At 34.7% G+C, this 65,627-nt stretch overlaps 3 protein-coding genes, 1 long non-coding RNA gene and 1 pseudogene across 6 annotated transcripts; 2 read left to right on the top strand and 3 right to left on the bottom strand.

Moving 5' to 3' along the window:
- Positions 1-18,446: 18,446 nt before the first annotated feature.
- Positions 18,447-21,940, bottom strand: LOC121258878 (homeobox-leucine zipper protein HOX3-like). 2 transcript variants are annotated; one of them, XM_041160410.1, is made up of 4 exons: positions 21,442-21,940; positions 20,765-20,958; positions 20,455-20,534; positions 18,447-18,988 (listed from the first exon to the last, which is right to left on the bottom strand). In XM_041160410.1, the coding sequence occupies exons 1-4, from the start codon at positions 21,527-21,529 to the stop codon at positions 18,664-18,666; spliced, it is 687 nt and encodes a 228-aa protein (XP_041016344.1). In that variant the 5' UTR covers positions 21,530-21,940; the 3' UTR covers positions 18,447-18,663. The 2 variants fall into 2 exon arrangements, with proteins under 2 accessions (XP_041016344.1, XP_041016343.1); XM_041160409.1 differs by having other exon boundaries at positions 20,765-20,970; positions 21,442-21,939.
- An 11,953-nt stretch (positions 21,941-33,893) lies between these two features.
- On the top strand, positions 33,894-49,621 carry LOC121257792. Its single transcript, XR_005939283.1, has 3 exons — positions 33,894-33,904; positions 42,250-42,257; positions 49,490-49,621. It is a non-coding gene; the product is annotated as an uncharacterized LOC121257792 (long non-coding RNA).
- LOC121257791 lies at positions 38,544-40,629 on the top strand. 2 transcript variants are annotated; one of them, XM_041159024.1, is made up of 5 exons: positions 38,544-38,734; positions 38,819-38,960; positions 39,077-39,158; positions 39,296-39,412; positions 40,347-40,629. In XM_041159024.1, exons 2-5 carry the CDS (start codon positions 38,842-38,844, stop codon positions 40,395-40,397), a joined length of 369 nt encoding a protein of 122 aa, XP_041014958.1. In that variant the 5' UTR covers positions 38,544-38,734; positions 38,819-38,841; the 3' UTR covers positions 40,398-40,629. The 2 variants fall into 2 exon arrangements, with proteins under 2 accessions (XP_041014958.1, XP_041014959.1); XM_041159025.1 differs by having other exon boundaries at positions 38,803-38,960.
- Positions 42,008-45,651, bottom strand: LOC121257790 (annotated as a pseudogene).
- Positions 48,308-60,522, bottom strand: LOC121257788 (SEC12-like protein 2). Its single transcript, XM_041159023.1, has 10 exons — positions 60,056-60,522; positions 59,522-59,616; positions 51,387-51,537; positions 50,514-50,605; positions 50,331-50,430; positions 49,803-49,878; positions 49,578-49,698; positions 49,054-49,170; positions 48,883-48,950; positions 48,308-48,511 (listed from the first exon to the last, which is right to left on the bottom strand). Exons 1-10 carry the CDS (start codon positions 60,359-60,361, stop codon positions 48,426-48,428), a joined length of 1,212 nt encoding a protein of 403 aa, XP_041014957.1. The 5' UTR covers positions 60,362-60,522; the 3' UTR covers positions 48,308-48,425.
- Between the last annotated feature and the right edge of the window lie 5,105 nt (positions 60,523-65,627).

Genomic DNA, 65,627 nt, shown 5'->3' with positions numbered 1-65,627 from the left:
AGTGTCAACAGCTTTTAGCAACAACATAGAAGAAAATTGTACGTAGTTTGACCCACGGGTGCTACTCCCTCATGATCTTCAAGATTGCATGAACATTGGAATTACAGGGAAGATTCTTGGGACACATGGAAGCTTCCAAAGTCAGTAGACAAAGGAGAGAGAATAATCAAAGATGGCAGCGTCAGTCATTTCATCTCATCAGTCTGGATAAAATCATCTCAGCCTCAATTTTTACAATCCGGTCTCCCCATCACTTCGGCCAAGAACATCCAATTCCTCCAAGAAACTTTTGTCGATCCAACGGTGGGTATTACGCCCCTCATTTAAATCCACGGTGCAAGAAAGTAACATCAGTCTCACTTAATGCCCATCCATTCGTCACCTACCCTTGCCGAAAACAGGCCTTTTATTAACAGAACAACACATCTGAGATTAACTTGTACAAGCTAATCATAGTCCAATTCAATCACATTCCAAGTCCAACAAAAAATGTACAAAAAAATAACTCCATCTCGCTCTTAGTCGACCCATTAGGAAATACATGCCTTGCAATAAGGCCCAACCCAAAAGAAAACACCATTTCAGCAAATAATAGCCTAGCCTTCGAAAACACAATTGAAATCAAATCACAAAAAATTTCCCCAACCCCCATACTTGGAAACACAATCTAAGTCTGAGAAAGAAAAGAGATTTCCTCAAGGGGGCAATGTAACGACCCGGTCTATTCTAAGATCGAGATATTAATAATTTTTATTGGGCCTAAATTATATTTAATGGGCCATATTAGATAATCACACGAGCGATAAATTATTGAGGTTCATTTAGAGTTTTAATTAGACTCAATAACTAGGTTAAATCTCATTTATTATTAATTGAATGAGTTAAACTCCTTTTAGAATTTAAAGATCGGCCATTAGAATTTATTTCAATTTAAAATTATCACTGATTAAAATCCCCTACGCAGTCTCAGTCACTGTCAATGTTACATTGAATGACCTACTAGATAATGTTTTTAAATTCAAACTCACTTCTTGAATGATCACGACTGAGTCCAACTCAGACTCGAACTCATCAGCACCCTCTCTCAAATCTCTTTATAAATATCTTCCTTTCATGTGTTATTTGAAAAAAAATCATAAACCTCTATAAGTGTAGCAGTCAAACCAAAGATACCTAGTCCAGCACCGTGATCGATTTTGTGTCAAAAATTTTAAGAAGCAACACTACAAGATAAGTAGTTTGATCATAAATTAAGATTAACATATATTAGCTAGTTAAATATATATATTATTAAAGCCAGTTCTTTGAAAACTAGTTTTATGTACTACGCATGTCATGATATTTACAAGCATATCATTCCTCATGTTTCATTCTACATATTATAGTTATGTATTTATTATGCATTTCTTGCATCTGACGTTACATAAGACACGTAAACTTTAATAAGATCAAGTGTAAGATAAATCAGATGACTATTCAGATGCATGGTACCAATTTGGATTTATGGGTGGGTGTGCAAGCTATGTAGCTAAGCGTGGTCCGCCATAATGTACTAGAATACTATTGGAGGCTCGCTTGCGGCCGCGGGATGAGGAGCCGGTGCATGACCTTGCACAGAGAGTTAAGTGTATGAGCCAACAAGATAAGTATGATAAGTCAGATAAGTAAGATAATTCAAGTTATGCATGTCATAGCATATGTACGAACAATCATGATGTTAAGTTCTTGGCATAAAATATTTTATGAAAAACCTTATGTTAAGTATGTTTACGTTATGATGAGTTTTTTACTGAGTCATCGACTCATTTTAGTTTATTTTTATGTTTTTAAACCACCCAAAGTCAGAATATTTATGAAAGTAGATCTGCAGGACAAGATTAGTCCAGAGAGATGTGACAGTGGCCTAGATCATGTATAGAGATTTTACGTTATGATTTTTATGGCACGAACTTTGAAAAATTTTCATAAATTCTTCCACACACTCTCTTAATTATGATTTCAATCTTTTAATACAAAACAACTTTATTTATTATAAAGAATATTTGTACTTGGTGCTTCGGGAAGAAAATTAAATATTTTTTAAGTCAGGCTTAATAGTAACACTCCGGCTTCTCCGAGAATGTCTAAAAGTGACTTTATTTCTAACCATGGGAAGAGGGGTGTTACAAGCAAGGAGAATGAAACTGCCACCAAATTAAGAATGAAACTTCTCTCATGGAATTGCAGGGGCCTTACCCGTCCCCATGCAATCAGAATTTTGAAGGCCAAAATCAGGACTCACAAGCCTGATGTATTCTTTCTTCCGAAGACACTTTTGTTGTACGTAAATACTTTTGGTGTTGTCAATAGATTAGGTTTTTCACTGTTTGTAAATATCCCTCTAGCTAGTAAATGGGGAGGTCTTTTGTTTATGTGGAGATAGGGACTGGATGTTGAACTTATGTATATGGATGGTAATGTAATGGCTCTTTTAGTGTACTCGAACCCCCTCATAACCCTTGGTTACTCAATCTTGTTTATTGCCATGCTCATTATAGTAAAAAATAGAAATTCTAGAATCATCTGAACAATATTGTAAACAATTACAATGTTCCCGTGCTGAGTATTGGTGATTTTAATTTTAAGATAGGCAGAAAAAATTGGAGGGAAGCCTTTTGGTTGTTCCTCACATTACAGTGGTCTTAGATCTTTCATGGATGAGAATGTTCTGGTTGATGCAGGTTTCCATGGTCCAAAATTTACTTGATCTAATAATAGACAGGGATTAGGGATCATTAGAGAAAAATCACATAGAGGAGTAGCTAATCATTTATGGAAAATTCTATTCTCTAGTGCTACTCTTCAACACCTCCTCATAAGCTCCTCTTATCATTCTCCTATTTTCTTGATACTATGGGGAGGAAAAATTATTCAAACTCCTTCAAATTTGAAGACTTTTGGATCAAAGATCCAACTAGTCAGATTATCATTCAAAAAGCTTGGAATACCTCCTTTTTAGGAATGCCTCCTTTTTAGGAACTCCTGGTTTCATTTTTACAAAAAAGTTAAAAAGAGGTTTAAAAACTTTAAAGTCTTGGAACAAGAATTGCTTTGGTCATATCCAATCCTCTATAAAGAATCTAACCCAAGCCCTATCTCAAATTCAATCCAAGGAACCACCACTCAATCCATGACCATGGAAGCATGCTTAAAAGAAAACCTCAATGAGCAAATCATGAGAAGACCTAAAAATTCTGTAGAGAGTTTGAAAACCAATCCCAATCGCTGGACAACTGATCAAGCTATCATTCAAAATAATTTTCTAAATCATTTCAAAGGGATTTTATCAATCTTCAAATCCCATGCTATCCTCTGATTTGTGAGATTTGTTTCCTATCAAAATATCATACTTGGATAACAATCTTCTTTATGAGATTCCTACTGAGGACTAAATATTGTCCACTCTAAAGCAAACTCCTTCCACAAAAGCTCCAAGTCCAAATGCGTTCACGTGTTTGCTTTATAAGCATTATTGGGACATTGATAAGAATGACTTCAATGTATCAATCAAAACTTTTTTATTCATAAAACTCCTAAAGGAATTTAATCATACTCACATTTTTTTAATTCTCCAGACTAAAGATCTCAATATTGTTCATCAATTCCAGTCATAAGTCTCTCAAATGTTTACTATAAAATAATTGCAAAGATTAAAGCAAATAGGCTTAAATCCATTCTTCCAAACATAATCTCTCCCCATCAAACAACTTTTATCCCTAGCAAATTAACTCACGAAAACACTATCCTTGCTCAAAAAGTCTTCTATCATCTCAAGACGTAAATTGGATCTAATGGCTATCAAAATCGATATGGAAAAAGCTTTTAACTTCATGGAATGAAGCTTTATCATTAAAATTTTGGAAAGTCTCGATTTTCACAGTACTTAGATCAAGTGGATTAAAGAATGCATTTCTAAAGTTTCCTATTAAGTGGGTATCAATGGGAACCCCCATGGTTTTTCTCATCCCTCTAGAGGTCTTAGGTAAGGGGATCTATTATCTCCCTTCCTTTTCATCATTGGCACAAAAGTTTTATCTAGACTAATAGTAAGAGAGGAAAATTTAGGCCTTTTAAGGGGTATTAACATTAGTTGGACTGGTCTCACCCTTACTCATCTTCTATTTGCAGATGATCTCATTCTTTTTTACAAAGGTTCGAATCAAAATGCCCAAAAGTTTCTTAACTATTTAGAAAAATACTCTTCTTGGTATGGTAAAAAAACTCATATTGGTAAATCCATCCAATTCAGTGGTAATACCCTGTCCCAAATAAGAAGAGATGTGAGAGTAATTTTTATTTTAAAATTGCTAACTCAAAAATCAAATATCTAGGACTTCGTCTTTCTTTCAAAGCTTCTAAAAATGTTCATTTTGAAGAAGTCTAGGAAAAAATCTTTCAGAAGCTAGCAGGGTGGAAGGCTAAGTTTCTATCTCAGCCAGGTTGAACCACTCTAATAAGATCAGTAGCCTGTTCCATACCTTCCTACTTAATGTCCACTGTCTAAATTGCAAAATTAGTATGCAGAAGCATTGATAATGCTTTCATGGAATTTTGGTGGAGTTTTCCCACAAGAAAATCCGACAACTTCACTCCCAAATCATGAAAATCTATCTGTCAACCTTCCACAAGTGGGCTTGGCCTTAGATTAACCTCTCATTTTAATAAAACTCTTCTATGCAAGATAGGTTGGCAAATGATAAATAGAAGTCATGCTAATTAGAAACAAGTACTTGTGGATAAATACTTGACAAACTCTTATTTCTTTGCAACATCTCCATAGTCTTCTAATTCTTGGCTTTGGAAAGGGATACTAAGACAAAGAGAGTTTATCAAGAATAGTGTATGTTTCTAGATTAACAATGGTACAAATACTAGAGTATAGATTAACAATGGATCCTACTCAGTTTTCATTCCAACCCATACCCAAGTTTGCCTCTACTAAAAAGGATCTGTCCTTAACTGTCTCTGAGCTAACCATGGAAGAACCTAGAAGATGGAATACCCTCCTTTTAGATGCTCTCTTTCATCAAGATTCTGTGAAAGAGACTAAAAAAAATTAAAAAAAAATCCCTCTAGCCCAAAGAAATTTTTATACCATAGAAGACAAACTTATCTAGGTTCATCATTTATCAGGAAAATTCTCAGTAAAGTCTGCCTATGCAGCAATTACTATGAGTTATAATCAATCATCAACTGTTCAATCTGATCTTGGAAAAAACTTTGAAAATTGAAGATTCAGGATAGATTAAAGCTTTTTTGTTGGGGAAATCTCAATAATATCATTCCATCTAAATCAACGTTGAAGAATTTTTTTCCTCTAAATGATGATCAATCTTGCTGTCCTATCTATGACATTGAGGAAGAACCTCAAAATCATTTATTTCTGAAATGCTCTTTCATGAGAGTTCTATATATGAAGGTATTCCCCTTGGCCTTTAAATATCTCTTGTTTTGCTAAATCTGACATTAGCAACTGGTTGGAATGCATTTTATCTCCTTAAAAATGTCTCAACATTCCAAATAGTGAAGAACATCATTTCCATCTGTTTGACATCCTTGCTATTGATAACATATGGTTTCTAAGAAATAAAATTGTCCATGAGTCTTTCAATCCTAACATAGAAAACTTTATGTCTAGGACTTCAAAGATCTATAGAAAATATTGCGCAATGGGTAGCCTCCAATATTTCTATGGAAGCATTCCCCTCATTTTATTCTTCCCTGCGTATTAGACTTACATAGTGGTAAAGATCACCCATTAATTTTAATATATTGTAGATACTCTAAGAACTCTGTAGTTTATTCTTCTCTAATTTAATGAATGCTGCTTGTCTGAGGAAAAAAAAAAAAAAGTAGTTGCAATTGTAACATTGAGTACTAGTACCTTTGAAATATAAATGCAGTTGTTACTACCACTTCTTCTAAAAGTAATATCATTACAAAAATTATACAATTAATGAAAATGTTATGATCTTTTTAAAAGTCAGCGGAGGCATTCATTAGAATTTTTCTATTGGTTATCACAAGGCGAATTTTAGGCTAATCATCTAGGTGTATCTATATATAATATCAATGCATGCGTGGTGTTAGAATTTATAAATTAATATTATTTTTAGGTATTTCAAACAATTATATAATATAGTTAGGTTTTTTTTTATGTTAGTCAACTCATTGAGATGAATGCAGAAAATGTTAGTCCCACGTTGATCAAATAAAATGCAGACAAGAATAGCGGGCGAGCAAGCCAAACACTTGAGTCCCAAGGAAATGTTAGGGAGACCGTTTTGGGCTTCCATTTATTTTTCCCAATTGCTTTATTTATTTATTTTTCAGTTTTTTTTTACTTAGTGATTAAGAAAATATTGTTTAATAATATTATAAATTGTTTTCTTTTTTTAAAAATATTTGAAAGTGTTAAAAAATACTGTGAAAAAAACAAAAAATCTTTAAATTTTTTTTCACATAATTTTTTAACACTTTTAAATATTTAAAAAAAAAGAAAAAAGTTCACAATATTATTAAACAATATTTTCTTAATCACCAAGTAAAAAGAAAATTAAAAAAAAATAAAAAAGAAATCAGACAAAATAAACGGGAGCCTAAAACGGGCTCCCTATCATTTTTCTAAGTCTCAAGGAACAAGCAAGCCAACCAATAATTAAGCCTGCAAGAACTGAAGGTCACACCAAGAAAAAAGAGTTGTCTCAAGAGACCATAATTGCTTGCCCCCGAGCAACGTGCATGTCGGGAAACCAATCTGGCGGAATCACAGGCGAGGACTTATGCTCACCCCAAGCAATGTGCACAACTGGCAAATCAACCCATCCAAACCATGAGGAAGATCAAACGATGCTCGCCTCGAGCAACATGCGTGGGGGGCTATAAATTTGTGTTGAACACTAGCTGCTAACTACATCTTTTATATAACAGAAAATTAGTCATTTCTAACTGTAGGACTTATCATAATTAATAAACGTCTTGAAATTCGAAATTTAAGACCAGATATATATTATGATGCAAGTCTTGATCAGTAATAATTGGATTTTGTAATGACCATTATGAAGAATTTTCAAATCATTACATTATAATTTATGGTCACAATTTTATTGGAATGACCAATAAAAAGAAGTGATCATCTAATGCAAGTACTAGACTTGAGCATGCATGCATGTCCTACATAAATTAAAATCAGAAATTTAGGTTTGGTGGGTACATTGTCTGAGATAGGATCAGTCATCAAATAGTTTTGGAGTGCCTTCTGAAATATGTCCAAATATGTTACTGTATGGATCAGTGACTGAAGCTTCAGATGATGCTTCAGACTCATTATCAGATTTAATAGATTTATCAAATATGTTGATTATTGCAAGAAATTCCTCAATATTTTTAAGATCTGGAAAAGTATGGGGAAAGTCTCTGGTAACATTACCAATGACATTTTGTGTGTGTGGATATCTATCTTACCACTTGAGAAACAAATAACGGACCAATATGTCACCATTTTGATCATAATTCAATTTCAAAATCCAATGAACCTAGTATCTTTCGTAGAAATGGAGGGAGTAGGGGAATTTTGAATTATGATGATCTAGTTTGGGGGTAATGACATTAACGAAACATTTAATAACTTTCGGAACTTTTTCAAGGAAAACTTCAAGAATAGGACTAAACTGGTCCCACTATCTCAGAAACCAAAGGGGGAAACTAGTCTTGAATTTTTTATTTTTTTTTTATTTTATCAAAATTCAAAAACCAAGAATGTGTCATTTCTGTGGTTTGGAATAGCATGAATTTGAACCAGACATCAATATAATCAAAGTAACAATAGACAATATCAGAATGGGGAATATAAGCACTATAATAGATCAATTTGGTTTTATCGGTCTTATCATAGATAGGTTTAATAATGAGGGATTCTGTTTGGAGCAGAACACTGTAGTAATATGGAAGGTTTTTTCTCAGGATTCTCAGGGATCCAGTGAAAACCAAGGGGAAAATATCCAGAAGCAATTCATGTTTAACAAGTTTGGTGTCAGAAATTGGGAGAGAAGTTGATATCTTCTTCCCTTTGTCTTTTTTGCTCATGTTTTCTGTAGAAATTCACAAATAAGAAAATCAGAAATTGAATTATCGGATCCCCAGATATACTTAATATCAAAATCAAATACACTTAAAATGGTTTGTCATCTAGCAAAAATATATTTTGATGCAATGTTTTCAACATCTTTTTATATTTAGCATTTTTACAATCAATATGTAATAAAAAATTTTATTTAGTAAATCACTTTGAAATTTAAAAATACATAATACTATAGATAGTATTTCCTTTTTAATAGTGCTATAATTAATCTGTGTAGTATCCCAGACTCTAGAATGGAAGCCAACAATTTGTTCAAATAAGCTCGGTGAAACAATTATTTTAGAATGCCACCATAACCAATGTCAGAGGCATCAATTTTAAAGAAACTAGAAGTAGGAATACCAAGACATGGAAGAGTTTTAACATATGTCTTGATTAATTTAATAAGATTCGTATGAATTTTTTACCAAGGATGAAGGTAGGAATGTAGTCACTCAAAGAGTGGGCAACATTGTTTTCTCATATCCTTGTAGAATTCTGCTACATAATTGAGAGAACTAAGAAATCTCTACAATTGGGTTTTATCAAGAATAACATCAAGAAATTTATCAGCAAATTCAATGGCCCGGTTAATAGGCCGAATCTTGCTTTCAGAAATATCATAACCAACGAATCTAATCTTGGTTTGAAATAATTTAATCTTTTTAGTAGAAACAATAAGACCATTTTGTCTAAGGATATCTAAAAATAAATGCAAATATTTCCAGTGTTCATCAATAGACTTAGAAAATATAATAACATCATCTAAGTAAACAATTGTGACATGGGTGAATGAATTGAAAATATCATTCATAATATTTTAGAATTCACTAGGAATATTTTTTAGGCCAAAGGGTATCACATTTCACTCATAGTGTCCAAATAGGGTGGTAAAGGTAGTCTTATACCTATCTGACTCACTAATCTGGATTTTTCAAAATCCTGATTCTAAGTCAAACTTGGAGAAGAGAATTGCATTACATAACCTATGAATTAAGTCATTTTTAATGGGAATAGGATATCTAATTCCCTCTAAGACCCTTATTCAAAGGTTTCTAATCAATCACTAGGCGGAATGTCCCTCTCTCAATCTCTGCATTTTTCTGGACATAAAAAGCAGCAAAAGATCAGAAAGACTTACTATGCCTAATAATTTTCTTAGCGAGCAAATCATGAATTTAATTTTTTCAAAATTCTAAAGTCTTACTATTCATTTGAATATATCAAGTTTTAGTTGGAATGTTCTTTTCAGAAAAATCTTTAATATAGGCAAAAGAAACAACATGTTTCTTCCTATGCTAAAAGGCATTTGGAAGATCAGAACAAACAATATAAACCATATTTTTTTTGTTAAAATCACTAATTTTTTTATTAAAGTGGTTTATTAGACAATTGTTCGGAAATCTTTTTGAATTTGATTTCCTATTGTAGGAAATTCAAATGTTTTGTTTTTGTTGAAAGTAAAGATTTCAAACTTTTTTCAGTATCAATTTCAAATTTCGAAGCAAATTTAAGTCTTCTTTTATTGGTTCTATATGCCAAACCAAAAGAAATACACAAACAAAATACACTTGATTACCTTCAAACTCTTCTACGTCGGAGCATCTACGCTCAATGTATAACTCAACACTTCAATCTTTTCAATAAATTGTGAGTTTGTTATAAATGAGCTAGATTTATTCAATCCACAAGGCAGGAATTAAAGTTTCTTTACTTTTTCAAGAGGTCCTAACTTTCACATCATTTCCAAGAAATTGAAACCACAAATACAAGCCCACTCATAGAACGATTTCTTAAATTCTTCCATACCTGAGCGACGTTGACATACTACAAGAAGAAGTGAAACTCACAAGGGCGTAATAGAGTAGTAAACTGCATCGGGGCCATGGGTTGCAAATAGAGTAAGGGAGAGAGGGAGGGCCTCATGTTGCTAGATTGGGGACGGTGTCAAGGTGTGGGTGGTGGCGAACGGCGCCCCTACGGCGGCGATATAGAGAAATCTGAGAGAGAGAGAGAGGTGAGGCAAGAAAGAGATCGACGTGGGTACTGGGGAGAAGGAGTGGGTGGTCATTGAGGTGAGGTGGCGGTGGCGTGGTGGAGTCATTGGCAACGGGCTATGCGCGGCAGAGGCTTGAGGGAGAAGAGGGATTGGGGAGAGAGATGGGGGATGGGGGAGCGATTGGAGGGAAAGAAATGAGGGAAAAACGTAATGCGCGAGTTTTAAATTTTATTAGCTTTTTTGGCGCTTTTTATTCGCCGCGAATAGGCATTAAGTGACCGAATATACTTTTACGGCGACAACTCTCACTGCAACAAAATGCCGCTACACCCAAAAAAATTTGTTGCGGCAACAAAAATGTTGCAAAAGGTAAAAATTCGCCGCAAAAAGTAAAGACTAAATTCAAATCCCAAATTCACTCTACAATTCAGCGGCGACTTATTCGCTACAAATAAGGTCTATTTGTGGCGATTCTTTTTGCAATGATTTTAAAATTGCTGGAAAAGGCTTGATTTATTGTAGTATACCTTTTACAGCTATTTAATGTCACCATAAATAAAGAGAATGATAGTCTTTTACTTTTTTCAGCAATTTTTAAAGTTAAAAAAAAATTGCTACAAAAGGCCACTTTAGCAATTCCATCGAACAACAAACCAGGGCAACATGTTTTTTAATATTGCAGTGAATTTTTCTGTCGCAAAAAGTAAAAAATCACTGTAGAAGACCAGTTTATTATTTGTATCAAATTTGGCAATTGCAAAAAGTAATAAAATCGCCGCAAAAGACCATTTTCCAACTTGATGTAAAAAGACCGCAACGATGTAAAAAATCGCTGCAAATAAAAGCATTTTGCGGCGATTTTATTTCTAATAGAAAAAAGGTCGCCGCAAAAGGTCTTATTTCTTGTAGTGATTTCTAACCGTATTAGTGATTATTTGAATAATTTAAGATGCTATCAAATGTCTAATTATAAATGGTATCAAGATGTTTTCGTGTCTGGAGTAATATTTAGAGACGATAGTGATCATAAGCCTTATTAGAAAGAAAAATTTATTGATAGTTTACCTCATTTATTTGCTCACAAAGTTAATGATGAACTTACTGATATCTCGGGACTCCTTAATTATGATGATTACACTTATGGTGATATCTTTAGTACAATTAAGAAGCTTGGTATTAGTATGTGTAATGATCAAAGAATGTTTCGTCAATGGATGAAGAATCGTAAGAAAGCCAGATATGAAATGGAAATTTTTTGTGAGCAATTTGACATTTCTCATATTGCTCTATCTAGACAAAAACACAAACATTCTAGTAAATTTTCCAAACCTCATGATGAAAAAAGGCGAAAAAACTGTTAACAAAAAACCTTTTGGTAAGAAAAAGAGTTTTCAAACCCCTTCAAAAGGAAAATATTTTATTGTTGCAAATCTGGGCATTTTGCTGATAAAAGTACCAAGAAGCCCAATAAAATCAAAAACAAGTTTAACCAATTGAATATTAATGTCAATGATCAAGAAGATCTGTTTCGTCTCCTAGGAACAATATATATATATAGGTAATAATAGTGTAGACTGTAGTAGTTTTGTACGTATGTACGTGTATATAGATCAGCAGGTTTTAAATTCTTGATCATGATAAAGAAAATTTTCTCAATTTCTCTAACAATGATTTCTCACTACAACAAAATAATTAAGCCCTATCATTTCCCCAAAGATTCCAAACCCCTCTGCAATTATATATGCTTTATCTTGATTACCTTTTTCATCCTTGATCTCCAGGGATACCAGGGCTCTGCCGTTTGTAAACCAAATAAAAAAAAAAAGTGTATATATATATGTATGTATGTATGTATGTATGTATGTATACATGTATGCACAATATTAGTGATAGAGCTTCTTTCAAAGTTTAATTGTCATCCTCAATCACATTTATTGATGTGAAACATTTTCAATAATTTCATATATCAACTACATTTTTTTTTTTTTTTTTGAAGAGAAAAGTATCATTTATTCAAATAAGCTTAAATCAAAGTTTGGATACATTGAGGAATAGCATCTACAAAAAAGATACTATGACCAATGCTTAAAGCATCTCGACTTAAGGCATGAGCTATAGCATTACTTGATCTGAGCAGTATGCCTCACAGTCCATGGTGTAAAGGAATTTAAGGTAGACTTAGTATCCCTTATCAGTGTTCCAACATATGAGTCAGTGTCTGTGCTAGCTTGTAGGCAGTTAACAACTTGTAAGGAGTCACCTTCCATGATAAGGTTCTGCCAACCTAGTGACTTGTAGAAAATGGAGGCTTGTAAAGTTGCAACAGCTTCTGCAAGCAAAGGGTCAAGGAAGAGATCCTAATTCATTCTCAAAGTAGCCTTCACCTTTCCCTCCCAATCTCGAATTACAGCCCCAACCCCCACCTTGCAGTTGATCTTGTCAAGAGCAACTTCCCATTTTAGCTTCAGTTTACCTCGAGGAGGAGCTTCCCATTGAAAGAGTACATTCAAAGCAATTGAGGATTTATTGGCAGGTTGTTGAAGCTGGATGATATCCTTAATCGAGAGCTTGACTTTTCGGATAAGATAATTAGGATATTGGAAGAGATTCTTGAAAACAAACTCATTCCTTCTTTTCTAGATCTTCCATGCTGTAATAGCAAATTCCATCATCTCCTCAGCCTCTAGAGTCTTGAATAACACTTCCACCAAGTATCTGAAAGATTGAAAGTGCAAATTGAATTTTTGAATCTTCCTCACACTTTGACCACAAACATACTGAGCAGATGACCAATTCCAAAGGGCATGTTCAATTGTCTTTGGGTGTAACTTGCAGATAGAATCATCTCCTAACCCTTCTCCATTATAGTTTTGCTTTAGAAGGAGGAACATCTAGGCAGGCCCTCCACAAGAATGTTTTAGCAGCAATAGGAATCTTTAATTGCCACAGCTTAGTCCAAGGAATATCCTCCCTTATAAGCTCAGAAGATTGGCCCAATTTCTAATTATCCACCTCTGACTTTAGATAGTAAACACTTTTGACAGTAAATGCACCCAAGGTAGTACATCTCCAGATCATCCTATCTAGTTTACAGTAAGAGCTGAGGGGAATCCTCTTGATTAGAGTAGCTTCTTCCCTATTTAAAATAGTTTCAACCAGCGATTGATTCCACTGGTGGGTGTTCCTATCAATGAGCATAGCAACTGTTGTATCTGTTGGCAAGAATCTGATTGTACTTTGAGCCTTGAAGGTGGATTGTTAGGGAATCCACTTGTCATTCCATATCTCCACAGATTCTCCATCACCAATACGCCAAATTAAGCCCACCTCAAGCAAATATTTAGCAGAAACAAAACTCTGCCAAAGGAAAGAAGAATTGTTACCAATCTTTGTTGTTAAAAATGATCATCTTTTGAAATATTTCTCTTTTAAGACCCTAGCAGCAAGGGGATCTGGGGAGGAGATGAGTCTCCAACATTGATTACCTAGAAGAGCACAATTAAAGTTCTCAAAATCCCTCAGACTCAATCCTCCTAATTTCTTGGACTTGCTCATCTATTTCCATGCTACCCAATGTATTTTGTATTCTTGAGCCTGCTGACCCCACCAAAAGGACCTGACTAACTTGTTAAGTTCATGGAGCAACTGTTTAGGCAACTTGAAAATTTCCATACTATATGTTGGGATAGACTGGATTACTGTTTTAAGTAATATCTCATTTTCTGCTTGTGAAAGTAGTTTAGTCTTCCAATTGCTAAGCATTGCTTGTACTTTTTCTAGAATTCATTTGAAAGAATGAGACCTTGATCTACCAATTAGAGCTGGTAAACCCAGGTATTTTTCATAGGAATTAGTCCCTCTAATTCCAACAATGCTTGTGACAATCTCCCTTTTTTTGTCTCTAGTGTTCTTGCTGAAAAATATGAATGTCCTTTCTTTGTTTAGTCTTTGCCTAGATGCTCTCTCATAGGTATCCAGCAGAAGATAAAGCTGACTCCATTCAATTGAGTTTGCCTTACAGAACAATAAAGAATCATCTGCAAAAAATAAGTGATTAATGTGCAAATGATTCGTTCTAATTGGTAAACCTGTAATGAGACTAGTGTTTTCAGCTTTGTTGAGGAGACAACTTAGAGCTTTAGTACACAAAATGAAAAGGTAAGGGGAAAGTAGATCTCCTTGCCTAATACAAAGGGTTGGACAGAAGAAAGATTGTGACACCCCATTAATAACAAGAGAATAAGTAACTGAGGTGACACAATTCATAATAAGCTCAATCCAAGATGTTAAAAACCCCATTTTCTTCATAACAAGTTTTAGGGATCTTATCATAAGCTTTGCTCATATCAAATTTCAAAGCCATAAAACCATCCATTCCTTTTAATCTAGCCTTCATGGTGTGTAAGGATTCAAATGCCACAATTACATTATCAGTTATAAGTCTTCTTGGAACAAAAGCAGTCTGGTTAGAGGATATAATATCAGATAAGATTGTTTTCAACCTATTTGCCAAAGTTTTTTACAATGATTTTGAAGAAAATATTGTATAAACTAATAGGCTTGAAATCAGTGACCTGAGATGGAGTCAACTTCTTAGGAATGAGAGCTATAAATGTTTCATTTAGTTTCTCATCCCACCTGCCTCCATTTAGCACCTCTAAGGCTGCCTCACACACACGAGGTCCAACTGTGTCCCAATACTGTTGAAAAAACATTGCTAGGAAGCCATCTGGCCTAGGTGAGCCTAAAAGGTTCATGCTGAAGATGGCCTTCTTGATCTCTATAGCTGTGAAAGCTCCTGAAAGAGTATAATTCATATCCTCTGTGACAAAATGATTCATTGATGCTAGACATTCCTCAATACCAATTGGATGAGAGGTTGAAAACAGGTCTTTAAAGAGCATTTGAAACACATGACAGATTGCCTGAGGTTCCTTTGTTTCTTGGCCTGAACTTGATTGGTTCCTACTGAATGTATTGGTGTTCTTTCTTTGGCTTGCACACTTGTGAAAATACTTGGTATTTCGATCTCTATCTTTTAGCCAAGCTTGTTTTGCCCTTTGCTGCCATTTTAAGTTTTTAGCATTCATAATGGAATTAATCTTTTGCTGCACTCTCTTGATTTCTTCATGTAGGTTGCCTTCATTTGTTTCTTTCAGATAGTTAAGCTGCTCAGTTTTTTCTTTGAGTAGCTTCCCTTGATTCATATGCTTGTTCCTGCTCTAAGACTTCTGTTCATCTTGACAAAACTTAAGACCTTGCAGGGTCCTTTATAAAAAAACTGGTTTACAAGCTAAAGATTCCCAGGCACTTTTAATGAGACCTTCACAATCCTCCTGCTTGTTCCAAGCAAATTCAAACCTGAAAATCCTCTCTTTTTTCTGCACAAGAACCTACACCTTAGTCTGAACTAAAATAGGTCTGTGGTTTGATTAAGTACTAGCTAAGTGTGATACTGAGTGATTGTCAAAATTGTTAATCCAGTAAGTATTACCACAAGCCCTGTCTAGTCTTTCCTTGGCGAACTGTCTAGTCTGTCTAGTATTATTTGTCCATGAGAACCTGTCACCATTGAAACTTAGATTGCAGAGACCACAAAAAGCTAGTGCTTCCTTGAAATTAACCATCTGTCATTAAGGCCTGTGATAAGCCTCATATTTATCCCTTTGATGGATAATATCATTAAAGTCTCCAAAACAAAGCCAAGGGATATTGTCATCAAGTTTTAAAACTTTTAACAAGTTCCAACTCTCATGTCTTTTTGATGTTACGGGGTGTCCATAAAATCTAATGATCTGCCATTGTAGAATTTCTTAAGGGAGTTTTATCATTGTAGAAATGTGCCAATTAGTGTAACTCGGCACTTCAACTTCTGCAGGAGAGTTCCATAATAATGCCAATCCCCCACTCCTACCTCTACTTGCCACACAAAAACAATTGTCAAAACCCAGTTTAACTCTTAACTTTTCCATTATGTAATGGTTACACTTGGTTTCTAGGAGAAAAACCAAGTTGCGATGCTTAGATTTCATCAAAAGGTGATGTTCCTGAACTGTTCGAGAGTTCTCAAGCCCTCGATGGTTCCAACTCAAGCAATTCATCAGAGTTGATGGGGCTGCATAGCAACCTCGACCAAACTTGCCTGAGTTTTACTCATATCAGGGTTGAGCTTCTCATGAGTTACAAGGAAAGAGTCACTAATTTTGTTTGTCACATCTGTGAGGGCAATAGATTGCCCTCTAGCCTTTCTTTTCCAAGAGCTACCTCTGATAGGTTTGTTAGGAGTTGCATTCTTATTCTCGAGGTCCACATCAATTGGATAACCAAAGTTGTTTGAATTTAGGAGATCCTAAATAGGCAAATCTTCTGATATCACCATCCTCACCCACAATAGAAGGAGATATTAGTCAAAAGACTTACCAGATTAGGAACGGGTGCAGGTGCTTTGGGAAGGTTTTCCTGGTTTTTAGCTGAGTATCCAGTAGAGGAGCAAATCACGGGATCTTTGTTAACAAAAGGACTGCAATCAGCCGAATTTACCTGTCCTTCCTTAATAGAAACACCTTTATCTCGATTTGAAGTTACACCTTTAAAATCTGCTGAATTATCCGTGATATGCGCATTTTTTCTGCTGGTGATGCAGAGTCCCAAATCTAGAATGGTTGTCACCCTCCTCCTCAGGGTTCCATCTCCAGGATGTGCCATGGTGAACATGCTCAGTGGAACCATCATATTTCTTCAGAAAAGCCCCTTTAGAAAAAGAGGAGATTGCAAGTAACCACTGGCCGTATTGCTCCTTTGCCTAAGAATCTTGTGAGAACTCCGAACAGCTTCCTCTCCCATGCATCAAGAGGCTGTATTTAAAACAAAGAATTGGAAGTCGCTCATACTTAAACGAAAACCAATATTGTCTATCACCAATCTTAAGAAAACGACCTCTTGGAAGAGGCTTAGTAATGTTAACTTCAACTTTAGTTCTTAAGAAACTACCTTATCCAAACCCCTTTGTATCAACTTCAACCTCAAGAACTTGCCTTAGACCAGAGGCAATTAAGTTACCAACATCCTTATTCATCCCAGCAAAAGGAAGATTGTGTATCTGAATCCAGAAAGGCTCAAATTGAAACTGCACCTCTGAGGGAGATAAAACACCATCAAACTCATTCATGCAGATCAAGTGTCGATCAAAGGACCATGGCCTCCCTTGCATCACCTTTTTTTTATCTGAATATTGCTGAAATTCCAAGTGGAATTTGTTTATCCCGAATTCCTTGAAAGTAATCCAGCCCTCTATCTTCCATACTTTATGGTCGATTTACAAGCTTCCCTGTTTGCAGTTCTATCATTAAATATCATTGCAAGGAGACAATGTTTCCCTTTGATATTTGCTGATAAATATGCATCATCTGAGAGGATGATCTCCTCTTATTCTTCTTCAATCAACTTCAGTGGTTCCCAACGTCGCATGATATCTTCTATCATTGTGCCATTGTGCCAATCTCTATAGACTCAAGGCCTAATAGACACCAGCTTTATCAAAAGACAAATCAGAGAACCTCACCCTTCATAGAGGAGAGGACAAAGTAGAAAGAAAGATTAGTTCAACTATATATCAACTATTTTCTTATAAAAAAAAAAAAAAAACTACTTAAACAATATCTGGTCACTTCAAATGTGCCAACAAGCAATGTGGCCTTGGGATGATTAAATTTAGTCCAAAATTGGCTTGTCTATTTTTTTTTTTTTTTATAAACAAAAAAATAATTTTACTTTATTACTTTTAAAAAAAAAAATCCATAGTTTCCCTTTTTAAGGTCAAGATAAGATAATTCATCACTAGAGAATATTTGCAATGAGTTTGACTATCTTGTGGCGGTTGAAAGTTTTAAATTTCGCTTTATATATATATATTATATATATATTATATATATATATATAGCAATGTTAGGTACAGTCTCCATTTGAGATTGCATTGCAAGTCTAGGCTATTTTAATTTTAAAATTTTTTAAAATTACAAAACGATCCCTCCTAAAATGATGTTTTCTCTCATTTAATAATGTGTCTGCACATGTAGTCTCCATTTGGAGACTGCAAATAAAATTTTTCATATATGTATATATATATATAGTAGACAAAAGACCAAAGCCACTCCCTATAATTAATGAAAGAAGCAGAATGTTTTAAAAAAGTGGTGGAAGAGCTGGAAATTATCCCGATAAAGCTACGGCAAAATATATTACATGCAACATTCACTAATTAATGTAATAGAAAAAAATACCATGAGCATCTAGAATTAAGTATCTACATAGATTAATTGATACTAATAAACAACATCATCCGAATAATCTAGTTAATTAATCACTGAATGACATTTTTTTTTTCTATGAACATAATATATGTTAAATCTGTTAGATTTCTATATCATCTTAAGTGGGTCATTAATTAATTATGATAGCTAGGATATAATTAATAGTTGTGTCTCCCTAATTAACAACCTGCCGAAGATTAATGTCGAGGTCGAAGAGGTGGCACCAGTACCACTTTAGTGGACAACGTGGGGGCGGAGGTACTGGTGGTCATGATGACGTTCTTGGTGGGACTCTTGTTGATCATGGAGGTGGTGGTCACACGCTCACAACGGGGACACATGGTGAGAGTGGATGCTAGGAGGGGCTTCGAACTCATGTGGGGGGAGATGACGGTGGGCGGGCCAACTTTCAATGCCCGTAGCTCCTCCACCTCTCTCCGGAGTCTTCGGTTTTGTTCGGTCAGTGATCCAAACCATCTCTTCAAATTCTCGCATTCCATCTCTGTCTGCTTCAGCTTGCTCCTGTGTCAAATGTCAATTATTGCAGTAACATCGTTATATATATAATAGCTGCATGATCCCATGAGCTAGCTAGCTCGACCGCCGGGGAGAAGGATCAATGCATCATCATGTTGTTAATTAGCAACAAAATAAAGATAATTACAAATTAGTAGAAAACACAACATACGTTGTTAATTATTTCTGCACAGTTTAAGGAAAAGATCAGTCGCTAGCTGTTGATTGCATGGCCACTCGAAAGTACATATATATATAATGAGTCAAAGTTGCATTGATATTTAGCACACGAGGAGGAAGAACGCATGCTAGCTAGCTAGCTAGCTAGCTTCAAGGGACCTGATCTGTGTCCTGATCATCCTCACAATAAATATCATGCAGCTATCGCTGTCGACGTTACACTTCAGACAACCAATATCATTATGTTGGGTGCACAAAGCTGAGCTCATGACACAACCACATCATTAGTTGCTCATAATTTTGCTCAGCTAATTGTCATGTCCTAGCTAGCTTTTCTATTGAATTAAACTGGCAGGTTTATATTATTATTAGACTTCAAACCCACCAAGCTGTAGTACTCCATATTCTGTAAGTAGACATATGCATAATTGCATGCCCATATATATATATATATATAACTACACTATGCTACCATATTGTCTTACAATAACTAATAAATTATATGTTCCCAACCATACATCCAACTGTTTTCTGAAAATGATATCACTACTATAAGTACGTACCTTAGCTACTAGCTTTAAACAAGGATGATGTCTTTCTCCAAAAGTTTGTACGATTCCTAGTACTATTTCTTGATCGATTTAATTATTCTTCCAAAACTGTTTATTATTTCCTTGCACGTAGCCACGTAGGCATATTTGAAGGGAAAATAAAAACTCTATAAAACTGCTAAATATAATAATATTATAATATATACACAAACATTAACGTGATTATACACACAATTAAGCACACACAATTATACATGTGTAGATAAAGAGTAATGTTAGATACAGTAAAAGATTAGTATAGCGCCGCACACTCTATTTGAAAATAGTAAACTCTATTATTAAAAAAATAATTTTTTTTGTACCAGTTTCATATTTATTTATTTATTTTAATAAAAGTATGTAATATTTACCCACTTTATTACTGTATATATCTAATATTTTTCTACAGAGAGCATTCACCTCGATACTGAAAAGTAAATACGCAGTAGTATATACAATGTCCAAGTTAAATGACCAAATCAACCTTAGAATAATCAACATGATACAATTAGTACCGTATCATTGTTATTCGAGAAAATCTTATCCTCTAAAGGGCCGATCGCTTTCTACTTTATATATAGAGAGTACAATTTATATATAGGGGTTCGAATCAGATTCAGATTATCTGTAACCAACCACCAACGAGAGAACCACAACATGCATTGAATATCTATCTCCCTTAGCATATTTAAGGTACAATACCTGGCCCTACGATTCTGAAACCACACCTCAACTTGCCGAGGCCTCAGCTTCAACTGCATAGCCAAACCCTCTTTCTGCTTCTGCACGAGGAAAATTCCAAAAGGATTAAACACCACCAACAGACTCGGTTGATAACGACAAAACAAAAACAAAAAAAATTTAAGGAAAGTTCCGGTGTTGCACCCATGCATTAATTCCTTTTGCTTGGAATTTACCAAAGAAGATCAAATGGGTTGGGGCCTGGCCGGGGGAGACTGAAATATAGAGAGATAAATTATATAAAGAGAGAGTGAGAGATGATCAAGTTTACCGGGTTTAAGGTATGATTTTGCCTGAAGCTTTCTTCAAGGAGACGGGACTGTTCTTTGGTGAGGCGGAGTTTTTTTTGGGGAGGGCCTCCGTTGCTACTTTGATCTTGATCATCATCTTCCATATTCAATGTCAGCCATTCTTCTTCTAGATATGCTCCTCCTGATGGTACTTGGTTTATGTCCAAGTCTCTCACTGCACAACCCTCTTCATTTTTTAACAGTATTATGATTTTGTCTCAACAAATGTTTAAAAATAAGAAAAAAAAAAAAAAAAAACAAAAATACCATAAGATCAACCATATCATATATACTGTAAACCATTTGTATAACTCCAGATTTTTTTTTTTTTTAACGTAAAAGGAGGTCAGGAGTTCGAAACTCTCATTTTCTACTTAAAAAATAAAAAAATAAAAAACTCTTTGTGGGCCAACAAATATGGAGGCAAAAAAATTTATGTTATTAGCCAGGTAGAAGGTCATGCATTAAAATCAAATTAAATATGAATTATTGAAGAAGAAAGTACACAACTGTTACGCGATTGGTAGAGAAACCACAACCAGATCGGGAAGATTGTGTCAATTTTAAAGCCAACAAAAATATCAAAAAACCTTTTCCAAACAAAGAAGAGAGAGAGAGATAGAGAGATGGTCGATAAAGCAAAAACTTAGTTCCTTACCAGATGAGGCAAGAGACTGGGATGAAGTGAAGCCAGGCATAGATATGGTCAATTCCAAGCTAGACGAGCTTGAAGGTAAAACCGCCATGGGACTTGATCAAGAACGAAATAACAGCAAGAAGATGAAGATTTCTAGCAAAGAGAAAAGGTAAAGTGCAAAACGAAAGAAGACCGGAATGAAAACAGAAGAAGATGATGAATTGTAGAGAAAAAGGTTAATGGGGAGAAAAAGATTACAATAGAAAGGCCATATAAATAGAACAAGGAAAAAGACACATACCCAGAGGATGGGCTTTAATTTGGTTTTCGTACGGAGTCGGTTTAGCGTTTTAGACTCTAATCTTCAAGTCAAAGGGCCTGAACCGTCCGATGCCCGACGGCCGACAGACGAGTTCCCATTGTATAGGAGAGGATGAGGAGCCGGCAGGTTTTTCTGTTTTATTAAAGCGATATTAATTAGAGGGAACCTGAGTCTGGTTGTCGGTTCGAAGGCCAGCTGGTGAAATGATTGAGAGCTTAGACCATTTTCAATAGATATTTTATTCTAATTTTTAAAATATATTATCAAAATTTATTATTTTTATTTTATATATTAATTTTTATAATACGTCATTTATCAACTTATATATTTTTTTATATAATTTATTTTTTTTATTCTTTTTAAATATTTTATTTCTATTAATAAATTTATAATATCTATATCTTTTTTTATATTTATAATATATATTTATATACAATGTAAAATAATTAAGTTATATACATGTAAAACAAAAATATATAAGCCAAATAAAAATTAAAAATAAAATGAAATATGAAAAAATTGGTGTAAAAATATTTCCAAGATATTTTTTAGAAAAAAAAATGAAATGTGTGTTTTAAATGATGAAGAATAAAAAGAATTTACTTACATGATAAAAATTAAAGTATATAAAAATAGAGAGAAATGAAATATCAACAATAAAAAAGTTTTTACAGGATAAATAGTACCCACTACATCTAGAGAGTTATTGAAGATAATTGTATATTATAATTCATTTTACATAATCGGATGTAACTTCTTTTTAGAGTAATTTTTCAAATAATTTATATTTTTTGTATAATACAAAAGTCATTGTGAGTGCTCTTATACTAAAGGGCTTTGAGTCCTACCTCTTAGCTCCATCTCTTAATTTTTTTGTGATTCCCAACATGAGTAGATCAAATAATTTATACAAGTTTTAAAAAAATAAAAATATTATTTGTGATGAATAATTTACAATAAAAATAATTATTTATGAAGAAAATAAATTCATTTTAATAAGAAATAATCATTTTTACGAAAAATAATTAGTTATCAATAAGCAGTTTTTTTGTAGTGGTTTCATATAAATTTTTATAAAAAAAATGGATTCTAATTAAAAAAAGTATAAAAAAAATTATTGTTTTTTTAGTGAGATCTTGCTTCTTTTACAGAATATTTATATAAAATAAATGTATTTGAAACCTCTAACATTATTTCTTCCCAAGAAAGCATATCATTTCTCCGAAAAGAAAGTCATTCGCAACGTGCATCATTCGGATCTAGAACGGCCATCCTCTATATTCTGTCTTTTGCGGAAGGCTGGCTTTCGTCGGGGGTTGATTGTCGCTTCTAAAGAGGAAATGAGCAGAGAGGACTGAGGAGGGAGGGGATGTTGGGCAGGAGACACGACTTGCCTCTTTTTTTCTTTATAAAAAAATTATAAAACAAGTGGCATGCAACGTATAGCGGAAAGAGAAAGCGGTGGTATTGTGCGGTAACTGTAGCGCGATCCAAATATACTGCCACCGTCGCATGTTTTTCTCAATCTGTTTTTGCCTTCTAGATTTTGTAGGAAGAATTTTCTGGGAAACAAACAAACCTCTACCCGTAACAACTCTCCACATATAGATAAAGTTTCTGAGTCTATCCACTTGCCCCGTTTTCTAGGGAAAAAAAAAAAAAGAAAGCGTTTTTATGGTTTTAAAGTTTAATAGAACTCCTCTTCCTCTTGTATAATTTTTTTCCGTTTGGGTTTGGTCTATAAGATTTTGAAGTAAAATGTCGAATTTTCTGAGAAAAGAATGATGAGAACTGAGAAGGCAGCATCTAGGATCTTCTTCGAGCTCTCCACTCTGGTGCACAACATCCTCCGATTCCCGTTGTCTCCATTTTCATTCTCCGAAAATTCTCAGCCGGCGGAGATGACGACATCGTCTTCGCCAACCTCCCGGTGGCCTTCTATGGTGACGCAGATCTCGCCAGCGGATTTCGCTTCGCTTCTGCTGGGGATTTCTCTGGCCCTGATGCTCTGCGGATCAGTCACTTTCTTCATTGACTTCATATTGATGCCATGGGTTCTCAGTCTTGAGAAAGAGAGCAGAGAAGGAAAGAGGGAGGTATGGGAGAAAGAGAGTGGAGAGCACGAGTACTTGATAATCACGTTGATCATCGAAACAATCTCAAATGATTTCCACAAACTTTGTGTTTATCAAATTATTTAGATGACTAATTAATTGCATCGACAAAGTTTACACAAATATTCTCTGGTGCCAACGAAAATGACAGAATCAAAGCAGAGGAAGAGATCATCAAGACTTTTGGTTGGTCCGACGCTTACTTGTAATGAAATTTGGCGTGTAAAAGGAAGCATGCATAACGCCGGTGAAAGTGTCAGGTCGTCAGGTCATGCATGTACGCACACTCATTGCACACAGCCAGACCCAATTTTCTCTTGAGAAATTAAGAGGAGAAAGAAAAGGGGATTGGGAAGAGCAAAGTACATAGAAAATCTCATGGCAAAAAGAGTGAGGGGAATGTGGGGCCAACCTCGATTATTAGGTTTTGGGACAACACATGGAACATGGAAGCCTTGCATGGGACCTATATGATTGGATAAGGAACCACGTTGGGACCCACTTGTTTGCTTGTCCTCACTCGGCCTGACCTCGCTCTCATTGCTGATTGGGATGCATCATGCATGTACTCTCGCGATATCGTATCAAAAATAATAGTTACAGAGTCGTGAATATATAAATATCGTGTAATTATTTTATAAAAATAAATAATTATGAAATTTATTTATATAATATTTACATACTCTACAACAATAAATAACATTACTTATATTTTATATATCTTGAAATTTGAGTAAATTGTATGAAATCTTTTATTATAAAATATATTTGATATATTATATTAGATCATGTGAATTTATAAATTTATTTTTATGAAATCTATTTGTGAATTAAAAGAATTAATTAATTAAAAATTATACCAAATAAAGTACTCGAAAAAAGGAAAAAAGAACTGTGAAAAAAATGATAGACCACTTCTTCTCCTATTTGATTGGAGTTTTTAATTTTTCCCATTGAAGCAAAATGTGTGATTCCTTCTGAGAAAATGTGTGCAGATTCTATTAAGCATCATACTATAATAATATATGTCCATTAGCTGAGAAAAATATGACCATGTCTTTTCTTTCTGAATTATATATAGATGAATGAATCCAATTTGGACCCGATATAGCTCAATAACTTGCCCAAACAACACCTATCTAGAAATAAAGAATCTTAAGACGGAACTAGATCAAGCTTTTTTTTTTATTTATCTAAAGAAAACAATACCTTAATTTTATTGATTGCCCTAAATTTTGGCCGAAAAAAATCGTGGTTACAACTGGATACCTGGAGTTACATATCATCCTAAATTCTAAACCCAGGTATCAAAATTAACTATAAGAACACAAAAAAAAAAAACGCTAACCTTAATCCAATAGGAATACCCAACAAATCAAAATACAAAAGTGCGTGCTAACAAGGCCTGCAATCAAATCAAGACAAAATAAAACATAATTTGTACAACAAAATAAAACACAAAAGTGTTATTGATGTCGTATAATTTGTAAACCTATCTGATCCATTCGAATAGCTCCCATAATAACTTTTGGAAGGTTGTCTTTGGAATTAAATAAATACTTTGTACCTCGTACCCAATTTAATTAATCTGTCCGCAACATGGTTCGTTTCCCTAAAAGAATGATCCACCATCGAACGAACCGTCATTCTAGCCTCTTTCCAGTATCTCTCGCCAAGGAACTTGCCTACCTTTCTCCCACTGATTAATTACCACTAGCTTAGAATCCATGTCAACCTCTATGTGATTAATATTCATTTTAGCGCATAAACTAAGACCATTAGATATGGCTCTTATTTCTGTAATGTTTTTTGAATTAATACCATAGAACTTGACAAAAGCAAAAATCATATGACCATTCTCATATCGAAGAATCCCTCCACCTCCACTTCGACCTAGATTGCCCAGACTACTGCCATTAATGTTAAGTTTAGCAAATCCCTAAGCCGAGCACATCCACTTCAATATCTGCATAGACTTTTTCTAGGCAGGCATCTTCGTTAAACTGAGTTGCTGTAAAATCACCCCATCTAAGCATTTGGTGAAGGGCATATTCATTTTTGTGTGAATGAGCTGAGTTAAAAAATTCTTGATTTTGTAGCACACTTCCTTCCTAGTTTGAACAACCTCCTCCATTCTAGCTTTACATCTGTATAACTACAGGAACTAGCTTATTAATGAAGGAAGAATGCCAATGCAACGTTGATTTGTGAAACCGCCTAAGCCTTGGATAGCCATTACTGAATTTTGCCACGCCATATATTAGCAGGTACAAGATTGATCAGACCCAGAGTTGCCTCAAATAAATTCCAAACAAAGGACGAAATCTCTCCCAAAAGTAATGAATGATTTAAAGATTCACAGTTAGCCACTTGACAACATTCACATTTAATGGCTATAGAAATATGCAACTTCAAAATATTCTGGTCAAAAGGCAGACCATTTAACATACCTTTCCACATAGAAATTTTACTCAAAATTAATTTATGCCAGATCCATCTAGCCCACAACACTTTTTTTTAGGATCATGGTTGTAGTGCCAAGCTGAAAATGTTGTAAAGTTGCCATTCTACTCCGCTCTCCATATAGGAATATTAGGACCTGATGAGACATAAGTGTGTTGTAACTTCAGTTCTTCACAGATGGGGTTCCTTACTATCTCCTGTATTTTCTCCCAGTTACCTCCCATATCAGAAAGGACCTCATCTACAGTCAAGTAGGGATCCGTAGCATCCGAGAGTTTGCCAAGAATCCCCAAAGATGACCAGCTTTCAATCCAAAATGAGATCTTGCCTTCATTAATAATCCATCCCGAGCCTATAATCACCACTTTGATCGATGGTTTTAAAACTTTCCAAAAATGAGATTCATAAGAAATTTGATTATGAAGGAAAGGGTGAATAGGAGCTTTATATTTTGCTAGGAAAAAAATAGCCAAACTGAATTTTCGTACAGAAATTGCCAAACAAATTTCATATGAAGAGCTTTCTCTCTCTCTTCCAATCTAATATCGAGACTACCTTCTTCCGTAGGTCTGCATACAATGTCCCCTGCCACCCATTTCTTTTTCTTTTGGCCATCCTTACTACCCCACAGGAAATCAGCAAAAATCTTATTTAACTTGTGTATGACACTTCGAGGTATGTTTATAATCACAGTTAAAAGATCTACAAGAATACTAGATAACACATGTTTTATTAGCACAAGTCTACCACCATTCGAGAGTAAAGCACCTTTTCACGAGGCTAGTTTCTTTTGCACTTTCTGAATTAAGAGATCTACATGATTGGAAACATAGAAAAGCACCTTCATGAAAACCCATATATGTGCACCCAAGTATAAACATGGAAAAGCACCTTCATGAAAACCCATAGTCTGAAGCCCAATTGCCTTCCGTGCTGTGGACACTTGTTTAGCAAAATACATTGCTGATTTGGTGTGATTTACCTTTTGATCAGAAATATTTTCATATGTGTGTAGTGTATCCATACAAGCCATTAAAGAATTTTTGGAGCCATTTAAAAATATCATAAGATCATCGGCGTAAAAAAGATGAGAAATACGATGGCATCCTCTGTGAGTTTTGTAGTCAATCATCTTACCATCCGTAGCACTCTTGTTAAGTAATCGACTCAGCACTTCTTCAGCAATTATGAATAAATAGGGAGAAAACGAGTCCTCTTGTCTCAACCCGAGTGAAGATTTAAAATAGCCTTTACTAGTGTCATTCTTTAAAATAGAAAAGGATGATTTGGTAATGCAATTGGCTATCAGTTGTCTTCATTTTTCAGAGAAAAAAGAAAAAAAAAAAACCCAAAATTTTTAATACTTCCAATAGAAAACTTCATTCTAGCTGATCATAAGCTTTAGTCATATCCACCTTAATCATCACATTGCCTCCTCGCACCTTAATGTTAATGCTATGAATCATTTCTTGGGCAAACTCAATATTCTCATGTATGTTTCGATGAATGCCCTTTGTTCTTTTGAGACAATTTTAGAAGCGAGAGGATTAAGTCTGTTAACCATAATTTTAGAGAACACTTTATAAATCACCGAGCACAGACTAATAAGCCTGAATTTAGCAAACTCGGTGGGTTCTCCTCTTTGGGAATAATGACAATGAACGTTGAAGATTAAAACTTAGTAAGTGGAATCTCATTGAAAAAATAAGAATCTGCTTCAACAATGTCCTCTTTGACAGTATCCCAGCATTTCATGAAAAAAATAAAAGACCCAAAATCATTAGGTCCAAGACTACTATCTTCGGGAATGTCAAATAAAGCAATTTTGACTTCTTCCAAAGTTGGTCTTCTGCATAATGAGTCATTTTCCTCGTTTGTGATAACTGCATGGAGTAAATTCCGGCATGTATCTAGATTTTGCACCGCTTCAGAGGCTAAAGCACCTTGAAAAAATTTAACCGCCTCTTCATGTAGCTCCTGAGGGGAGCTAAGCATTGTTCCATCATCCAACTTCATGATCTTTTGAAGCATCCCTCTATTTCTTTTAAGCTTTAATGCAGCATGGAAGAACTTGGAGTTCGACTCCCCTTCTTTTAAGCTCATCTCAACAGAGTTATATATGTCGGCCATCAATTATCATAGTCATATTAATAAGGCCTAGCTGCCTGAATGATAAATCTAGAAAATGTTAGGAAAACTTAATTAATACATCATGAGAAATATGGTAAATACATTAAAATTCCAGGTACATGAGCTGGTAGGAATTAAGGAGATATATACATGAATAATAGTAGGAAAATAAAAACTGTAATGTCTCTTGGTTATCATCATTATTATTTATTTTATTATTACATACTCATGACCCATATATGAGGTACTTAACCTAGCGGCACCTGTTCCACAATAAGCTGGACGTTATTCAATCTCTCATATTATGAAAAATGAGGAGAAGAAGAAGGGACAATAATTAATGATATATACCACCTGCATTAACCCTGATCCTTTGCCATGACATGATTCAAAAAGTTCCAACTTCCCAACAAGATCAAAAAAAATGGGACAAATGTTTTAACAAGTTTTACTACTTTTTTAATGATCTATGAATTCAGAACAATGAGTGCATTAAATGATTTGATTTTCAGTTAATGATCTTCCTATATATAGTCAGTTAATTGGCATCAATATAGCAATTGAGAATCTTAAACCTAATTAAAATTGGAATCATTAGTCCAAATTAATTGACTAAAAGTCATTCCTCTTAGAACAGTTAATTGCGAACATGATTGGCATACAAATAAAAAAATGACAAGCCATTTCATAGTCCACTACAAGAAAATTGCTTATTTTTTTCAGCTATTTCCTATGAAAATGACTATTTTTTTTATCAAAATGAATCTATTTTCATTGCAACTAGTTATTATCATCACAAATAATCTGTCACAATTACTCGTTTTTCTTGTAGTAGTCATGCTTGCAAATTTGAAATAATTTTTTCTTTGTTAGTATCTTAAACATGTATCAGTTCATGTAAATTTCAAATAACTTTCAATATTTGGTCCATCTAATTTGTAGAGATCGAGAGATCTCGCCTATGGCGATGCCATATTTCCAACATGATATAATTTATTAAATTATTGTGATCTCTAATGTAAAACAAAGAATATTTTAAAAGTAATATATTTATTAAGATATGTTGGAGCAAAGGGGCTACAAAAGAGAAAATAGTGAGAGAAAAGTTTGCTTCAAGGCACGTTACAATGTCGCTTTCCTTAAGACAATATTTACCTCCACCAATAACGGTATGCACACAAATTACAAACGAATTTGCCTCCAAGATCCAATGAAGTCCAGAACAAGTCTGTTTGTCTAACTTCTTGAACTCTATCATTCTATAATTATCTATTCAAATTCGTAGGTCAATAGGTCTATTTATAGAAGACCAAAGGATGTGAATGATTTTCCTAAATATGATATGAATAGGTATATGTATTACACCTGCTGCTAACCAGTACATAGGTTAGACTTAAGGAGTGGTTTGGATTCAAGGATGAGTTGAGATGGTTTGTGAATAGTAGAATAAAAATTGAATTGTCTATAATATTTTATGTGAAAATTTGGGAAAGTTGTTTTACAATTTGAAAAAGTTGAATTGTTTATTATATTTTGTGTGGAAATTTGAGAAAGTTGTAATGATGAGATGAAATGAGTTGAAATGAGTTGAGGTGGGTTTTGGACCGGATTTGACTGTTTGTCCAACGGTCACACTGCTTCCCTATACCTACCATCTCGCACGGGTTCGAAACCTAACAGGTGTGTCTTTTTCATTTTAATTGCAAACCGAAATTGCACTACGCCTTGGGCCGATTGGGCTGTGCACCCTCGTGCTGGTTGGGCCGCACATGCCTAGGCGTGGTAGGGGCCTATCCTTTCTACAAATAATTAAAACTCCTCTTTGAGGGTGTGGCTCGAACCCCTACCATCAGGTAGATAGTGGTGTTCTATACCACTGAGTCACTTTACAACCACAACCACTATAATGGGCCCAAAAGTTTATAAGCATAAGCAATAGCTTGCTTATAATTGTTTATAGACTTTCCTTAATTTCTCCATTTTCAAAATAATTCACACTTCCAAAAATAAATCCCCAAAATATTATTAATAATAAATATAATATATACTATTTTGAAAATATTTCCAACAAGATATGTACCATTTCCACTATATATGAGAAATATAGATCCATTGGAGCCAACTTAAAATGTTGGAGCTAAAATCAAAGGCCATTAAGAATGTGGACCAAACATCCATAGCTTTTAGATCGAATTTGTTTATATACTCTACTTGGAACAGGCCTTGTTATCTTTCTCGAGTGCATAAAATGGCTTTCTAAATGAAGCATCTTAAAAAGAGCTTTGAAAGATTGGAACTTTTTAGTTTTTGGGAATCTTTTTCAAATCCTTGCTTCCTTAAAGGACAATATTCAAGCTTCTAAAATTACTTAACAACAATCAAATCTTAATTATGATCTTCTCGCTCTCCAAAAATTAGGAAAAAAAAATTATGATGACAAGCTTCTTCAAGAATAAACTTTTATAAAACAAAAATATAGAATTTACTGGTTGTTGGAGGGTGACGGAAATACTAAATTCCTCTATCATATAACTGCCCATAAAAGGAGGAAAGCTAACATTGCTTCTCTTACACTCCCAAATGGAACATCTACTTCTGATCACCATATCATTCACATTGTTGCCATCGATTTTTTTCATAGTCAATTGACAATTGAACCTATTCATGAGGCTACCCATTTACTTAGACATATTCCCAATCTTATAACTGACAAGGATAATCATGTTTTACTTCATAAGATTTCCACTTCATAAGATTTCCACTCTTCAAGAAGTTAAACATGTGGTTTGGATTATCCCTATGGCTCTGTTCCTTGCCCTGATGGCTTCTCCTCTTATTTTTACATTTCCTACTGGCCTATTATTTGTAATGTTCTTCTTAAGGTTGTGGTGGAATTTTTCAAAGGAAGGCTTTTTGCCCCTCTTACAAGCACATTTTCATCACATTAATTCCTAAAACTGATAAACCTTCTACTTCCTCTAAGTCCAGGCTTATTAGTTTATGTCAAGTATTTTATAAAATTGTCTCCAAAATCTTGGCTTCTCGTCTCACTACTATATATTATGCCTATACTTATCTCTGGGCATCAGGATGCTTTTGTTGAAACTTTTTCCATCTGCCTTAATAGTATGCATGCCGACTACTTCAAAGCTAGCAGAAGTATTAGACAAGGGGATCCATCATCGCCTTTCTCTTTTATTCTTAGTGAATATTCTTTAAGTAGAGGTCTCCATCAACTTATGATTGATGGCCATATCACTCCTTAAGTTGTACCTCGCGGGTGCAACCCTATCACTCATATCCTTTTTATTGGTGATCTCATATCACTAATGGCTCTAAGAGAAGTCTTCAAGCCCTATAAACTTCATCACTCATTATGATAATATCTCGAGGTGAAAAGTCAATCATCCTAAAAGCGTGTTTCTTCTGGACAAGAATGCTCCTAGCAATAGAAATAATATTATTAGAACTACTAGGGGTTTCAATGAGGGTAAATTTTCCATTGTTTATCTTGGTGCCCACTCTCCTATAGTAAGCTCCCCATTTCTTCTTTTGACTCTATTTTAAACAAAATAGGAAAAAAATGACTTGGTGGAAACGTTGTTAATTATCCATGGGAGGAAAGCTCACTCTGATAAAATCTGTTCTTACCTCTATTCCTATCCATATCAACAACCATTATCTTCTTATTAGAGATTTTTTTCCTCCACTGGTTGGAATACTCCTATGCTTTCCACTTTAGGCAACCTATTTCTTATTTAAGAAGTTAACCACTGTCTATTTTAATGATGGTGAGTTCTCTTATAGATGATAAAGTTCAAAAATGTGGGACTCCTATTGCTTCTAAATGCTCTTCTTGTTCCAAGGGTTCTATTGAAAATGAAAATCATATATTTTTCGGACTGCTCTCTGGCGAAAAACACTTGGCATTACTTCTCTTTTGTCTTTTGGTCATACTCTTTTGGGCTCCAACTGTTGGAAAAGTATGGCTATTCATTGATGGTCTTCTTTCAAGAGTTCTCATCAATTTACCTTGCTTGCCTGCTTGCTACCACTACTCCTATATTGGGAGTTATGGCTAGCATGTAATAAAGAAAGATTTGAGGGCTCTGATCTAATGCCATTACTATTATTGGTAAGATTAATAAATGAATGCATGATCTTAATCCCTTTTGAAGCTAAAGCTCTTATGTCTAAACTTATATTTTGCTCATCTTTTAAAAATGAAATTTTTGTTGGCTTTCAAATTTCAATTTTTACAAAAATTAAAAACTAAAACGAAATCATTCAATGCTATTTACTTCAATTTTATTTAAAACATAACCAAAACTGCAAAACTAAATAATTCACTACAAGTTTAAAAAAAAAAAAACATAACCAAAACTACAACTAATCATTGCTGGTTTACTACAACTTACAAGTCAAAACTAAAACATTAAAAGAATTAAATTATTCACTACTGATTTAATACAAGCCAAAACTAAAACGTAGGTTACATAACCAACAACACAAATTAAAATTAATTACATGTTCTCATTCCAACAACAAACAAAGCTAAATATTGGGGCTTATTCCCATTCCAAGTTGTGGTAAAGCACAATCAGCCTCCCAAATTATCCAATCAGTCCATCATCCAAATTATCCAATAACACATTGCTAAAACACAACTAGCAGCAATAATGTTATTTCTTCCCAACTACAACAACAACCAACATTTTCTATGTTCCTATTCCAACAAAAAAAGAAAATCAGCAACAACAAAACAAATAAGTTGTGCCAAACAAATTAAATGTTCCCATTCCAAATTTCCAACAAATCAACAACAAAAGAACTTAACTCCGAATACCATTTTAAGTTGTGTCTGAAGAAAAAAAGACAAGATTAGTAAGAAAATAAGATAGGTCCATGTAAACTTATAAAAATAATTAAACAAAATTAAACAAATAATTGTTACACAATTTTACAAATGCACCTCAATCATCTTTATGTAGTATACTCGTCATACCGATGGTTAATTCTACATTAAGATGTAAAATATAAGAAATTAGTATCACAAAATGACAAATAAAGATATATAACAAAAAGTAAAAAAAAAAAAAAAAGAATCTCTAAATGTATTACCTAATTCTAACTTATAGTTGTTTGCATCATCAATTGTGTCCGAATAATTTTGACTCAAATATATAGGAGTGGACTTCAACCAATTTTGCACACACGCAAGAGCCTCTACAATTCTAGGAGCCAAAGAACTTCGAAATGGATCCAGGACACGACCTCCTAGCCTAAATGCAGACTCAGATGCTATAGTGCTTGTTGGAATGGCCAAGATATCTCTTGCTATCAAAGCAAGAACTGGATATTTGGTAAGGTTGACCCTTCACCACATTAAAATGCCAAAACTCTCCATAGGAACCTCAACATCCTCCAACAAATACCATCCTACCTCTGACTTACAGTCCATCAAGGTTGTTGATTTTCACTCTTTGTAGAAGTTTCTTAGAAACGTCAAGGGATCAATTATACAACTACTCCTCATTGATATACTACCCTCATTATGAGTATGAGATATAGTTGACTTAGACCCACTTGCGCACCCACCACCAAACGTAACATACTGGTCATACAAGAGCTCCATATCCCTCTCCAGGAGTTCAACAAATTCATCAACCCTATTATACTTTAGTATTGCATGTTATTAACTCATTATATTATTCTATAATAGTGTCTAACTTATTCTTATTATAGACTTGTATTATAGTGTTTAATTACATATTATTATACTATAGTATTACTTGTTATTATACTAGTGTCTAACTTATTTCTAACTTAGTTTTATACTAGACTTAGTATTACATGTTATTATACTACACTCAGATATTGCACATATGTTATAAAATAATTATTTATCTATATATTGATCATATATCTAGTATATATAATCAATATATAGATAAATACATATTTTTATAACATATGTACAATATCATAGTCAAATTCAGAGTAGGAGTCGGAGGGCAGAATCAGAGTCATAGTCAGTCCAACAAAATATCTGATTCTGATTGGAAAAGTTTTAAAAAAAAATCTGGCTCTAACTCCATTTTTCTCCCCCTAACCTTACTTGGATATTTGGGATGATATTTTGCATATCAAGAATTGTTATCCTTTTAGTACTAATCATGTTTGCAAATAAGACAATGCATTAGCTGACAGTTTAGCCTACTTTGGTGCCATGAGACATATGGTAAATTTTTCGTCTCTTATTCAACTCCCTAAATATATTGAATGTGCTTTTCTCTATGGATCATGCAGGTTTTTCTTCTATTCGGCACTAATTGATCTTCGTTAATTCTTAGGCTTGTATTATGTTTTCTTAAATAGTCATTAGTTATTTTATAGAAACTTGGTTTTGAAACTTTTTCTTTTTATCCTTGCAACCCCCAAGTTTTCTCTTTTCGTATAAGGTATTCTTCTGCCCTAAGTGAAGGTAATTAATAAAATTGGAGTACCGTTTTCTTTTTAAAAAAAAAAAATTATATATGGTCTCCATTATAGGAACAAGAATCCATAAAATCTACTTCTAATATATTTTCAAGACATAGAATTACATGTACTAAAAATGTCCATTCTTCTCATAGAAAGATGCCACAACTTTTAACTAGTAGAGACTTGTGACCTCTAGTACATGTTAATTGACCAATGAGGTATAAAGAAAAATGACAAAAAATTATAAGATAACCTTAAAAGAACTTAAATTGCAAAGTAAGGTTGAGAAGTATCCTTGAAAATCAGGTCAACTCTATTTGTGTTGTGGAGCTAAGGATTTGTAGTTATTTTTTTATTTTTTTATTTTTTATTTTTTGGAGGGGTGGGGGGTAAGGGAGTGCTATTCAACAAAAGATATGTAATACAAGTAGAAAAATTGTCCTCCATTTTCTCTCAACCTATTGTCTTTTTGCCCTAGCCACCACTGCCTTCCATAGAGGATTGTCTCCAGGCAAAAGACTTCATCCCCTCAATACCAAAAACTCTAATTTTCAGCCAACTTCCTCATTTCCCTTATTGTGTTTATGCGTTTTTAGGGTTTTTTTTTTTTTTTTTTTTTGTATTTGTAGGATGATGAAAAAAAAAAAAAGCAATCCTTATTACAAGCCACATAGACCATCAACCCTTTGCACCCCCCTCTTCATCTTCTTTTTGGTGATATCAGCTATATCTTGAACCAACGCGCGCCTAATTCACACTAGGGCTGAGCAAAAATTTGAAAATCTAAATCCGCTCTAACTCCAAAAAATGAAGTCGGATTTTTTTTTTTAATTTTTCAATCGGAGTCAAAGTTGGAGGTGTCGCTAGACTGACTCCGACTCTAACTTTATGCTCCGACTCCTACTTTGCCCCCCGACTTTGAATCCGACTCCGATATTGTACATATGCTATAAAAAAACATATATATTTATCTATATATTTATCATATATAATAGTATAATTACATAACTAGAACTTATAGATAAATTCAATAATATAGTAGTATGAGCCAATTATTATAGAATAACATACTTATACTATAATATAAATATACTGATGATAGTTTAGTATATGTAAATATCGTAGTATTACTACCATCCATAATCAAGAATATAAATAAGTCTAGTATACAAAGTTAATAACACATATACTAATTTATTAAAGTATAATAACATGTAATTAGGCACTAGAAGGTCTAGTATATAATTAAGTTAGAAATAAATCTAGTGTAGAAATACGTTATAAATAAGTTAGACACTACTATAATACTATATATAATATTATGTAATTAGGTACTACAAATTATATGTAATACTATAGTATAATAACATATAATTAAACACTATAGTATAAGTTTAATATAAAAATAAGTTAGATATTAGTATAGAAGTAAATTAGCGGTGAATTTTTTAGTTTTAGTTTTTAAATTTTTGAAAAAACTTAAATTTGAAAGTCCACAAAAGAATTTTTTTTAAAAAAAATAGGCTAAACATGAAACTAAAAAAAGGTCCAAATCTGACTCCGTTCCGACTAGTCGCAGTCAAAGTTGAATCAAAGTCTACACAAGTCAAAGTTCGGATTTGAACTCTGACAAAATCGGAGTCGAATGAAATTTAGGAGAATCTGACTGCAACTAAGTCAATGCTCACCCCTAATCCACACAAGCCAACTCTAGCACGTACGGGTCTCACACACTTTCACCTCCCCTCACCAAACCATCATTTGGTACCCTTTTCCGATTTGTTTACTATTATTATTATTTCTTCTAAGCAAACAAATTTTCATTCAGATAAGGAAAACATGATACATAAGGAGGGGGTGAGATTTCCCAACAAACGCCCTAAAATAATAATCACAGTGCAAAGGTGGAGGAAAAAAAAAAGATTTTGGAACCAATTTCTTGGTCCTCACCATTGCCCTATAAAGAAGGCACTGTCTAAAAAGATGATTTTTTCCAATTCGCATAGCCATGCAAACTGTGACAACACCACTAGAGGCAGTGGAAGTAGATGTACTACACTTTTTTGTCTTGAGATATATCTTGAATGGATCTGTATTCCTTTTTTTAAGATCATCGTTGCGTTGACATAGTAGAAAGCACGGTATCAGATAGACTGATCAGTGGTGGATTATCTGTCTTCCCACTCTACTGTAGTGTGCATGGAGGCCACGTGCCGATGGTTGAGAGGTAAGGTGGAGCAAATCTAAAAGATCTCTATATGGGGAATCTGCTGGTGTAGCGCGTGTAATTGGCGGGCTCGTTGGGGCGCGGTGGCGCATGAAGGCCACCCGCGAAAGCAAGCCACACGTGCAGGTCACGCACTGACATTTTTGCAATTGTTCTGTGTCATTCCAGAAGATCGATGGCTGTAGGTTTGCATGGTGGGGTGTGTGTCAACAGGTGGTCTCTGAAGAGCAATAGATCTAATCAAAACCGAACCGGTGGAGGGGAGAGAGAAAAAAAAATACTACCATAAAAGTATATACACAAAGCGGTTTCGGAAAGGGAATGGAAAGGAAGGTAAGAGACACAGCTCCACCCTCCTCTCCGACGGAAACACTCAGAAGGATTGAGTTTTCTAGAGAGAAGGGAGACGTCCTCTCTAGAAGTCGAAGGCACTATTTAACTATAAGTGTTTATTATTATTATTATTATTATTATTTCTTGTCTAGTATCTACTTTTTTAGGGTAATTTTTGGGAACCCACCCCTCCCGACGTACTTCTCTTCTAGTTATTTAATGAAATTATTTATCTATAAAAAAAATATAAAATGCAATCTAAAAGAAACAAAAAGATGAATTTTTAAGGATTAAGGTCTCGTTTGTTTTCACAGATGAGATAAGACAAGTTGAGATAAAGTTAAAACTTGAATAAAATATTAGTAGAATATATATTTTTAATATTATTTATATTTTGAAATTTAAAAAAGTTGAATTGTTTATTTTGTTTTATGTAAAAATTTGAAAAAATTTTAATAATTAAATGAAATGAGATGAATCATGAGATGAGTTGAGAAATTTTATAAAAGCGATCGAGGACTAAATAGTAAATTGCCTTCTCCATGACAAAAACTTACTGCTCATGGGACAACTCTCTTTTTTTCTTTGCTGAAAAGCTTTAAATGAAAAAACAATTTTAAGGGCACAATTACATTCGAATTTACTATTCACGAGCACCATATCATTTTGAACTTTGCTACTTATATAGCATACATCACATTTATTTATTATTTTATTCATTTTAAGCTTATTAAGCTTATTAAATTTTTTTACTCATCATCCATACACCACATATTTGATAAGAAAAAAAAATATAATATGTGATATGCAGAAATGGTAAATAAAATTTTTCTATCATTTTATATAATCCGTAGTAGTGTTTATGTTTCTTTCTAAACCTTCGAAATCAGTACCGGATAAAAGCTCCAGAGAACCAATAAAGGATCATGCCAGCGGCTGCCCAACGTTTATCGCTGGGCATACCGTTAGTTATAAATTTTTTATTTTTATTTTAAGTATTTTTTTAATATTCTTAATCATTAAACAAAAATAAAAAAACTACACAATTTTACTCCCACAAAATCCACCAAATCACATCACACCGAGTCCTCCAAACTTCGAAACACCGTTCCTTCGTAATCTCAATTTCTTCTACTTTAGAAACCAACACCAAGATTCATATGGTAGAAGGAACCAAGCAGGTAACTGGGTAAGGTTAAGAAAGCAGTTAGAACCTGAGATCTCACCAAATTCGTTGAACAGGTAAAGACTTAGCACCCGAAATTTTATGCACATGAGCTGTTTGATTAAATGTCTACCCGAGACGTTAGACATTCTGGCTTTCAGGGACCATTTTTGTGCCATCGGCGATGAGACTATACGATGGTTTCAAAGAGATTATAAAGATTCAGAAGTTTCGGAGGATCGTGTCCTATACCGGATTCTACTGCTTCGTTGCGGTCCTGAGCTATGCTTACACAAGTAATACGTGAGTACGGTACCACTTTAAACTCCTTTATTATGCTAAACATGTCATGGGTCTGCTGCTTATATTGATTATTGCACTTTTCTATTTGTGGGCTTTTTGGATTTGTGGGTTTACAGAACGAGAGCCGGGTATTCTAGAGCTGACCAATTCTATGCGTCTTACCCTGCTGGAACTGAGCTCTTGACCGACACTGCTAAGGTTGGTTTGTGAAATATACGATTCCACGTTCGAATTCGTAGTTTTTGGATGTGGCTTTCTGTCGCTTACTGAGATAATTTCCGGTCTTTCTTTGAGTTTTTATTTCTGGTGATATAGTTGGGTTTATTTTTCGTTAGTTATATAAAGCTGCACTTGGCAATTGTTTCGAAGCGGAAGACTGGGGTCCAATCGAGTACTGCATCATGGCGAAACACTTCGAGCGTCAAGGAAAATCGCCATACTCGTATCATGCAGTAAGTACTCCAACACTAGTTCCTTCTTCTCGGTTTTTGCATCTGTATGGTATGATTGGTTTTATTTGCAGATGAAAACCGATTGACCAATTATGTATAATGGTTTTTTCCCTTGCACTAATAAAAAAGTAAAAAAAATTTCCCCGTTACAAATTTATTTTTCTTTCCATTGTGGATGTTTATATGGCACCATCAATTGATTCAGCAGTTTGTCCTATGAGGTCATCATTAATGATCCTATTATAGCAAAAAATATTTGTACATTTAAGTTCTTAACAAAAGTTTAGATGACAGTCAAATTGGCCTTAATTAAATGGCTTCTTAAAGATCACTTATGGCTACTTGTTCTTGAGTAACATGTAATCTTAACATTTTGTTTGGGGGTAATTTGGTGTTTTTGTTGAAAGGGGCACAAAGATGAGATTTTTCAAGAAGATTAATGGAGAAACAAAAGTTACTCTGACTCCAGGAAATTTGAGGCTGAAAGAAACATAAACAACAGAAAGAATGTTCATGGTTCCTGTGAACTTGGCAGGCCCACTCCTTATCTGGCATGTGTTATTACTTTTCATATGTTTGCATTGCAAAAACGATAGCATCTTAAGGATTGTTGTTGGGATGATTTGGGAGGGAGTTATCATCAAGAATTTATGAACGCCGTTATCCTATCCCCATCAAACTTCCTTTAAAATAAAAAAGATTTCATTTGTATAATGTATCTCGGAAAAGCAAAAGATCCTTAAAACTCCTACCAACAATGATTTTGCCAATTTGTATACATAGACTCGTCATTAACTTAGAAATCTATTTTGACAGTGTTGTTACACGAAAAATTAAGAATTCTATCTTTGAATGGGTTCTGTATAGACGAAAACCCTTCGTTGTGGTGTTCTCTAACAAGTAACAACTACTGCATTTTATTCTGTTGTTGCAGCAATACATGGCACACCTTCTCTCTCATGGACAACTTGACGGCAGTGGCTAAAAGGGAAATATCAATGCTGTGCCAGATGAGTCCAAATGTCATAAGTGCAAAATTATCTGGTGCCAATCAAGTGTGTGTGTGTGAGAGAGAGAATGAGAGAGAGAGAGAGAGAGAGAGAGAGAATGATTAAGTGGATAAATGTGTAACGGAGTTGAAAACTGCTGCAGTTTATTATACTAGCATTTGTCATTTGGTGGGAGAAACAAAAATCTGGACCACTGGGTTTGGTAACTTTGGTTCTTTACCATTAGTTTGCATCAGACATTTAAAAGTCATTGGTATGGTCGATTTATGATCATTCTAAAGCAAGACACGCATTTGCAAAACAGTTTTTGTTATGAGTACAGTACTCCGTTTTTTTTTATAGTTTATTGTGAACTCACTGTAGAAGTTCATGCAGATGAAGTACTTAGGTTAATGTGCTTTCATTTGATTGCTGAGTAAATGTGTGAGAGTTTTAAACCTCAACCCAAGTGGCTGAGCGGAAAGGTTGTGACTAAATTCCCGACCACCTTGAGTTCAAGGTCAGAATCTGGTGAAAATCGGCCGATTGGTTCAGTACCCCCTCATAGTGGCAATGCAGGCTTTTAACATTTATCCCCCACGTAAAAGTCTGTATTTAGAGGGACAGAGAAAAGGAGGGGAGGGGTTTGAATCTAACTTTGATATGGCTATCAAGATGACGGATGTTGCAATTGATTCCCCCCATATGAAATCGCTCGGTGAGACTTCATTGGATATTGTTTAATATGATATCTCAAACATAATCTTCCACACCTCACCTATTTCAAAAGCTTGCTTTTTTATTACGAAAAATTCTAATCAGCAATCCTATACAACATGAGAAATGATAGGGAGCCCGATCTGGGCTCCGTTTTTCTTTCCCGTTTGACGTGAGATTTCTCTCTCTCGTCTGACGTGGGAAGACCAACTGACCTTTCCTCTTTTTTTTTTTTTTTTCTTTTTTTTCTTTTTTTTTTATCTTCCCATTTCTCACCACGGGGTGAATAGTGAATACACGAAAAAAATTATTCATGTAAATAATATAACTGTTTAAGTCCACTTTTTTCTTTTCATGTATTTCCTTTGACTTTAGCATTATTAATTTAATAAAGCAACATTGTCATGTTTACTGTTTGAAAAATGAAAAGAAGAAAATCTATCAGTTTATCAGTTTGTACATCAGATTGTAAAGTTATTTTTATTACAAAATAAATTTATATATTTTGTATAATATCTTTGTATAACAATTCTAGATGATAAAATGATAGTTTTTCTTCTTTTCATTTTACAAACAGTTAACATGATAATGTTATTTTATTAAACTAATAATGCTAAAGTCACAAGAAATACATGAAACGAAAAAAGTAGACTTAAACAATTATATTATTAACATGAATAGGTAATATTTTTTCGTGTATTTCATCTATTGGGGAGAAGTGGGAAGACCAAAAAAAAAAACAAAAAAAGGGATAGGCTAGTTGGCCTTCCCACGTCAGATGGGAGAGAAAACCGGAAGCCCAAATCGGCTCCCTAGCATCTCTCATACAACATCCTAGAATAAGAAGATAAAAAATAAAAACAAGTTTGTAGTGTAGAGCTCCTGAGTATTAAAAAAAAAATTTATTATTATTATTGGTTGATTTTGGAACATTCCAATAAAAGATAAAATTACAAAATTATATAAAAAAAAAATGAATTGAATCAAAGATCCAAACATCTGTTCATCAGGCTGTCAAAGAAGACGATTTGTTGGCATCCTTTAGAAATTGTAAGTTAAATCAGTTGATGCCCTGAGCATGGACAAATTAATGCATGATTTTTCAAATCCATCCTCCATTTAATTTGGAAGTTCTTACTGTCATTCCATTAACAAGGACCAAACTTCTACTGAATGCAAATTGTACACGATTTTTAAATAAAGTAAAATCCACAAGGTCCATCCCCACAATATTCACTATTTTAGACGATTTACATTTTGGTGGATGTTATACTTCGATTAAGGTAAGGCTTGAAGGTACTCATAACTTCCTCATGCGTTGGCCTTTTGTAGTCCACCACCTGTCATCAGTTTTATCCAACATGTTACTAAGTCCTTCAAACATCTATCATAGAGAGATTGATTTACACACCTGCTCGATAACTTCTTCCGGGCTTTGCCCATTTCGACTAAGCAAACTCTGGTTTTGCTTCACCACTAGCTAGGTTGATCTCACTCTCATCTTTTGTTAGTTTCATAAGGAACCTGTCATGTGTCCAAATTCATTATTAGGCAGCACAAAGTCTTGGTGAAAATGTGTGCGTACAAGTGTATATTGGCAAATGGTAAAGTTACAAGATTGCATGAAAAGGCAATGAGTTGCATTCTAATTGCCCCCATTATATGAAAGCGATTCTGATGCATGTGTATGCTCGTGCATATGTATATTTACCACTGAGGTATGAGCCTGACAGGTGAGAACTGAAAAAATACTAGTAAGTTGGATAAAAGTCACTACCCATATGTACTATTCATTGCGACTAAAGAAAAGGATAGTGTCTCTCTTAAGTACTTTTAAGAACTTTGTATTTGGAGCTGTTCCCCTCATACTAAAGATTCATATGAGATAAGTAACTAAAATCAACAATATAATGTGTTGACATTGATCCATAGCCTCAATAATATGTTATAACATCAATGGACAAAACAAAGTACATCTGACAACATGAATAATTCACGATAATTGCAGGCAATATGTTACTTGATTTACTGGGCATGCAAACATGGCATAGATGGCAACCTTGAAAATATCATAGCTAATTGAGGAAAAGAAACTCCATATGTGACTCAATTCGTTACTAAAGAAACTGAGAGGTCTTTTCCACTTAACTAATCAAGAATCAGACGTTTACAGTCTAAAAAGCCTTAGGAAGGGTAGCTTTTGGCAAAAAAAATTGAAACCTTGAGCTAATGCCCGTTTCTCTAACACAAACTGGTCAACGAGAGAGCCTGTCTCTCTACTGCCAGCAACTTAAACTAAGATGCCTTCAATAACCAACTCCAGAAGAGTCATAGTATTTATCACATATTCCTTTAGCAGCAGATCAGTCCAAACAAGCATGTAAAGAACCAGCCCTCAAAATACATCAAATGCAAGGTGCATCTGATTACTAAGTTTCCAAGTTCAAAACGACGAGTTACATCAGATAAAAAAATTGAAAAGAAAAAAAAAAAAAATCAAATGGCTACAGCTCATGATGTGTTTGACTGCGTGAAGAAAGCAAGACACCATTTTTGTGCCTGCCCATGAAATTCACCTCGCCAGGGACGATTGACTTTGGCCTTCACAGCTGGAGGGAAGTCATAAGTCAACTAGTTTGGAACCTGTTAGCACAAAACCTGAATCATTAGTAAGAACAGCCTATCCTTGCTTTACTCCATCCTAAAAATAAATTTGAGTGGCAAGACAATTAGACAAACCACATCTTATATGCTTCCAAAAGATTTGTTTTATCCTACAAGGGCTTTGTACAACTCTAGTACCTTCATCAAAGTGATTCAACAAATGGTCCAAGAGTTCAAAGAAGGCACAGCAATTTAACAGAGGTAGATAAGTGTTTCTCTCATAAATATTGGCTTGTTCTATCTTCTTTTTTCTCAGTCCTTTTCTTACTTCAAAAGAAAAAAAAAACACAAGAAGATCTATGTTTTTTCTAATTTTTTGAAACACAGTTAAATTATTGATTGTCCGCAATCAATAATTTAATATAGTTTTAACATCTCTATGCCCATTTATAAAGCTCAGAGATTGAAAGAATGAAAGAAAGAGAATCATTGGAACATGGATACGCATGTACAAATTACAAGAACGCAAGAACCAAACTGATATGGAAACTAAATGAACAGAAAACTGAAACATAAGAATGCTTATTGTTACCCCCACAAACCTCAGCAATAATTTCAGCAGACACTATTCCAGTTTCTTCTCGCAATTCTCTAATGGCTCCAGAATTGGGCTCTTCACCATCCACAATCCCCCCGAGATTGAAGATCCCATAGCCAATTAAAGTCAGCCGCAATATGTTGTCATTGAAGGCATTTTATTTCTAAGGTAAAATGAGAATCTATAAAACAATGCAACATGAAGCAGAAGAAAGTTCAAATTCTATTGTAGTAGAGACCCAATCCTTCTTTTGATGTAGCTTTGAGGAAGGGTGTCAATTGACTCTACGTAAACCCAAGATTTGCCTGAGGCTAACATAGACCGTGCAGGTCATAACAGAATTCTGTTAATAGAGCATAATGGTAAGGAATGCATTTACTCTCCCCATTATCATCACTAGATCTTATAAGTCACAAGGTCCTAAAATCCTTAAGAATCAAATCGGTGCTCTCCAAAAAGTTAGCTATGAATCCTTATGATGTGTGTGCATTTAGTTGCTTTTCTTTTTCAAAACCTAGTTATCAACAAGGGCATATATGCAGTATCACCTGAGGCGTCTGCCATGCTCCTGGAACATTCAATCTTGAAGCCGCAAAAACCTGGGACAAAATCCCAAAAAGTTACCACTTTTGCCACTTGCTCATGCAGATAGAACTGTGAAATGGATCCTGAATTTTCTATTGCAGTTCTACATGCTCCACTCAAACATGTAATACAATCAAGTAAATACCCTTTTGTGCATTGTGTTTAATAATTCAATCAGAAATCTCAACCAGCCCAAGCACCCAATATCTGATTATCTCCGGCCAGAATCTGACGGAGTTTTCTAATTACGGATAAGTCCACGCTATAATTTTCATACAACAGCAGCAAGACTACTAATTCCACAATTTTTGAAAATATAAGTAGAATTCTCAGAAAAAAAAACTTAATTTAATTTGTGTCCTAATTTCAAGAAAAACAAAATTCCCACAGAAGAATCACTGCCAGAAAATTCTAGAAAAAGAATATACAACGCTCAATTCCAGTTTTATATATGCAAATTCGCTACTTATCATTAATAAGACGTCTTACTTGAACTAGTTAACCATAAACAAATTTAGAAAAAACCTTTAGGAAAAAAAAAAAGGAAAAGAAAAACAAGCAGGGATACTTGGTTATTGGAGTTGATGAGGCAAATGCCAACGTTGGGACGGTAACCAGGAGGGACGCCCTCCATTTTTGCCTTTGCTTGTGCTTTGGAGCTTCCACAGAGAGAGAGAGAGTTAATAACAATGAATACAAGAAGAAAAATGCTAAATATAAAAAAACTTGAAAATCAGAAAATTTGAAATTAATAAAATAAGCCTTATAAATAAAAATATAAATAAAATTATAATTACATATAACACTAGTCATGCAAGAAATTCAACAAGTGGGCTAGTAATTAGATTATTGGCGGGGAGGGATAGGCTCAGAGTGTCCTCACATTGTTATCTTGAGTTCTCCATAGGTTGATTTTGATGTATAAGAAAATTCTTTAAAAATCTTACGATTAATTACGTAATTGTTTCATAAAAGTAAGTAGGTAGAATTAAAATTTATTTTTACAGAATTTCGGGTGTATTACATCACTTATAGTAAAACATATTATAATTTTAAAAAAACCAAAACATCAATAATTTCTTAGTATAGTTGATGTGAAAAAACTTCCATTCAGCAGTGTGTTGGGCGTATAAAAATAAAATTTATAAATAAATTTTCTTATATTTAAATTTATTTTACAATGGATTTTTTAAAATATTTTTTGTACCTAACTTTGTTAGCAGGAAGGTAAGAGGGGCATCCACGTGGGCTAACCCCCTTCCTTCACAAATGGCTTAATGCCATACGTTACATTACAGCTTGCAATGTCTGCAATTTGATTGCAGTGTAATGGCTGGCCTTCAAGGCCAATCGTGTGTTGGTGGACTATAAATAGCTCCCCTCAGTTTGGTTTTGGCATCATCTGAAATATATAAAAGTTCTCTCTTTTTGTTCTTTCTTAATAAGATATATACGTTGTGAATTTATTAAATATTACTTTAATTTTATACTACGTAGTACACTTTACCATTAAAAAGAAACGCTTGGAATTAATCAATCTAGAGAACATTGTGGAGTAATTTTATAAATTGAATTTGAAGTATTTTTTCGCTATACTTTCTTACAAAATTGGTATGGGTAGTAGCTGAGTAAAATTAAAAGGTTTCAAATAATAATATAAGTTGTATGTAAATATTTAACGTTGAGTTTATTTCTTTCTTTTAATTAAATGTGTAATTCGACTAAAGAAGTAAAAAGCATCCAAATCCATTTAGACCAAGATTTCGTAATAGATAATTCCTCCCAGATGCAGTTTTTTTCAAGTATTTAATTTTACAGTTAGTGTTTTAGTTTTATTTCTGTTTTTCCGATCAAAGCATGGAGAAATAGCGTTTGATGTTTTCTAGTGGCCAGCGATCACCACGCGCCCCACAGCGGGGTTCCTAAGCCATCGGTCTTTGAAACTGTTGAAAGTTTCACCAAAAGGAGCAGCGCTTGATCCACATGTGCGGGTCAAAGTGTGTGCATGATCTCCACATGCCACCACATAGAGGACTCTGTTGTCGCTAGGCACAATGTTTCTAGGGTCAATGATCTCGGTAGTTTCAGGATTGCAGTCTTGCATACTCCTAGCGTGACGCGTGTCCTTCATGCACCATTACAACCTCTTTACTCAGTGTTTTTTCAACTTTTAGTGTATTGCAAGTTTTGGTTTTGTTGTATTTCTACTTTTTCAATTTTTCCTATATTTTCAATTATGTTGCTTGTGTTAGGTAAAATAAAAAGAAATAGGTTATTGAACTTATTGTCTATAGCAGGAGAACCCTCTCCACCTTTGAAGGATGGGGGATAGTTTTCCCACTCCTCTTTCGGAAGATGGGGGTTGGTTATCTTTTTTTACAGAATGTTATATTCTCAAATAAATCGGGATTAAAATCTCTGTTCTTATAGAGCCTTATATCTTAGAAGGTTTTGTTATTAAAGAGCTTATAGAAGTTAAGATAATGATCGTTACAAAGAAATTTGTGTGCGAAAAAATCCCAAACATATGAGTAGTTTGACTTGTAATCTAGGTTTTTCTCTGTATTTTTTAATCACAGCTATAACTTCGGTTTCATTGAATGAAATGAAATCTATTTTCCATTAAAAAAAGAAAAAAAGAAAATCGTAATAGATTGTTATAAGAAAAATTTTATTTATTTTGTTATTCTAATTGAAGTCAACGAAATGCAATCAATACTAATTATTTTATTACTTCTGTCACAGTTATTTAATTTAATTTTTAGAACTTAAAAAGCGTGCAACACAAATTTTTATTGGTGAGAATTTAACCATTTGTGTAAAGAATGGAATAATTACAATCTAGCGGATAACGCATTATGAGAGGAAGACGCGTAGGGAGCATGACAAGAAAAATGAGGAGGGTCGTAGGGAAGGCAGGCTCAACAAGGAAGTTGCGCAAGTCAAAGGAGTAGGTGAGGGAGACCGTTGACTTTTAATTTCAGAGAGAGAGAGAGAGGAAACACCAAAAAGGAAGAAAGATGTGGAATCCACGTATATAGCCAGTTTGAATTCAGAAAGTATTTCATCTCATCTCATCTCATCATTACAACTTTTTTAAATAATATTTTTTTTAACTTTCATCTTTTATATAAAATTATCTCATCTCATATCTGAATCCAAACCGGCCCTTAAAGTTACCTTTTAAAGAAGAATAATACTACATGCACACTAACACCCTGTATAAAACCATGGAATGAAAATAATTTTATTTTTTAAAATTTATTTTATTTTTTTTAAATTAGATGTTACACAGATTTTTTAATGTAGAGGAAAAGAGAGTTTGAAAAATTTTGAAAAAAAAAAAAAACTCCAAGGTTAAAAGAGCTTAACAAAGCAAGTTGAGCTTCAAAGAAAAAGATGTTGAACACATTATGGAGATTATATTATAAGCTTTAAATCAGTCTTATGCAAATTTAAAAAGCTTTGGACAGTTCTACTGCTACAGTTTCCTCATTCGAACCGTACAAAACTGCAAGTTCTAGCGAAAGATTCCTTCATTCTTCGCAAAATATACAGCAACAGCAACTAGAATAATTAACACAACGACCCATAAGCTCAATCCTCCTGTAACAAAAAAGAACTACGATTTAGGAGTGAGTCCCAGCTCAGCAATTAATTACTTAACCTGTAGAAAGAATTAACAAATTCAATTTCTGCCTTCTACTGAGAGCTTTCAGGATTAATTTCACGCTTCCTCAATACAAATGACATTTCCATTAGACAACTATCCTATCAACTGAAACAATGAAGCCGTGACTGCACCATGACAATCCTAATGCTTAGAGACCCATACTTAAATCTTGAGCCCAAGTCAGATATTATCAAGCGACTGATTTACTAGGGCTGTAGAGGGCAGCTCGACCACTGCCAACCCAACAGCAGAGGGATAGATAAATTACTCAATAACGACATCAGAAACTATGGGAGGCACGTACCCGTTTTCTTCTTGTCATCAATAATTGTCACCCTTGCACTTGAGTCCAGGGATACAGAAGCCAAAGTCCTGTATTCAAAGTAACACGGTCCATGGTCACATTATTATTCCTAGATGATAAATGCAGCAGCATAATTGTTATATAAAGGAGCTGAGATATGCCTATTCAAACCTTGAGTCTTGAGAGAATGCCAGGGCAGTAACAAAGCCAAGATGTGCTTTCCTAACCATTGTCTGAACCCACAAACCAGTCGAATTTAAAATCAAAATGTCACCTTGAGTCGTTCCACTGCATGCCAACCAATCAAATGGAAGAGGAAGGTTAAGTACTCATGAACATGGACAGTAAAAAGGTTTTAACCAAGAAAGCCAGTTTTAGCCATTTCAAGACAACAAAAAAGGCAACCATGAAGAGGAAGGTTAAGTACTCATGAACATGGACAGTAAAAAGGTTTTAAACAAGAAAGCCAGTTTTAGCCATTTCAAGACAACAGAAAAGGCAACCATTGTAAAGAAAGGCTACACTTGAAAGCAACAGCTGCTGTCATGATAAACTCTTACAGTGAGAAAGAATGTAACTCAGATGCCTTTTCAACACATCTGGCAAGATGTGTAAGAGTTAAGCATTGGTGAAAGATATTTCCACTGTAGATGCTGGATCATTGATGAAATAAGGCACAATCAAGTAAATCTTACCAGGCAAGGAGCTTTCCATCTGGTGAAACATTGAAGGCAGAAATTGTGTCACGAGCTACAGGCTTTGATCCCATCCTCTTCCATGTGGATGTATTCCATGTCACAATGCTCCCACCTTTACCTATTTAGAATAATAATCACAATTGCCAGCTCATTAAACTGTAATGTAAAAGGCAGAAACTTCCCTCAGAAACTGAGAGGGTGGGCATCTAGTCTGAATGTTACCAGTCACTGCAGCAATATATAGAACCTGATTCTTATCATTACTCTCAGCAAATCTGCATGAGCTAAAAACCTCGTCCTGCATGCAGATAGAAATAAATTAATTCTACCCAGATTGTAGGAAATTGATATACTAAAATTAAGGGGAAAGTGAAAAATATTCCCTAGAAGGTAAATTTTTTCATTTCACTGGTACGGTATGACAATACTTGAGGTCATGGTCAGGAGGTCTCAATAATAATTTAGGTTGAGTCACTGAACACTTTGGTTTTGTAGGTTTTAAGTACAAAAATATAATCTGCTTTCTGCTTGTCGTACAAGAAGGGTATCTCACCCTTCGAAAGCAGTTTCATATGAATGATCTAGCTTCTGATGCTCAACAAACACACAATTGACAATACCGTGACTGCATGTTTTAATATCAACTAATCTACTTGACTGGAAGCAGCAGTCAACTTAAGTAGCCAAGTATCACTTGGGTTCAACTGACGTTGAAAATGAACTGATTTTCCCTCAGGAAAAATTGCTTACATTTTCCTTTGGAAGAGAAGCTATGACCGTTGAGGAAGTCAAATCCCAAACCCTTGCAGGGCCACTATTTCCCAATGAGACAAGATATTTCCCATCAGAGCTGCAAGACACCGAAGCTAGAGTGTCAGCTTAATTTTGATCTCGCAAAATTAAGAGTGAAATTTCAAGTGCATGCCATCAGACCTGAAATCCAAGTCCTTCAGAGTAGTATGAGCACCAGCCTCATGGAGAACAATTTCCATGCTAGGCCATTTAAAGACCCTCAAATTGCCATCCTGTACTGCACAGAACTCAGATCATCACATGGCATATTATAGCAAGCAATTTTTTTTTTTCCTTTACAATTAAGTAAAACCATGTAATTTAAAGAGAGGTTTGGATAGTGAGTTGAAATGAGATGAGTTGAGATGAAAGTTGAATAAAATATTGTTACAATATTATTTTTTAATATTATTATTATTTTTTAGATTTGAAAAGTTGAATTGTTTATTATATTTTGTTTGGAAAATTAAGACAGTTGTAATGATTAGATGAGTTGAGATCAACTCTGAATCCAAACGGGGAAATGAGCTACACCAGTTAAAAGAGAAGGAAAGAAATAAAGGTTAATATCAAAATGCTCAATTTCACTTTAATAAATTTTGGTTATATGAGACTGCTACAATAAACATTTCCACAATTTAACTCTACAAAGGGTCACACGTACCTTTACATCAGCAATCATGTTTTATCTCACCATCTGAGCCCCACTATATGTCTAGGGTCTAAATCATTCCTCAGTTGAGATGCCAAGGAGACATTACGTAATGAGTCACAAAAAGGGAAAAAAATTGGTACAGAGAATTATTTACATTTTACAAAACCTTTTTAACTTGCCCCCTCAACAAAAAGGTTGTGTGGTTAATTAGAAGATGAGCATCTCTCTAGTGCAGAACTGGAAACTAAAAAATAATGATCTGAAGTGTTGTTTTCTCATGTTGCAAGACAATTATCTCAACGTGATATAGCAGATGTCAGTCTAAGTTATCTGAAAAAAAGTTGAAAGATAATATCTACCTCGCCACCGGCAGCAAGTGCAGAACCCTCATTGTTAAACACCAATGCCAATTGCTGTCCAACATCTTCCAACTGGGTGAGCACTTTGTCAGAAAGCTTCAGACACAATTTATGAACTTCAGTACTCTTTTCAACATCCCATTCGAACCATCTGCTTGGAAAAAGCACAATTAGAGATCCAAAATTCAATTAAATAGAAAGAATAATGCTAATGGGTTAATTTATCAAACAACTTTCACACAGTGCATTAATAAGGGACTAGGGACTCAAATTTTGTGCACATGCACATCTCTGAAAAATGAGTTTCTTCACATTGAAATTGATGAAGCTTCTAAATCGTATACCACAACAATAATTTTAATTGCCTTTATATTATCCAACTCAACAACAGCACACCTATTTGAGGTCCTCCCCAGTGGTTCTTAATTGAGTTACTCTAGGATCTTGAAGAGAAAAGGATGTACTGGTACATAATTTACAGATTTCATCACAACCCTCTCTAAGCTAAGGAGCATGGATATACTCCAAATCCAAAAGAGTATTAGTGCTCGACACTTGTTGGATACAAATACGGCACAAACACGGTTGTAAGCATTTTTTATATGTGCCTGGTTATTAGAAAATAATTTCAAATTTTGAACACATTCTGGACATGATCACAACACCGGGGGGGGAACCAATTTTAGCTTGCTTGTTTGCCATAAGTAGCTTACTTGTTTGCCCTAATCTCCCTCACAATCTTAGTTTCTCATCTCATTTTTTTTTTCCCGTAAGTAGTTTCTTATTCTCATCTCTTTTTTTTTTTATAAGTAAGAGATAAACTTTATTGATGTGAATGAAATAGGCATATACCAAGTACACAGGAAGTATACAATAGAACACCTAAATACATTCTAAGAGCGATGAACTAAGGATAAGAATTCATGAATATCATCCCCATTTAATACAATAGCTGAAAACCAAAGCAATAAAGTACGTAGAAAAAAATTCTTCAGCTCCACCATTGTTCGTTCCTTATCTTCAAAACAACCCGCATCCCTTTCCGTCCAAATACACCAGATGATACACAACGGAATCATTATCCAAACTGCTGCCACTTGATGACTGCCCTGCAATTTTCTCCAACAACTCATCAAATCCACCACCCTCATAGGCATTACCCAAGCCACACCAACCCTTCGAAAAATCTCATCCCACAATCCTCTCGCTACGTCACAATGTAGTAAAAGATGATCTACCAATTCTCCATTCTTTTTACACATGTAACACCAATCCAACACAACACATCCTCTCTTCCTCAAGTTGTCCGTGGTCAAGATCTTCCCAAGGGCGGCATTCCAAACAAAGAAAGCAACTCTAGAGGGCACTCGAGACCTTCAAATGTTCCTCCAAGGGAATGAGGTGTGATCCTGTGCAATCAAGATTTTATAATACGCATTTACTGTGCATTTCTTGTGATCCTGAAACCTCCATTTCAAGCTATCATGCTGTGCCATGGTAGTCCCTAAGGAGTGTAGCAAGCTGAAATAGTCTGAAACCATAGATAATTCCCAATCATGAATATCCCTATTAAACAGAATATTCCACTGATGCGAACCATGAGCAGATAACCGCACATCCGCCACTGAAGCCTCCTTATTAACTGCAATACGATAAAAAGCCGGAAACACTCTTTCCAATGCATGATCCCCACACCACACATCCTGCCAAAAACTGATTCGGTTGCCCTCACCTGCGATAAAACGAATATGATTTACAAAACTTGTCCACCCCTTCCTTATAAACTTCCATAGCCCCACTGCATACCCCCCTCTCACTTCTTTGGAACACCAACCACCCCAAGCAACACCAAATCTAGCATCTATATTTTCCTTCCACAAAGATCCCCCTTCCAAATGATATCTCCAAAGCCATTTCCCCAATAACGCTTTATTAAAAGTTCTCAAATTACAAACACCCAACCCCTCATTCACAACTGGGGCACATACGGTCTTCCAATTAACCAAATGAATTTCTTCTCCCCCCCTATGCCTCCCCATAAAAAAGCCTTAAAGAGTTTCTCAATCCTATTCACCACCCTTGCAGGCATAGGAAATAGAGATAAAAAATAAGTGGGAAGGTTAGTGAGGGTGTTCTTGATAAGAGTGAGACGACCCCCTTTCGATAAATACACCCTTTTTTCCATCCAGCCAACATTTTCTCTATCTTCTCTACCACCCCATCCCATATTGCTCTACTCTTGAAAGTTGCACCTAACAGAAGGCCCAAATATTTCATTGGGAAAGAGGACACACTGCAATCCAGAAGACTTGCTAGACTGCGTATATTAAGAACCACACCCACCGGAACCATCTCAGACTTACCAAGGTTCACCTTAAGCCCTGACACTGCTTCAAAACAAAGTAATAATGCACATAAAGTTTGGACCTGACTCCTATCTGCTTCACAAAAAAAAGAGTGTCATCTGCGAAAAGGAGATGTGAAATGATACAAGGGCTACCAGAGCCATTTCCCACCTGAAAACCAGATAAAAAACCCTCACCAACAGTAGCCTACACCATCCTACTCAACGCCTCCATAACTATGACAAAAATAAGAGGAGATAACGGCTAACCCTGTCGCAAACCCCTCGAGCTATAAAAAAACCAGTAGGAGTGCCATTAACTAGCATTGAAAAACGGGCCGTTGAAATACAATGACGCATCCAAGAAATCCACCTATCTCCAAAACCACACATCTTAAGCAAATACAAAAGGAATTCACAGTTCACATGATCATATGCCTTCTCCATGTCTAGCTTGCAAAGAATACCTGGACTTCCCTCCCGCAATCTAGTATCTAAACTCTCATTTGCAATGAGCACCGACTCAAGTATATGTCTCCCTCGAATAAAAGCATTCTGAGGCTTGGAGATAATATTTTCCAACACTGGACTAAGCCGATTAGCAAAAACCTTTGAAATAATCTTATAGACACTGCTAACCAAACTTATTGGACGAAAATCCTCAATACTCGAAGCCCCATGTTTCTTGGGAATGAGCGCAATAAAAGTCGCGTTAAGTGATTTTTCAAACTTTTGAAAAGCGTGAAATTCACTGAATACCCACAAGACATCACCTTTCACCACATCCCAACAAGTTTGGAAGAAACCCATTGAGAAACCATCCGGACCCGGCGCTTTGTCCTTAGCCATACCAGAGATAACCTTGAAAATCTCATCTTCAACAAAAGGTCTCTCCAAGACACTCACAAGTTGTGGATCAATTGCCTCAAACTATAAGTCATCAAGCTTCGGCCTCCAAGTTACCGATTCGGTAAGAAGAGTCTCATAATAATGTGCAATATGACTTTCTAGTTCAGCAGGAGAGGATAGCACCTAAGTACCTGAATGTAGCGACTCGATCACATTATTACGTCGATGAGAGTTAGCAATTTTGTGAAAGAACTTCGTATACCTATCACTCTCTTTCAACCAAAGGGCTCTGGATTTTTGACGCCATAATGTCTCCTCTGACAACAAAACTCTTTCCAACTCTGCCACAACGTGGCTTTCCTCAATAACTCCTCCTCAGAGGCCCCAATAATTCCTTACCCTCTAACTCCTGCAATTCCTCCAACAAAGTGGACTTTTGATTGTCAGTGTGACCAAAAACTTCCAAGTTCCACTTCTTCAAATCTTGTTTTAGAGCCTTCAGCTTACCTGCAAGAATGAAACTCGGAGTGCCACTAAACTGGTACGATGCCCACCAAGTACTCACCATCTCTACAAACCCGTTCACTTTAAACCACATATTCTCAAACTTGAAATACTGGCGACCCCCGTGAATGCCCCCACAATCTAAGAGAATGGGAAAATGGTCTGAACTGACTCGAGCTAACGTTTTCTAACTTACTTCTGGATAGTGAGCTTCCCATAACGGCGAGACAAGAAATCTATCCAATTTCGACCAAGCACGGCCGTTAGACCATGTGTACTCACCACCCACCAAGGGAAGGTCCATAAGGTCCATATCAAAGATGAACTCAGAGAATTCCGCCATGGCCGGAGTGTGCCGATGATGCCCCAATCGTTCACTAGAAAAACGAGTAATGTTAAAATCACCCCCCATACACCACGGCACATCCCATAAAGAGTATATTCCTGCCAACTCCTCCCACAACCGTCGCCTATCTCTATCCATGTTGGGACCATAGGACCCTGCAAAAGCCCAATCCCACCCATCGCTCACATTTTTGAATAACACCGAAACCGAAAACTCACCAACACACTCCCTAATCGCCTCAACCACTTTTTTATCCCACATTAATAACACTCCACCTGATGCTCCCTGAGAGGCCAAATAGGACCATCCCACATACGAACATCCCCAAATACTACGCACAAATCTTCTATCAATAAAACCCAACTTTGTTTCTTGTAAACATATCACATCACCCTTCCACAACCTCAATAAAGCTTTGATACGAAGACGTTTATTGCTATCATTGAGACCCCGTACATTCCATGAAACAATCTTAGGCTTCATTAAAACTTAACTTTCCCCTCCCTTTCGGTCTAACCCTTCCGCTACTCCTATCCTTAACATCATAATTGATGGAGCATGTTAAATGCTTAAGTTCCCTGTCTTGTTTTGTAGCTGATTTCGAACGACTAGCTTCAATAGCCACAAGAAGGGCCATAAATTGTTCCTCATACCTCCAAAAGAGACCCCAAAAATATTTTGTAACTCCTTTACCTTTTTAAAAATCCAATTCGACGAACAACTCCCATAATCAGAACTGGGAGGGAGTGTACACAGAGGAGTAAGAGCCCCCTCCTCCCCAACACTGTTATTGGGAATCAAAATCAATTCCGAAACACCCAAATTATTTGTTTCACCACTTGAAACCATATTATTAAGAGGAATGCCATCCCCAGAAAATATCCCACCAAGAATACTCAACTCCATTGGTGGGGGGAACCACACGGATAATCAGACTGCACCTGCACAGCCTCACCCCGAAATGAAATCCCACTTTCCCACGAAACAGACTGCTCCTGCATAGCCTTAGAGCCTTCGACCACCATGCACGGCTTAGAATGCCCATTCTCCACCAACATCCATAGTGACGATGACACGGAAGCAGTTCTCAAACTCTCCAGCACTATCGGCTCCACCAAAATCTCCCCCTCCTCTAAATCGTCCCGTCGGAGCACCTTTACCGGCTCACCAGGGTGGTCGACGGAGGTCGTCGGCAATTTCTGTGCTGGTAGGGTTGCCGGTAATGTGCTTATCGGCGCCACAGGAGCATGCCGCAGACCCTGGTCCGATATCTCAGACCCGAAAGCCTTCCCCGACCCATCTGTTGCCACTGCCCTCCAGGCCTTCTTAGGGCCTGAGGCCTGACCCGTACCATGGCCCAACGCACGACCCGTAGAACAAGGCCCACTCTTACGGCCCACAATATCCTTCAGCTCAGCCTTGCCCTTAACGCAGCGTTTTAAGTAACTGATTTCGTCTAACATGATGCCCGCTTTCTCTTCCAAGCCAACTAACATCCTCAAGACACTTTCCTCATTTAACCCCAACAGTCTGCTGTCTTCTCCACCATACCTCTGCACATCCTCAGAACTGATTGCGCCTGGCACCACGTCTCTCACAGCACGAGGCGGTACCTTTTGCAGCACCTCACTGTACGACCTTGCTCCTCCTGCCCACGACGATGGAGCACCTCCCTCTCCTCTGTTCTTCTTTGCAAAAACTGCCTGGGATGTGTTCGAAACAGAGGGTGAACAAATCTCCCTTAAAGTATCTCCAAAGTTCCTCCACCCCTCTCCCTTCCTCCCTTCCGGAATCACAAGCAAACCTCTCCTCTTATCGTGACCAAATTCTGAGAGGGAGATGAAACTGCCATTGAGATTACGCCCCTTCCTCACTATTAACACAGTGTCTCCTTTTCTACGAGTTCGCAAAAACTCATGAGGACCCAGTGTTACTGCACATTCTTTCACCATAGAACCAGCCAACCCAGAGTTTCCCAATCCACTGAAATATATTTCACTACACGACGACTACTTTCTATAATTCTCCACCACCTTGCGTTCTCCTTTCTGAACTCAAAAAGCTTCTCGTCAATGAACACCTCATTACACAACCCCATCTAAGCCAACCCACAAACAATACAACCCTAATGTTTCAGTGATACGCTAATCCCCTCAAGAAGGAAAAGCCATTAACGAGTCACTACCAACAGTAAGGAAAAAACCACAACAAAAACTGAAACTGTACCTCATTCTCATCTCAACAACACCTCCAGTGCAAACTAAGAACCTTCCACTCTCCCTTTCTCACAATCAGTCAAGGCATGTTGGGTAGCACCGCCAAACTTCTACCTTGATCTTGCAGGCCCTCTCCCCTTTTATGTTTCTTTATCCCCAACAACATCCAAATCATTCAAAAACCAAAACTCATGAAAGGCCCCTCATCATATGCCCAGCCTTTTCCTTTCGCAGCTTTTTGGCCTTGACAGAGAAAGAGAAGAAAAGCAGGAGAGTGAGGGAGTAGGACAAAGGGGGCTTTGAGGTTAAACCAATGAGTTCGTTCCAAATAAAGAGAGAAATGGAAGACCAAGAAAGAGATAACAGATGAGCAGCTTATATGATATCCAGAGAGAGGGAGAGGGAGAGGGAGAGGGAAAGGGGGGGGGGGGAATTAGTGGAATAATGAAATATAAGTGCCCCTTATCACTATATGTTCTTATAAAAACTACTCAATGAACTAAGGTAGCTTCAGCGTTGATTACTTATCAGAAAAAAAAAAAAAAAAGTAGCTTCAGCGTTGATTTATAATTTAAATATTGTATGAAGATTTAATGCATTCCTTGAACATGTACTATTGCTTCAAAATTACTTCTAGATATGTACTAGACATTTTGATATTTTCTTCCCTTCTTCTTCTTCTTCTTCTTCTTTTTTTTTTTTTTTTTTATAAAGGATTAAATCCAAAAGTAGTCCATGGATCTTATACATCTTGCAAAAAGCTCCTCAAGTTTTCAGTGTTATCATTTTACTAAGGTTTGACTCAAATGATCAATTAGCTACTTCCGTCAAGTAGCTAACAAAGGCCTCGTCTTGTGTCATAATAACCACATAATACCCAATGAAAACACAACTTATTTCTAAATAATGGCACATAACCAAAAATAAATATAAAAAATGAATTCAATCTCAATAAGGGGGATTGAACCCCCAAGCTAGACCCCAACTATCCAGAAGGATGGCAAGAAGTGCCAGTTAGACCAAAGCCTATTCCCCACTCATTTTTTATATAATATTATTTTGGGGATAATGGATATAGACTTCTTAAAAAAATAACTTCTCTTAACATATGTATGCATGTCATCTCTACGAAGAAAAAACATTATATTGAAGAGAAAATCAGAATCCTAGAGCCTTTACTGAAATTTTCCACTCACGATATGCCAAAAGCTGTAATATAATTAAGACATTCTACATGAAAAAGAAGAAGAAGAAGCTCCATCTAGAAATGATTAACAAAGAAAAACATAGACTGATCAAGAAGTTCAAATCATGCATCAGCCAAACCCCTAAGAACACCTTCGATGACTACATAAAACCTTGAGTCTAAGACGCATACAAGAAACACAAAGACTTGGAAGTATGCAAAATGTAGTCAACCATCCACTTGATAAAATATGTATCTAGTGGTTATTACTTGCTAGGTAGAAGTGCCTAAAATAAGGAATCACTCAATCATATTTTAATGAAAGTTTTTTGTATGTAGGTATTTAAATCGTTATTTTTTATAGGTATTGAAACTTCAAATAACTATTACTTGGGAGAAGCCCAAGAGAACTAAATTAGCTTAGACACATGAATTCGATCAGCAATAGTTAATCTTAATTGAAGACCTACCACGATGCTCATGAGCCAAGAGAGTTAACTGAACACCTCCTTAAATATTCACAAGGTTTGTGGGCAAACTGTAAAACGCATCTTTAAAGTGTTCACATAAAGGTCGCAGGCTCTGGATTGCCCTGCTATACATAATATACAGGGTGTTCGATCCTCTAGAGTAATACTCTTTAAAATAATCATTGTCAGACTTGTGGAAAAAGATGGAAAGAATGTGCACCTGCAACTTTTAGGCAATGAACAAATGAGGCCATCTCCACCAGGATGAACCGCCATTCTATAAGGCAAATCAGAGCCAGTTCCAAGCTTAGCCACCTAGAATGAAAGGCAAGATAAAATAAAATAAAATAAAAAAGAAAAAAAATGATTATCTCAAGTTATAAAAGAAAAGGAACATTCACAGTTTTTTATTTCAGGAAGATTTATTTCACAGTTTTTTTTCTCAGGAAGATAAAGAAATACTAAATATGAAAAGAATGTAGCAAGCATCGAGTAATTGTAGAAGCAATAATTATAATCTTTGATCCTCTAGAAGCTTCAATTTAAAGCTAAACTAAGTGAAAATGGAGATTTTACACAAGGCATCCAAAGAATCAGACACAATTTGATATCCAAAACTGATATATAAAAATATTCAATAGTGATCGCAAAATGCCCCAAAAGTCCCAAATTTATTCCATTTACAACTTACCGAGTTATTTTCGAAAAAAAAGAATCAGTGGCCAAAATTCAAATCTGAATGGGAAATTCTTACTGGCTGGTCGGAGAGAGCATTAGATGTGGAATCGAATCGAGCGAGAACGACAGCGTTCGGGATTCCACTCCGACCCTCTCCGCCGCCACCGGCGAAAACAAAGTAGTTCAGAGCGGCGGAGGATTCCGGAGCCGCAGACGATCCGTCACCTACGGAAATTTCATCGCTGGATTGGTTGGTATCTTGCTCCTGGCCTTGGGGTTCGTGCTCGAGTGTGATGTTCTTGTACGGAACCCAAGCGGCTGAATAGAACGGCACGCCGTATTTCTGGAAGTTGGGATGGTCAGGGCCCCTGCTCTTCCCCATTTCCTCGGCTCTGAGGGCGAACTAGATCTGCTCCTCTCTGGCCTCAAAAACAAAAACGACAAAAACACCAAAACAAACGAATACAATGACCGTTGCGTGTATCTCGGCTCACAAGTCAAAGGCACGATCACCTCTCTGTCCCTCCTTACGTTACGGCTATTTAGGGCTGGGCAAAAATTCGATAATTCGACTCTGAATCTGGCTCCGCTTCGAGTCCGTTCCGACTCCGATAAGTCGGAGTGGAGTTAGAGTTTTTTCTCTATTGAAAGTCGGAGTCAGAGTCAGAGTCGGAGTCATTGAAGAACCGACTCCAACTCCGCTCCAATCCGCCTCCGACAATCCGCCTCCGCCTCCGACTTGATCCTCCGACTCCGTCTCCGATTTTATACATATTTTATAAAAAAATATATGTGTTTTTCTATATATTAATTATTTAAATTTTATACAACTATATCTTATATAATTAGTTAAACTCAATAATATACTAGTTAAATAATATATTTATACTATAATATATAGACTAAATTGACTAATAAATAATAATAGTTTAGTATATGACTATATGTAAATATCATACTATTACAAATTTATAATATTACTACCATGTTACATGTAAGTTGTAACACTAATTACTAATGTATAAATATAATAACATGTAATACTAATGTATATATAATATACTATAAACACTAAGATACATAATAACATCAACATGTAATACTAATGGATAAACACTAATCTATAAATTTAGAATAACATATAATACTAATGAATAATAACTAAAGTATTATTCATATAAATTTTATATAACAATATCTTGTATTAATTATTTTTTTTGACTTAATAAATTCTCAACATATTCCTTTTGATAAATATATTAGTAATACTAATATACATTAGTATATTAATTAGATTTATGGTCTAATACTAATACTATTAGTAATCCACTTTAACTAATACTAATATTTATACTAATACTATTATAGACTATAGTTATAACTTATAGTATTATACCTACACTAAATCATTGATTCACTATAACTTATACTAATATAGTTATGTTAAATCACTATAACTAAAACTAATGTAGTTATACTAATCATTATAACTATATATAGTATTAATATCACTATTAGTATAATATATAGTATTAATAATAACTAACACTAATATAACTATTAGTATAACTAATGTCACTACTAGTATAACTAATACTAATATTAATATACTAATACTATTAGTGTATTACTAATATTTATATATATTAATATCTATCAAGTATAAGAGATTAGAGATTTAATATATATAATATTAAATCACTAACATACTAATAGTATGATACTATAGTATTAGTAATTATACTATAAGATATAGTAATAGACTAATAGTATAATATATTAATACTATATTATATATAAAATAGTAATACTATATTTTGAATCTTCATTTCATATACGGTGCCTTTTTTTTTAATATTCATATATAATAATATATATCATATATATAATATAATTAAAAATAGATTCATAGTAATTATAATAGTATACTATAGTAACTATACAGTGCTTTTTTTTTAATCTTCATTTCGTATACGGTGCCTTTGTTTATTGTAGTGATTAGTTGGATGTGGATATGGAATCATGGACGATGGGAGTACATGTAAAAATATGACTTTCTTTTTATTTTTTGAATGTATGTTAGTATGTTACTTGTTTTATTTAGTTGTAATTTTTATTATAATCAAAAGTTTAATAAGTTTGGATTGTAATTTTGAGAAAATTGAAATTTGAAAGAACACAATTTTTTTTTTTAAGTGGGTCAAATATGAAGTTAAAAAAAAATTAAAAAAATAAGTCAAAAAATCCGACTCCGATCCGACAAGTCGGAGTCGGATCGGAGTCAGATTCTCTACATGTCGGAGTCGGAGTCGAAGGTCGGATTCGACCTCCGACAAAGTCGGAGTCGGAGTCGGAGGTTGGGCCCTCCGACTCCGAAACTGTCGGTGCTCAGCCCTACGGCTATTCCGTCGTCTCCATCTTGTTGTATAGGCTTTACTGTAATTTTAAGTTCTATTACGAGAAAATGTAACAAGAAGATAAGAGATAACGTAAGTGAGATGATTTGTGAATAAAAATAAATATAGATAGAAGTTATGATTGGAAAGTATTTATTTTGTATATATGATGTGATATTATTTAGATCACACATCTTTCTAAATGAGTGTTGAGAATAATTAATTAGAAGTAGCCATGCAGTAAGTGCAAAGTATGTACTGTTATAATAACTTCTTTCTAATATTACTCTAATTAATAATTACGAGATTTATAAGTTAAAATTTATAAATAGTAATGAACTCACAATCCAAACCGGCCAAAATAGAAAGATCTCTCCTGATGGAAAGAAATAACGCTCAAAAAGGATTTTCATAATTATTTGTTTAGAAATGATATTTATAACATAAATTATGTAAGTGTTACGTATTTGTTTTAACTAAGTAAATAAGAAATCTACGTAAAACAAAATTAATTTTGTAATGGCAGCGGACTCTATTCTTTTTGTAAAAGAGTACGCGACAATTTTATAATCTATAACTGTATCTAGTATTATTTATTTATAGAAATATTTGAAATATCTATCATCATCTATTGGTGATTTGTGCCGGAGATGGTGCAGTTCAAAGTAATACTAGAGGATGTTTAGAAAATGCGATGAGATAAGAATTTTGTAAATAATAATAAGATGGTTTGTGAATAGTAGTGAAATAGTTTGAGATAAGTATTTATTAAGTTTTAGAAAATGAGAAAAAAAAAAAGTTGAATAAAAAATACTATAAAATTAAAATATTATTATAATATAATTTTTTAAATATAATTTTTATTTTGAGATTTGAAAAAAATCAATTTTTTTTTCAAAAGTTAGAAAAATTGTAGTGGTTAGTTTGAAGAAAAAGATCAATTGTTTTTTTTCTTTTTCAAAAGTTAGAAAAATTATAATGATTAATTTAAAAAAATTCAAATGATTAGTTTGAATTATGTTTGGAAGGAAATAAGATGGGATGAGATGAACAATATTTCCAAATATCTCCTAATATGTAAGAATTCTGCTTCTACCAATTCTGAATTCCCCACATGTAATCTTTTGCGAGAAAACCTATCACTGTTACAGTTATGGGAGGGTTGGATAATGAGTTGATATGAAATGAAATGAAAGTTGAATAAAATATTATTAAAATATTATTTTTATTTTGAAATTTAAAAAGATTAAATTATTTATTATATTTTATGTGAGAGTTTAAAAATTAGAATAATTAAATGAAATCAATTTGGTCTAAGTTCCAAACAGGGGATAATGAGACAAGGAATCTCAATTGAGATTAGTTTCCTCCTTAATCTGGCCTCCTTTTGACATGTATAGGGCATTTATGAGACAAGGAATCTCGATTTTCTGATTCGGAATTATTTACTTCTGAAGCTTATTCAAAGGTTTTGACTTCCTATAATATCTTTAATGATATATCTGACTTGCTATTTATCACATGACTTGTTAATCTTTAAAAATTGAGTCGTGCTACTCTGTTATCTGAATAGTACTATTGATAATTATCATTAGTTGTAAAAATAATTTTTTTTATATTTTTTTAATATATTTAAATATTTTTAAAAAAATAAAAAATATATTAATACACTTAAAATCACTTTTATCATCATTCGGTAAAAAAAAATTTACCTAGCGGTCAAATCAAGCAGTATGTTTAGAGCAGCAGAGTAGCATTTTTCTTAAAAATTAAGGGCTAGTTTGGATTTTATTATTATTTTTCACATTTTTATTATTATTATTATTTAATATTGTTTAATATTTTATCATTATTTTTTTTATTATTATTCATAGAATATATCAGTTTACTATCCAAAAGCAACGTAGCTGCAGTTTTGATGCCTTTGGCCCTCTCACTCGTTCACAAATTTGACGCATGATTGCTAGGTCTTGACTCAGTTCACAACTCTTTATGAGGAAACAGACAAGGATGTGCTTGAGTAGATGCAACTGTTTCACTACAAAGTATATCCCGATGCATAATTTCTCACCCATGTCATCGCGGGTTAATTATAAGAGATGATATTTATAGTCTTAGCTTATTCATTCTCTTTAAAATAACAGTTCTTCTATATACAGTCGGTAGATATAATCGATGTGCAGTCGTCCATGCCACATTAGATTTAAAATGAATTCTTCCTCTCTCATCAGCTCGGTCTCTCTCTCATCATCTCGGTCTTTCTCTCTCATCAGCTCCATTATCTCGATCTCTCTATCTCTCCTCCGCTCTTCTCATCTCTCTTTCATCAGCTCGGTCTCTCTCTCATCAAGTGTCTCTACGTCAACCACGTTTGCACTCCGTTTATACCAGACGCTTGCAACAAGCGTTTTTCTTAAAATAAAATAGATAAAATTGAGATTCACATACAAAATTATTTTTTTAACAATGGATCTCACTTTTTTTAAAGAAAAATGCAAACCTTACACATTCTAAAATTGTATCTAACATTACTAAGCTAGTAGTATATGTTGTTCTAAGAGCTTTTGATTCTTTTGCAGAGGTTGCTTGCTAGTTAGTTTTATGTCCCAAACTTACTGTAAACACAATGAAAGCCCATAGTATTGCATATTCAGCTTTAAAACAGTGTTTGTTGTTGTGTAATGTTCTTATTGGTTCTTAGAGCTATTGATTCTTTTGCGGAGGTTGCTTGCTAGTTAGTTTTATGTTCCAAACTTAATGAAAACACAAAGAAAGCCCATAGTTTTGCATATTCAGCTTTAAAACAGTGTTTGTTGTAGTGTATTGGAGTTTGACCTTGTCATCTTTCTTGTGCTTTATTGACCTTGTCATCTGGCCTATGTCAAGTTTATGATGGCAGAATTGAAGATTGCATAAACTTGATTGGACTTATGCACATCTCTCTTTTCTCACATAAAATTGTTATTTGGTGTTAGATTAAATCATTGATAAAAACTATGTTATTGATTTTGTAACTCATATTTTATAATTTTATATTCTATAATGTAATGTATAAATATCAAATAATATAATACGAAAAATACTATTTCCAATCGACCTGAGAACTCCCGCAGCATTGCGTCCAACATGACAAAATAGAAACGACGATCCCCTTCGTCGCTTCGGGACTTCCCCATCCCCACGAAGCTCATTCCCACGAAGATAGAAGTCTTTCTTCGTCTTTTCCATCCCCACTCTCCTCCACTAACCCCG

Source organism: Juglans microcarpa x Juglans regia, chromosome 3S (genome assembly GCF_004785595.1).
Source record: "Juglans microcarpa x Juglans regia isolate MS1-56 chromosome 3S, Jm3101_v1.0, whole genome shotgun sequence".
In the NCBI taxonomy this organism is placed as follows: Eukaryota; Viridiplantae; Streptophyta; class Magnoliopsida; order Fagales; family Juglandaceae; genus Juglans; species Juglans microcarpa x Juglans regia.
Note: the sequence above shows the minus strand (reverse complement) of the source record. Positions and strands in the feature narration are given on the sequence as shown.

What these genes read in the sequence shown, in the direction of transcription:
- LOC121258878 (XM_041160409.1), bottom strand. Translation starts at nt 21,529, where the DNA reads ATGGCGGTTTTACCTTCAAGCTCGTCTAGCTTGGAATTGACCATATCT. An exon ending in AAAATCATACCTTAAACCCG is followed by an intron (nt 20,535 to 20,764) that starts GTAAACTTGATC and finishes TTCCTCGTGCAG; the next exon opens with AAGCAGAAAGAGGGTTTGGC. An exon ending in TTTCAGAATCGTAGGGCCAG is followed by an intron (nt 18,989 to 20,454) that starts GTATTGTACCTT and finishes CATTTGACACAG; the next exon opens with GAGCAAGCTGAAGCAGACAG.
- LOC121257791 (XM_041159024.1), top strand. Translation starts at nt 38,842, where the DNA reads ATGAGACTATACGATGGTTTCAAAGAGATTATAAAGATTCAGAAGTTT. An exon ending in TCTTGACCGACACTGCTAAG is followed by an intron (nt 39,159 to 39,295) that starts GTTGGTTTGTGA and finishes ATTTTTCGTTAG; the next exon opens with TTATATAAAGCTGCACTTGG. An exon ending in CGCCATACTCGTATCATGCA is followed by an intron (nt 39,413 to 40,346) that starts GTAAGTACTCCA and finishes CTGTTGTTGCAG; the next exon opens with CAATACATGGCACACCTTCT.
- LOC121257788 (XM_041159023.1), bottom strand. Translation starts at nt 60,361, where the DNA reads ATGGGGAAGAGCAGGGGCCCTGACCATCCCAACTTCCAGAAATACGGC. An exon ending in CACTTGCTGCCGGTGGCGAG is followed by an intron (nt 50,606 to 51,386) that starts GTAGATATTATC and finishes TGTGCAGTACAG; the next exon opens with GATGGCAATTTGAGGGTCTT. An exon ending in CTGAAGGACTTGGATTTCAG is followed by an intron (nt 50,431 to 50,513) that starts GTCTGATGGCAT and finishes GGTGTCTTGCAG; the next exon opens with CTCTGATGGGAAATATCTTG.